Source organism: Somniosus microcephalus, unplaced genomic scaffold, assembly GCF_052327205.1.
Source record: "Somniosus microcephalus isolate GS21.2 unplaced genomic scaffold, FLI_Smic_1.0 unresolved_chr7, whole genome shotgun sequence".
NCBI classification, from domain to species: domain Eukaryota; kingdom Metazoa; phylum Chordata; class Chondrichthyes; order Squaliformes; family Somniosidae; genus Somniosus; species Somniosus microcephalus.
The window spans coordinates 9852409-9922952 of NW_028225185.1; the positions used below are offsets into that span (position 1 = coordinate 9852409).

General features: G+C 51.2%; 4 protein-coding genes across 6 annotated transcripts in view; 2 read left to right on the forward strand and 2 right to left on the reverse strand.

Annotated features, from left to right (window-relative positions):
- Window positions 1-10844, reverse strand: part of smg5 (SMG5 nonsense mediated mRNA decay factor) — a 50486-nt gene extending 39642 nt beyond the window's left edge. For all 3 annotated transcript variants that reach the window (XM_085978590.1, XM_085978589.1, XM_085978588.1), the window contains exon 1: window positions 10659-10844. In XM_085978590.1, the coding sequence (XP_085834716.1) occupies window positions 10659-10735 (77 nt within the window). In that variant the 5' untranslated portion in view covers window positions 10736-10844. The remainder of the gene's footprint in view (window positions 1-10658) is intronic.
- A 13167-nt stretch (window positions 10845-24011) lies between these two features.
- Window positions 24012-38676, forward strand: LOC147086502 (transmembrane protein 79-like). The gene is made up of 4 exons (XM_085978591.1): window positions 24012-24212; window positions 29854-30682; window positions 34440-34653; window positions 38206-38676. The coding sequence occupies exons 2-4, from the start codon at window positions 29866-29868 to the stop codon at window positions 38408-38410; spliced, it is 1236 nt and encodes a 411-aa protein (XP_085834717.1). The 5' UTR covers window positions 24012-24212; window positions 29854-29865; the 3' UTR covers window positions 38411-38676.
- Window positions 38677-50362: 11686 nt separating this feature from the next.
- LOC147086503 (uncharacterized) lies at window positions 50363-63188 on the forward strand. Its single transcript, XM_085978593.1, has 3 exons — window positions 50363-50609; window positions 59122-59355; window positions 61987-63188. The coding sequence occupies exons 1-3, from the start codon at window positions 50495-50497 to the stop codon at window positions 62028-62030; spliced, it is 393 nt and encodes a 130-aa protein (XP_085834719.1). The 5' UTR covers window positions 50363-50494; the 3' UTR covers window positions 62031-63188.
- Window positions 63189-64084: 896 nt separating this feature from the next.
- glmp (glycosylated lysosomal membrane protein) overlaps window positions 64085-70544 on the reverse strand; it is an 18172-nt gene continuing 11712 nt past the window's right edge. The window contains exons 5-6 of the mRNA XM_085978592.1: window positions 67314-67594; window positions 64085-65499 (exon numbers count right to left, since the gene is read on the reverse strand). Coding sequence (XP_085834718.1) covers window positions 65328-65499; window positions 67314-67594 — 453 coding nt within the window. The 3' untranslated portion in view covers window positions 64085-65327. The remainder of the gene's footprint in view (window positions 65500-67313; window positions 67595-70544) is intronic.

The window sequence follows — 70544 nt, forward strand, 5'->3', positions numbered from 1 at the left end:
GGCGATTAAGAAGGCAAATGGTATGTTGGCCTTCATATCAAGGGGGTTCGAGTATAGGAATAGGGATACCTTACTACAGCTGTACAAGGTGCTGGTGAGACCGCATCTGGAGTATTGTGTACAGTTTTGGTCGCCCCATCTGCGGAAGGATGTTCTTGCCATGGAAAGAGTGCAACGGCGATTCACCAGGCTGATACCTGGAATGGCGGGAATGACCTACGAAGAGAGATTAAATAGTTTGGGCTTGTACTCACTGGAGTTTAGAAGATTGAGAGGGGATCTCATCGAAACATATAAAATTATGGCAGGCCTGGACAGGCTGAATTCAGAGAGAATGTTTCCAATGGCCGGGGAGCACAGAACCAGGGGCCACAGTCTAAAAATAGCGGGCAAATCATTTAAAACAGAGATGAGGAAGAATTTCTTCACTCAAAGAGTGGTGAGCCTGTGGAATTCCCTGCCACAGAGGGCTGTGAAGGCTAATTCAATAAATATTTTCAAGAGAGAATTGGATATATTTCTGAAGGCTAAGGGGATTAAGGGTTACGGAGAAAAGGCGGGGACGGGGTACTGAACTGGTAAGATCAGCTATGATCTCAGACGAAGATCAGCCATGATCTCATTGAATGGCGGAGCAGGCTCGAAGGGCCGAATGGCCTACTCCTGTTCCTATCTCTATGTTTCTATGTTTCTATGTTAAACCTCCTGCCCCTTACCCTGAAACTATGCCCCCTGGTTATTAACCCCTCTACTAAGGGGAAAAGTTCCTTTCTATCTACCCTCTCTATGCCCCTCATCATTTTGTACACCTCAATCAGGTCCCCGCTCAGCCTTCTCTGCTCTAAGGAAAACAACCCCAGCCTGTCCAGTCTCTCTTCATAGCTGAAGCGCTCCAGCCCAGGTAACATCCTGATGAATCTCCTCTGCACCCTCTCCAATGCAATCACATCCTTCCTATAGTGTGGCGACCAGAACTGCACAGTATTCCAGCTGTGGCCTAACTAGCGTTTTGTACAGCTCCATCATAACCTCCCTGCTCTTATATTCTATGCCTCGGCTAATGAAGGCAAGTATCCCATATGCCTTCTTAACCACCTTATCTACCTGTCCTGCTGCCTTCAGGGATCTATGTACATGCACACCAAGGTCCCTCTGATCCTCTGTCCTTCCTAGGGTTCTACCATTCATCGTGTATTCCCTTGCCTTGTTAGTCCTCCCAAAATGCATCACCTCACACTTTTCAGGGTTAAATTCCATTTGCCACTGTTCTGCCCATCTGACCAACCCGTCTGTATCGTCCTGTAGCCTGAGGCTTCCCTCCTCGCTATTTACCACCCCACCAATTTTCGTGTCATCTGCGAACTTACTGATCATACCTCCTACATTCGTATCTAAATCATTAATGTACACTACAAACAGCAAGGGACCCAGCACCGATCCCTGCGGTACACCACTGGACACAGGCTTCCAGTCACAAAAACAACCTTCGACCATCACCCTCTGCCTCCTGCCACGAAGCCAATTTCAGATCCAATGTGCCAAATTGCCCTGGATCCCATGGGTTCCCGCTCCTGATCGCTGTCCGGCCACCCCCTGGTGGAAAGTGGGCTGGCAGAAGCATCAACACTGAACAGCGATGGGGCCGGACCTCGAAACCCGCACACCCCCCCCCGCCCCCAACCACGGTCGAATAGCCGGACTATTCTCAACCCATTAAGTCGCTGGGGGTTAGGTAATGGAGCCCGTGAAACTGCGCCCCATCGCAAATCAGCAACCTAAGGAAGGATAAACTTACCATAGAGGGAGTGCAACGAAGATTCACCAGACTGACTCCTGGGATGGGGGGGATTGTCGAATGAGGAGAGATTGTGTAGAATGGGCCTATATTCTCTGGAGTTTAGAAGAATGAGAGGTGATCGGATTGAAACATACAAAATTCTTACAGGGCTTGACAGGGTAGATGCTGAGAGGCTGTTTCCCCCTGGCTGGAGAGTCTAGAACCAGGGGTCACAGTCTCAGGATAAGGGGTCGGCCATTGAGGACTGAGATGAGGAGGAATTTCTTCACTCAGAGGGCGGTGAATCTGTGGAATTCTCTGCCCCAGAGGGCTGTGGAGGCTCAGTCGTTGAGTATATTCAAGACAGAGATCGAGAGATTTTTGGACTCTCGGGGAATCGAGGGATATGGGGAGCGGGCGGGGGAGTGGAGTTGAGGTCAAAGATCAGCCGTGATCTTATTGAATGGCGGAGCAGGCTCGAGGGGTTGAATGGCTGACTCCTGCTCCTATTTCCTATGTTCTTCGCAGTGTCGGTGAAAGAGTGGACAGAGAGCAAAAATCCAGGAATGTCCCCGCCGTTTATAAAGCAGCTCCGGGGAATTCCCCCTCCTGTAACGAACTCCCGAGATATAAAATCCCCGCCCGAAACTCCCAAGACTTTTGCTGCACAATCGACTCGATAAAATCCCAGCGGGCCTGACATCTCACCATGGCAACAGAAACACAGTCCTCCTGAAATCAAGTGCCAATTTCCAAAGTATATCTCACCCAGTGTGTAAATTGGAGAGGGGTGGAACGGTAATTTAAAAAATATATATTCATTCCTGGGATGTGGGCGTCGCTGGTAAGGCCCAGCGTTTATTGCCCGTCCCTAGTCGCCCCTTGAGAAGGTGGTGGTGAGCCGCCTTCTTGAACCGCTGCAGTCCCGTGTGGTGAAGGTGCTCCCACAGCGCTGTTAGGGAGGGAGTTCCAGGATTTTGACCCAGCGACGATGAAGGATCGTCCGATATATTTCCAAGTCGGGATGGTGTGTGTGACTTGGAGGGGAACTTGGAGGTGGTGGTGTTCCCCATGCGCCCGCTGCCCTTGTCCTTCTAGGTGGAAGAGGTCGCGGGTTTGGGAGGTGCTGCCGAAGAAGCCTTGGCGAGTTGCTGCAGTGCATCTTGTAGATGGTACACACTGCAGCCACGGTGCGCCAGTGATGGAGGGAGTGAATCTTTAAGGTGGCAGATCGGGTGAACTCCTGTACCTTTGGGGTATTCCAGCAAACACCAACACACACGCACCCCACACACACTCCCCGACCAGAGAGCACTACGGAACACCAGAAATAGCCACTCCCTTCTCCATCAAATCCTGTCTTTTAAAAAAAAAAGACACATTTTCTTCCACAACCTCTCCTCTCCCCACGCCAGCTCATCATTCACCAGAATGATGGCAGGGCTAAAAGGATTTAATTATGAAGACAGGTTGCACGGACTAGGCTAGTATTCCCTGGGGTTTAGAAGGTCGTGGGGTGATCTGATCGAGGTGTTTTAAACGGTACAAGGGATTCGATAGGGTGGTTACGAAGAATATTCCTTCTAGTTATATGATTGAATTTTACATTAAGTTTGAGAGTGATGTAGTCCAATCTGAAACTACAGTCTTCAATCTAAACAGAGGAAACTACAAGGGTATGAGGGACAAGTTGGCCATGGTAGATTGGGAGACTACACCAAAAGGTATGAAGGTGCACATACAATGGCTAACATTCAAGGAAATAATGCAGAATTCCTCTAGGGCATAAAAACCCAAAAGGAAAAGTGATGTAACCATGGCTAACAACAGAAATTAAAGCTAGTATTAAGTCAAAGGAGGAAGCTTATAAAGTTGCCAGAAAAAGCGGTCAGCCTGAGGATTGGGATCTTTTTAGAAATCAGCAAAGGGGGGAACCAAGAAATTGATAAAGAAAGGGAAAATGGAATATAAGCACAAACTAGCGACAAATATAAAAACGGATTGTAAAAGCTTCTATAGGTATGTGAAAAGGAAAAGACTGGCGAAGGTAAATGTAGGTCCTTTACAGTCTGAGACGGGAGAATTTATAATGGGGAATGAGGAAATGGCAGAGAAATTAAATAAATACTTTGTTTCTGTCTTCACGGAGGAAGACACAAAGAACCTCCGAGAAATACGAGAAAACCAAGGGTGTGGCGAGAATGAGGAACTTAAAGAGATTATTATTAGTGAAATAAACAGTACTAGCAAAATTAATGGGACTAAAAGTCAATAAATCCCAAGGACCGGATGACCTACATCCTAGGGTTTTGAAAGAGGTGGCCATTGGGATAGTGGACGCATTGGTTGTCATCTTCCAAAATTCTACAGATTCTGGAACGGTTCCTGCAGATTGGAGGATAGCAAATGTAACCCCGCTATTTAAGAAAGGAGGGAAGAGAGAAAACGGGGAACTACAGACCGGTTAGCCTCACATCAGTAGTTGGGAAAATGCTGGAATCTATTATAAAGGATGCAATAACTGGGCACTTAGAAACTAATAGTAAGATTGGGCAGAGTCAACCTGGATTTATGAAAGGGAAATCCTGTTTGACAAACCTATTGGAGTTCTTTGAGAATGTAACTAGTGGAGTAGACAAAGGGGAACCGGTAGATGTGGTGTATTTGGATTTTCAGAAGACTTTCGATAAGGTCCCACACAAGAGGTTGGTGAACCAAATGAGGGCACATGGAATTGGGGGTAATATACTAGCATGGATTGAGAATTGGTTAACAGACAGAAAACAAAGAGTAGGGATAAAAGGGTCTTTTTCAGGGTGGCAGTCTTTGACTAGTGGGGTACCGCAAGGATCGGTGCTTGGGCCCCAGCTATTCACCATCTATATCAGTTGTGAAGAGGGTGTGAAGAGGCTTCAAGGGGATCTCGACAGGCTCAGTGAGTGGGCAAGAACATGGCAGATGGAATATAATGTGGATAAATGTGAAGTTATCCACTTTGGTAGAAAAAACAGAAAGGCAGAGTAATTCCTAAATGGTGAAAGATTGGCGAATGCAGATGCTCAAAGGGACCTGGGTGTCCTTGTACATGAGTCACTGAAAGTGAATGTGCAGGTGCAGCAAGCCATTAGGAAGGCAAATGGTGTGCTGGACCTTCATTACAAGAGGATTTGAGTACAGGGGTAAAGAAGTTTTACTCCAATTATATAGGGCCTTGGTGAGACCACACCTGGAGTACTGTGTACAATTTTGGTCACCTTACCTAAGGAAGGATATACTTGCCATAGAGGGAGTGCAACGAAGGTTCACAAGATTGATTCCTGGGATGGCGGGACTGTCGTATGAGAAGAGATTGAGTAAACTAGGCCTGTATTCTCTTGAATTCAGAAGAATGAGAGGGGATCTCATTGAAGCATACAAAATTATTACAGGGCTTGATAGGGTGGACGCTGGGAGAATGTTTCCCTTGGCTGGGGAGTCTAGAACCAGGGGGCCACAGCCTCAGGATAAAGGGTCGGCCATTCAGGACTGAGAGGAGAAGAAATTTCTTCACACAGAGGGTGGTGAATCTTTAGAATTCTCTACCCCAGAGGGCTGTGGAGGCTCAGTCATTGGGTATATTCAAAACAGAAGTCGATAGATTTCTGACTAGTAAAGGCATCAAGGGATATGGCAATAGGGCCGGTGAATGGAGTTGAGGCAGATGATCAGCCATGATCTCATTGAATGGCGGAGCAGGCTCGAAGGGCCGAATGGCCGACTCCTGCTCCTATTTCTTATGTTCTTATGGCTGCGCGGAGGGAAATCCAAAATAAGGAGGCATAATCTTACTGGAGCTGGGCCCTTTAGGAGTGGAATCAGGAAGCACTTTTTCCACAAAGGCCGCGGATGCTGGGGGTTCAATTGAAGCTTTCAGGGCTGAAATCGATAGATTTTTGTTGAGTTAGGAACCAAGGCGGGTAAATGGAGCGGAGGTGCAGATCAGCCATGATCGAACCGAATGGCTGAACGGCCTCCTTCTGTGCCCATGTTCCTCAGGCAGGGTTCCACAGGCACCCAATGCAGTGTCTCAGTCAAGCAGGCAGCTCTCCCATAGAAACATAGCAGATAGGAGCAGGAGTCGGCCATTCGGCCCCTCGAGCCTGCTCCGCCATTCAATGCGATCATGGCTGATCATCCAAATTCAGTACCCTGCTTTCTACCCATCCCTTTAGCCTTAATAAATATATCTAACTCCTTCTTGAATATATTTAATGAATTGGCCTCCACTGCCTTCTGTGGTAGAGAATTCCACAGGTTCACCACTCTCTGGGTGAAGAAATTCCTCCTCATCTCTGTCCTAAATGGCTTACCCCTTATCCTTAGACTGTAACCCCTGGTTCTGGACTCCCCCGCCATCGGGAACATCCTTCCTGCACCTAGTCTGTCAGAATTTTATAAGTTTCAATGAGATCCCCTCTCATTCTTCTAAACTCCAGCGAGTACAAGCCCAATTGACCCAATCTCTCCTCATACGTCATTCCTGCCATCCCAGGTATCAGCCTGGTGAATCTTCGCTGAACTCCTTCCATGGCAAGAACATCCTTCCTCAGATAAGGCGACCAAAACTGCACACAATACTCCAGGTGTGGTCTCACCAAGGCCCTGTACAACTGCAGCAAGACAGCCTTGCTCCTGTACTCGAACCCTCTCGCTACGAAGGCCTGCACTGAGGTGAGCAGTGTCGCTCCCACTGCCGCCCCTGCACCCCACCCCCGACTAATCAGCAGCTTCAGAAATCCCTGGGGTTGGGAGACCAGAGAGGACGTGGGGGAGGATACGAATTACATAGTGGATATAAAGAGAGAAATCTGCTAATACTGGACTAAAACGAGGACAGAAAGTGCTGGAGATATAGAGCTAGCCTGTCAGCATCTGTAACGGGGGAGAAAGAAAAGTCGGTCTACGTTTAACCCATCTTTGCAGAGATGCCAACAGGACAGGGCCCAGCTGATGATGCCCCTCCAGTCGAATAGCCAGCCTATTCTCCCAACCTAGGCTCACACGTTACCTTATCTTTTAGATGGGCTCCGATGCAGGAGGCTGTGATATCACCAATCGATACACAAGAACATACAAAATAGGAGTCGTCGGCCACACGGCCCCTCGAGCCTGCTCCGCCATTCAATAAGATCATGGCTGATCATCGACCTCAACTCGACTTTACCGCCCGATCCCCATATCCCTTGATTCCCCGAGAGTCCAAAAATCTCTCGATCTCAGTCTTGAATATACTCATCGACTGAGCATCCACAGCCCTCTGGGGCAGAGGATTCCAAAGATTCACCGCCCTCTGAGTGAAGAAATTCCTCCTCATCTCAGTCCTCAATGGCCGACCCCTTATCCTGAGACCGTGACCCCTGGTTCTAGACTCTCCAGCCAGGGGGAAACATCCCTCAGCATCTACCCTGTCAAGCCCTCAAGAATGTTTCAATGAGATCACCTCTCATTCTTCTAAACTCCAGAAAGTATAGGCCCATTCTACACAATCTCTCATCATAGGACAGCCCTCTCGTCCCAGGAATCAATCTAGTGGTAGGAGAGAGGTATCCCCAGGTTCCCCAGAGACTTGGGGCCAGGTTTTCCTGCAACTCTGAACCCGAGTCGAAAGGGGATCGCGACATGCGGCTAAGGGTCTGTTGGCAACCTCCCCCCGCAGTCGCCACCGTAACGTGCAGTCGGATTAAATGAAGACGTTCACCTTTTTCTCGACCCCAAAGGAAGCTTTGAACCAATTTACACTGGGAGACGGAGGGGAGTGTATCTGGAGTTAGTCACTGAAGGTAAGTCGCTGAAGGTAAGCATGCAGGTGCAGCAGGCGGTAAAGAAGGCAAATGGTATGTTGGCCTTCGTAGCGAGAGGATTCGAGTACAGGAACAAGGATGTCTTGCTGCAGTTGTACAGGGCCTTGGTGAGACCACACCTTGAGTATTGTGTGCAGTTTTGGTCGCCTTATCTGAGGAAGGATGTTCTTGCCATGGAGGGAGTGCAGCGAAGATTCACCAGGCTGATACCTGGGATGCCAGGAATGACGTATGAGGAGAGATTGGGTCGATTGGGCTTATACTCGCTGGAGTTTAGAAGAATGAGAGGGGATCTCATTAAAATTTTAACAGCACTAGACAGACTAGATGCAGGAAGGATGTTCCCGATGGCGGGGGAGTCCAGAACCAGGGGTCACAGTCTAAGGATAAGGGGTAAGCCATTTAGGACTGAGATGAGGAGGAATTTCTTCACCCAGAGAGTGGTGAACCTGTGGAATTCTCTACCACAGAAGGCAGTGGAGGCCAATTCATTAAATATATTCAAGAAGGAGTTGGATATATTTCTTAAGGCTAAAGGGATCAAGGGATATGGGGAGAAAGCAGGGACAGGGTACTGAATTTGGATGATCAGCCATGATCTCATTGAATGGCAGAGCAGGCTCGAGGGGCCGAATGGCCGACTCCTGCTCCTATCTTCTATGTTTCTAGTTTTCCAGTTGCCACAGTTACGACACCCCCTTCACAACCTGCCAAGTCGAACACCCAGTCTCCCGCTGTCGGCACACAGAGATTTTTTTTTTTTTTTTTTTTTATATATGGGGGTGGGTAACGAGAGATTGCATTCAAGATGAGAGAAAGTGACTTATCTACCGCCTACACAATCATTTCACATCCAGCATTAAATGCAGAGTAAAATAATCAATCAGTGTAGTCTCGGCTCTCCCTATCGTGTGGACTCCTTGCTCGTTCCCTGCAGTAACTCATTCTTACACAGAAATTATTATTTTATTTTTTTATTTATTTTTTTTATTTTTTTTTAAAAAAAGCTTTTCCTTCTAACCAAACACTGACAAATTCCCAGGCTTGGCGCCACCTAATTCCTCGTCTGGCTTTCCCCTTTTCAATCTCGGTGGCCTTGGCGGATTAAAATCGGTGCCTTAAACCACTCGCATCAAACAAAAAAACACACACACACACACATAGAAACATAGAAGATAGGAGCAGGAGTAGGCCATTCGGCCCCTCGTGCCTGCTCCGTCATTCAATGAGATCATGGCTGATCATCCAAATTCAGTACCCTGTCCCTGCTTTCTCCCCATATCCCTTGATCCCTTTAGCCTTAAGAAATATATCTAACTCGTTCTTGAATGTATTTAATGAGTTGGCCTCCACTGCCTTCTGTGGTAGAGAATTCCACAGGTTCACCACTCTGGGTGAAGAAATTCCTCCTCATCTCTGTCCTAAATGGCTTACCCCTTATCCTTAGACTGTGACCCCTGGTTCTGGACTCCCCGACCATCAGGAACATCCTTCCTGCATCTAGTCTGTCTAGTCCTGTTAGAATGTTATAAGTTTCAATGAGATCCCCTCTCATTCTTCTAAACTCCAGCGAGTATAAGCCCAATCGACCCAATCTCTCCTCATACGTCATTCCTGCCATCCCTGCTATCAGCCTGGTGAATCTTCGCTGCACTCCCTCCATGGCAAGAACATCCTTCCTCAGATAAGGCGACCAAAACTGCCCACAATACTCAAGGTGTGGTCTCACCAAGGCCCTGTACAACTGCAGCAAGATATCCTTGTTCCTGTACTTGAATCCTCTCGCTATGAAGGCCAACATACCATTTGCCTTCTTAACCGCCTGCTGCACCTACATGCTTACCTTCAGCGACTGGTGCACAAGGACACCCAGGTCTCTTTGCACTTCCCCTTCTGCCAATCTATTGCCATTCAGATAACAATCTGCCTTCCTGTTTTTGCCACCAAAGTGGATAACCTCGTATTTATCCACGTTATACTGCATCTGCCATGCTTCTGCCCAATCACCCAACCTGTCCAAATCATACTGGAGTCCTTTTCTAGTGTCAGCTGTGGCTCAGTGAGGCGCACGTTTGCATCCGAGTCAGAAGGCTGTGAGTTCGAGTCCCCACTCCAGAGAATTGAGCACATAATCCAGGCTGACGCTCCCTGTGCCAGGACTGGGGGAGCGCCGCACGGTCGGAGGTGCCGTCTTTCGGATGAGACGTTAAACCGAGGCCCCCGTCTGCTCTCTCAGGTGGGCGTAAAAGATCCCACGGCCACTACTTGAAGGAGGACAGGCGAGTTCTCCCTGGTGTCCTGTGCAATATTTATCCCTCAACCAACATCGCAAAGCAAAATAGATTAGCTGTCATTATCTGATTGCGGGAGCTTGCTGTGCACAAATTGGCTGCCACATTTCCTACATTACAACAGTGACCACACTTCAAAAAAAGTACTTAATTGGCTGTAAAGCGCTTTGGGACGTCCTGGGGTGGTGAAAAGCTTGCAAGGGGTAAATTACCACAGTGCAAAATGAAAGACTTGCATTGCTACAGCGCCTTTCAGGGGCATAGTCTCAGGAGAAGGGGTAGGCCATTTCGGACTGAGATGAGGAGGAATTTCTTCACTCAGAGAGTGGTGAATTTGTGGAATTCTCTACCCCAGAGAGCTGTGGAGGCTGGGTCATTGAATATATTCAAGGCAGAGACTGTCAGACATTTGAACTACAGGGGAGTCGAGGGGTATGGGGAGAGAGCGGGAAAATGGTGCTGAGGCCAAGATTGGATCAGCCGTGATTTTATTGAATGGCGGAGCAGGCTCGAGGGGCCGATTGGCCTGACCCTTTAAGGGGAGGGTGGCCTGTCCCCTTTAAGGGGAGGGTGGCCTGTCCCCTTTAAGGGGAGGGTGAGGGACAAACCCCAGGGGTTGGCAACCTGCTGCAGGTTGCTAAGGCAGCCTCAGGCCTCCCCGCCCCCGCGGACTAGTCCAGCCCCTCAGTCCCCCCGGCACCGGGCCTCAACCCCAACCTCTCCCCCCCAGCCCAGGGGGGCCTCGCTTACCGGTACAGCCGCTTGGTGTGGAGGAGCTTGGCGTCCGGCTCGGGCTCGGCTTCGGCCTCGGGCTCCGGGTGGCTCATGATTGCCCCACCGGGTCCCTCTCTCTCTCGGTTTCTCTCACAGCTCCAGCGCCGCTTCCCCCGCGGCCGCCATTGCTCGCCTTCAATCGCCGCCGGCTCTCGCGAGATTTGGTCCCACCTTTACAGGTCAGCTCTCGCGAGACTTGCGCCCTCCTTTACAGGTCAGCTCTCGCGAGACTTGCGCCCTCCTTATCTCTATATGTGTGAGTTCTCGCGAGATCACACAAAAGGGGGGCTGCTCACCTGAAGGGACACGTGATGGACCCCCAACCAATCCCCATCAGGGAGTGATACCTTTGACCCCCCCCATCCTCAACCAATCCCATGGAGGTTTTTGGGAGTGCTACCTTTGACCACCAACCAATCCCCTGAGGGCATTGGGAGTGCTACCTTTGACCCCCAACCAATCCCATGGAGGCATTGGGTGTGATACCTTTAACCTCCAACCAATCCCATGAGGGCATTGGGAGTGCTACCTTTAACCTCCAACCAATCCCATGAGGGCATTGGGAGTGCTACCTTTAACCTCCAACCAATCCCATGAGGGCATTGTGAGTGATACCTTTGACCTCCAACCAATCCCCTGGAGGCATTTGGAGTGATATCTTTGTTACCTCTAGACTCCGACTATTCCGACCCTCTCCTGGCCGGCCCCCTAACTTCCACCCTCCCTAAACTTCAACTCATCCAAAACTCAGCTGCTCCCGTGTCCTAACCGCACAAAGTCATGTTCACCCATCACCCCCTGTTGCTCGCTGACTACATTGGCTCCCGGTCCGGCATCGCCTCGATTTTAAAATTCTCATCCTTGTTTTCAAATCCTTCCATGGTCTCAGCCCCTTCCTCTTCTTCTTAGGCAGTCCCTCGGAACCGAGAATGACTTGCTTCCACATTAAAAATGAGTTCTCAGGTGACTGATGAGTCCAATGCGGGACCTACAGTCTCTGTCACAGGTGGGGCAGACGGTGGTTGAAGGGGCGGGTGGGTGGGGTGCTTGGGTTGACGTGCGCACCTTGTGCTGCCTGCGCTTGGCTTCCGCTTGCTCCCGGCGAAGAGACTCGGGGTGTTCGGCGCCTTCCCGGATGCTTCTCCTCCACTTTGTGCGGTCTTGGGCCAGGGATTCCCAGGTGTCGGTGGGGATGTTACACTTTTTCAAGGAGGCTTTGAGGGTGTCCTTGAAGCGTTTCCTCTGCCCACCTGGGGCTTTATTGCCGTATCGGAGCTCCGAATAGAGTGCTTCTTTTGGGACTCTCGTATCAGGCGTGCGGACAATGTGACCCGTCCATCGGAGCTGATGGAGCGAGGTCAAAGCTTCGATTCTGGGGATGTTGGCCTGAGCGAGAACACTGATGTTGGTGCGCCTACACTGCCAATGGATTTGCAGGATCTTGCAAAGGCAGCATTAGTGGTACCTCTCCAGTGCTTTGAGGTGCCTGCTGTACATGGTCCATGTCTCTGAGGCATACAGCAGGGCGGGTATCACTGCTGCTCTGTAGGCCATGAGCTTAGTGCCGGGTTTGAGGTCCTGGTCTTCAAACACTCTCTTCCTCAGGCGACCGAAGGCTGCACTGGCACACTGAAGGCAGTGTTGGACTTCATCATCGACGTCTGCCCTTGTTGACAGTAGGCTCCCGAGGTATGGAAAGTGGTTCACGTTGTCCAAGGCCTTCTCGTGGATTTTTGATAATTGGGGGGCAGTACTGTGTGGCGGGGGCAGGTTGGGAGAGGACCTTTGTCTTACGGATGTTTAGTGTAAGGCCCATGCTCTCGTACACTTCGGTGAAGGTGTTGACGATGGTTTGGAGTTCGACCTCCGAGTGAGCGTAGACGCAAGCGTCATTTGCATATTGTAATTCAACGACAGAGGATGGGATGACCTTGGATCTGGACTGGAGGCAACGGAGGTTGAACAGTTTCCCGTTTGTTCTGTAAATTAGCTCCACTCCAGTGGGGAGCTTACTGAGGGTGAGATGGAGCATTGCAGCAAGGAAGATCGAGAAGAGCGTTGGTGCGATGACACAGCCTTGCTTGACCCCGGTCCGTATGGGAATTGGGTCTGTGGTGGAACCGTTGGTCAGGATCACGGCTTGCATGTCATCGTGAAGCAGGCGGAGGATGGTGACAAACTTTTGAGGGCAGCTGAATTTGAGAAGGACACTCCATAATCCCTCATGGTTGACAGTGTCAAAGGCCTTTGTGAGATCGAAGAAGGCCATGTACAGCGGTTGGTGCTGTTCCCTGCATTTCTCTTGTAATTGACGTGCGGTGAAGATCATGTCGATTGTGCCCCTTAGTGGGCGGAATCCACATTGCAACTCTGGGAGGAGCTCTTCGGCCACTGGGAGAAGGCGATTGAGGAGGATTCATGCGATGACTTTCCCTGTGGCAGACAGCAGGGAAACTCCTCTGTAATTACCGCAATCGGACTTGTGACCTTTCTTGAAGATGGTCACAATTATGGCATCTCTGAGATCCCCTGGCATGCTCTCCTCCTTCCACATAAGAGAAATCAGTTCATGAATTCGCGCCAGTACTGCTTCTCCCCTGCCTATCTCTGTAACCTCCTCCAGCCCTACAACCTTCTGAAATTTCTGTGCTCCTCCAATTCTGGCCTCTTGCACATTTCTGATTTTCATCGCTAAACCATTGGCAGCTGTGCCTTCAGCTGCCTGGGCCCTAAGCTCTGGAATTCCCTCCCTAAACCTCTCCGCCGCTCTCTCTCCTTAAAGACGCTCCTTGAACCAAGCTTTTGGTCACCTGTCCTAATATCTCCTTAACATATATATATTCCTCTAGAGCATAGAAACCCAAAAGGAAAAGTGATGTAACCATGGCTAACAAAAGAAATTAAAGCTAGTATTAAGTCAAAGGCGGAAGCTTACAAAGTTGCCAAAAAAAGCGGTCAGCCTGAGGATTGGGATCTTTTCAGAAATTAGCAAAGGGGGACCAAGAAATTGATAAAGAAAGGGAAAATGGAATATGAGCACAAACTAGCGAAAAATATAAAAACGGATTGTAAAAGCTTCTATAGGTATGTGAAAAGGAAAAGACTGGCGAAGGTAAATGTAGGTTCTTTACAGTCAAAGACAGAAGAATTTATAATGGGGAATGAGGAAATGGCAGAGAAATTAAATAAATACTTTGTTTCTGTCTTCACGGAGGAAGACACAAAAAACCTCCCAGAAATACGAGAAAACCAAGGGTATGGCGAGAATGAGGAACTTAAAGAGATTATTATTAGTGAAATAAACAGTACTAGCAAAATTAATGGGACTAAAAGTCGATAAATCCCAAGGACCGGATGACCTACATCCTAGGGTTTTAAAAGAGGTGGCCATTGGGATAGTGGACGCATTGGTTGTCATCTTCCAAAATTCTATAGATTCTGGAACGGTTCCTGAAGATTGGAGGATAGCAAATGTAACCCCGCTATTTAAGAAAGGAGGGAGAGAGAAAACAGGGACCTACAGACCTGTTAGCCTCACATCAGTAGTTGGGAAAATGCTGGAATTTATTATAAAGGATGCAATAACTAGGCACTTAGAAACTAATAGTAAGATTGGGCAGAGTCAACATGGATTTATGAAAGGGAAATCCTGTTTGACAAACTTATTGGAGTTCTTTGAGGATGTAACTAGTGGAGTAGACAAAGGGGAACCGGTAGATGCGGTGTATTTGGATTTTCAGAAGGCTTTCGATAAGGTCCCACACAAGAGGTTGGTGAACAAAATTAGGGCACATGGAATTGGGGGTAATATACCAGCATGGATTGAGAATTGGTTAACAGACAGAAAACAAAGAGTAGGGATAAACAGGTCTTTTTCAGGATGGCAGGCTGTGACTAGTGGGGTACCGCAAGGATCGGTGCTTGGGCCCCAGCTATTCACAATCTATATCTATGATTTGGATGAGGGGACTAAATGTAACATTTCCAAATTTGCTGATGATACAAAGCTAGGTGGCAGTGTCAGTTGTGAAGAGGATGTGAAGAGGCTTCAAGGGGATCTCGACAGGCTCAGTGAGTGGGCGAGATCATAGCAGATGGAATATAATGTGGATAAATGTGAAGTTATCCACTTTGGTAGAAAAAACAGAAAGGCAGAGTATTTCCTAAATGGTGAGCGATTGGGGAATGCAGATGCTCAAAGGGACCTGGGTGTCCTTGTACATGAGTCACTGAAAGTGAATGTGCAGGTGCAGCAAGCCATTAGGAAGGCAAATGGTATGCTGGCCTTCATTACAAGAGGATTTGAGTACAGGAGTAAAGAAGTCTTACTCCAATTATATAGGGCCTTGGTGAGACCACACCTGGAGTACTGTGTACAATTTTGGTCTCCTTACCTAAGGAAGGATATACTTGCCATAGAGGGAGTGCAACGAAGGTTCACGAGATTGATTCCTGGGATGGCGGGACTGTCGTATGAGAAGAGATTGAGTAAACTAGGCCTGTATTCTCTTGAATTCAGAAGAATGAGAGGGGATCTCATTGAAGCAGACAAAATTATTACAGGGCTTGATAGGGTGGATGCTGGGAGAATGTTTCCCTTGGCTGGGGAGTCTAGAACCAGGGGCCACAGCCTCAGGATAAAGGGTAGGCCATTCAGGACTGAGAGGAGAAGACATTTCTTCACTCAGAGGGTGGTGAATCTTTGGAATTCTCTGCCCCAGAGGGCTGTGGAGGCTCAGTCATTGGGTATATTCAAAACAGAAGTCGATAGATTTCTGACTAGTAAGGGCATCAAGGGATATGGCGATCGGGCCGGTGAATGGCGTTGAGGTCAATGATCTCATTGAATGGCGAAGCAGGCTCGAGGGGCCAAATGGCCGACTCCTGCTCCTGTTTCTTACGCGGCTCGGTGTTGAATTTTGTCTAATAACGCTCCTGTGAAGCGCCATGGGACGTTTTACTGCGTTAAAGGCGCTATATAAATGGCAAGTTGTGCAGAGAGACCTTTGGACCCCCATGGATGTGTTCAATGGTTTTGACAGAGTAAATAAGGAGAAACTGTTTCCAGTGGCAGGAGGGTCGGTAACCAGAGGACACAGATTGAAGATAATCGGCAAAAGAACCAGAGGGGAGATGAGGAAACAATTTTTTATGCAGCGAGTTGTTGTGATCTGGAATGCGCTGCCTGAAAGGGCGGCATTTATTGCCCATCCCTAAACTGTTGGACCCCAGTCCGTGCTGTGCAAATGCCAGTGTCTGGTGGTGTTTAAGAAGATAAGAAATAGGAGCTGGAGTCGGCCATTCGGCCCTTCGAGCCTGCTCCGCCATTCAATGAGCTCATAGCTGATCTTCTACCTCATCTCCACTTTCCTGCACTATCCCCATATCCCTTGATTCCCCGAGAGTCCAAAAATCTCTCGATCTCGGCCTTGAATATACTCAACGACTGAGCCTCCACAGCCCTCTGGGGTAGAGAATTCCAAAGATTCACCACCCTCTGAGTGAAGAAATTTCTCCTCATCTCAGTCCTAAATGGCCAACCCTTTATCCTGTGACTGTGACCCCTGTTTCTAGACTCTCCAGCCAGGGGAAACATTTTCCCAGCATTAACCCTGTCAAGCTCCTTACGAATGTTATATGTTTCAATTAGATCACCTCTCATTCTTCTAAACTCTAAGGAATATAGTCTACTCCATCTCTCCTCATAGGGCAATCCCCTCATCCCAGTGAACCTTCGCTGCACTCCCTCTAAGGAAAGTATGTCTTTCCTTAGGTAAGGAGACCAGAACTATACACAATACTCCAGGTGTGGCCTCACCAATGCCCTGTATACTTGTAGTAAGACTTCTTTACTCTTATACTCTAATTCCTTTGTAACAAAAGCTAACATTGACATAAATCTTGTGTTTCATGTGGAAATGACTTATGAAATAATACTGGGCGGCCTGCTGGTGGCGCTGTCCAGGGAGAGTATAAATACTCAGGCATGGGCCCAGCTTGCTCAGGACATTCTTTAACAGGAACTAGTGAAGGACACAACTAGATCTCCATGTTGAAAAACAGTTGATTAAAGCCTTGTTTAATACTCAGACTAAGTGCCTAGTAGTTTTCTGTTAAAGAATGTCCTGAGCAAGCTGGGCCCATGCCCGAGTATTTATACACTCCCTGCACAGCACCACCAGCAGGCCGCCCAGTATTATTTCATAAGTCATTTCAACATGAATGACAAGATTCATGTCAAACACACCATTTGCTTTCCTAATTGCTTGCTGTACCTGCATGTTAACCTTCTGTGATTCATGTACAAGGACACCCAGGTCCCTCTGAGTGCAAACATTTCCCAGTCTCTCACCATTCCAAAAACGACACCTCAAAAAAGTACTTCATTGGCTGTGAAGCGCTTAGGGCGTCCTGAGATCGTGAAAGGCGCTGGAGAAATGCAAGTCTTTTTTTTAATTAGATGATTATCAATAGAATTATTGCCCCTAGTAATCAAAGGGAAGCAATTGCAAAAGTAAATGTGGGTCCCTTACAGGCTGAGACGGGAGAAATTAGAATGGTGAATAAGGAAATGGCAGAGAAATTAAACAAATACTGTCTTCACGGAAGACGACGCAAAAAAACCTCCTGGAAATAGTGGCCAACCATGGGTCTAGCGAGAATGAGGAACTGAAAGAAATTAGCATTAGTAAAAAAAAATAGTACTGGAGAAATGAATGGGACTGAAAGCCGATAAATCCCCTGGACCTGATGAGCTACATCCTGGGGTTTTGAAAGAGTTGGCTATAGGGATAGCGGATGCATTGGTTGTCATTTTCCAAAATTCCATTGATTCTAGAACGGTTCCCGCGGATTGGAAGGTAGCAAATGTAACCCCACTATTTAAGAAAGGAGGGAGAGAGAAAACGGGGAACTACAGACCAGTTAGCCTGACATCAGTAGTAGGGAAAATGCTAGAATCTATTATTAAGGACATGGTAACAGGGCACTTGGAAAATAATAATAGGATTGGGCAGAGTCAACACGGATTTATGAAAGGGAAATCGTGTTTGACAAATCTGTTAGAGTTTTTTGAGGTTGTAACTAGCAGAATAGATAAGGGGGAACCAGTAGATGTGGTGTATTTGGATTTTCAGAAGGCATTCGATAAGGTGCCACACAAGAGGTTATTAAAAAAAGATTAGGGCTCATGGGATTGGGGGTAATATACTAGCATGGACTGAGGATTGGTTACTGGACAGGAAACAGAGAGTAGGGATAAACGGGTCATTTTCGGGTTGGCAGGCTGTAACTAGTGGGGAGCACGGTGGCATAGTGGTTAGCACTGTTGCCTCACAGTGCCAGGGACCCGGGTTCGAATCCGGCCTCGGGTGACTGTCTGTGTGGAGTTTGCACATTCTCCCCGTGTTTGCGTGGGTTTCCTCCGGGTGCTCCGGTTTCCTCCCACAGTCCAAAGATGTGCGGGTTAGGTTGATTGGCTATGATAAATTGACCCTTAGTGTTAGGGGGATTAAATACGTGGGGTTACGGGGATAGGGTGGGATATGTGTTGGTGTAGGGGTTACGGGGATCGGGTGGGATATGTGTCGGTGCAGGCTCGATGGGCCGAAATGGCCTCTATCTGCACTGTGGTGATTCTGTGAACCACAAGGATCAGTGCTTGGGCCTCAGCTATTCACAATCTACATCAATGATTTGGATGAGGGGACCAAAGGTAATGTATCCAAGTTTGCTGATGATACAAAGCTGGGTGGGAACGTAAGTTCTGAGGAGGATGCAAGGAGGCTTCAAGAGGATATAGACAGGCTAAGTGAGTGGGCAAGAACATGGCAAATGGAATATAATGTGGAGAAATGTGAAGTTATCCACTTTGATAGGAAAAATAAAAAAGCAGAGTGTTTTTTAAATGGTGAGAGATTGGGAAATGTTGGTGTTCAGAGGGACCTGGGTGTCCTTGTACACGAATCACTGAAAGTTAACATGCAGGTACAGCAAGCAATTAGGAAAGCAAATGGTATGTTGGTCTTTATTACAAGAGGATTTGAGTATAAGAGTAAAGACGTCTTACTACAATTATATAGGGCCCTGGTGAGACCACACCTGGAGTATTGTGTACAGTTTTGGTCTCCTTACCTAAGGAAAGATATACTTGCCATAGAGGGAGTGCAACGAAGGTTCACCAGGCTGGTTCCTGGGATGGGGGGATTGTCCTATGAGGAGAGATTGAGTAGACTAGGCCTATATTCTCTAGAGTTTAGAAGAATGAGAGGTGATCTCATTGAAACATACAAAATTCTTACAGGGATTGACAGGGTCGATGCAGAGAGGATGTTTCCCCTGGCTGGGGAGTCTAGAACCAGGGGTCACAGTCTCAGAATAAGGGGTCGGCCATTTAGGACTGAGAGGAGGAGAAATTTCTTCACTCAGAGGGCGGTGAATCTTTGGAATTCTCTACCCCAGAGGGCTGTGGAGGCTCAGTCATTGAGTATATTCAAGACAGAGATCGATAGATTTTTGGATATTAAGGGAATCAAGGGATATGGGGATTGTGTGAAAAAGTGGAGATGAGGTAGAAGATCAGCCATGATCTCATGGAATGGTGGAGCAGGCTCGAGGGGCCGAATGGCCGACTCCTGCTCCTATTTCTTATGTACTTACATATGGCCCTGCATGTGCCACATTCTGGAACAGTTAGCTGTGATGTTGTTTGGTCCAGTCCTTTGCCCTGGAATACCAACCAGTATTCTGTTCTGAGTACTGGTGAGGGCGATGGTTCCTCTGGGGAGTGCAGCCAGAGTCAAGTCCATGGCACCACGGGTGGCTCAGCTGCACGGGGGGGGGGTGGGGGGAGGGAAAAGCAATAGTGGTAGGGGATTCGATAGTAAGGGGAGCAGACAGGCGTTTCGGTGGCCGTAGACGTGACTCCAGGATGGTATCTTACCTCCCTGGTGCCAGGGTCAAGGGTGTCACTGAGCAGCTGCAGGACACTCTGAGGGGGGAGGGAGAACAGCCAGAGGTCATTGTCCATATCGGTACCAACGACGTAGGAAGGAATAGGGATGAGGTCCTGCAGGCAGAGTTTAGGGAGCTAGGAGAGAGATTAATAAGCAGGACCTCAAAGGTAGTAATCTCCAGATTACTCCCGGTGCCACATGCTAGTGAGTACAGGAATAGGAGGATAGAACAGATGAATGTGTGGCTGGAGAGATGGTGCAGGAGGGAGGGATTTAGATTCCTGAGGCATTGGGACTGTTTCTGGGGAAGATGGGACCTGTACAGGTTACACCTCAACAGAGCCGGGACCAATATTCTCGCGGGGAGGTTTGCTAGTGCTGTTGGGGAGGGTTTAAACTAGCTTGGCAGGGGGATGGGCACCAGCATATAGGAGTAGAAAAGAGGAATAAGGTGCATAAAAGAGTGTGTTGGATAGTACTAGAGAAGATAGTACAAGAGGCGGTAGTGGTACCATATTAGATAGGAGCAGACTAAGAAAGACTACAAAAAATTAAAAATGGGTTTAGAATGCATGTACGTAAACGCACAAAGTGTGGTGATTAAGGTTGGTGAGCAACAAGCACAATTAGCCATGTGGCAATATGATGTGGCAATAACGGAAATGTGGCTTAAAAACGGTGAGGACTGGGCACTTAATATTCAAGGGTACAAGGTGTTCAGAAAAGATAGGGAAGGAAAAAAGGGAGGTGGGATGGCAGTGCTGATTAAGGAAGACATTGTAGTGTTGGAAAGGAAGGATGTTCTTGAGGGGACAAAGACAGAATCCATTTGGTTAGAGTTGAGGAGCAAAAAGTGTATGATAACGCTATTGGGGGTATTCTATAGGTCTCCAAATAGTGAGAGGGAGGTAGAGGGGCAAATCTGCAGGGAAATCACAGAGATATGCAAGAGCTATAGAGTGGTGATATTGGGGGACTTTAATTAACCAAATATCGATTGGGATAATGTTAGGGTAAAGGGAAAGGAGGGGGAGGCATTTCTGAAATGTGTTCAGGAGAATTTCCTTGACCAATATGTTCTTGGCCCAACTAGGAAGGAGGCATTGCTGGATCTGGTGCTGGGGAATGAGGTGGGCCAGGTCGACCAAGTGTCTGTGGGAGAACACTTGGGTACGAGTGATCACCGTATCATAAGATTTAGACTAGCAATGGAGAGGAGCAAGGAACAGCCTAGAGTGGAACTTCTAAACTGGAATAGGGCTAACTTCAATGGGATGCGAAAGGATCTCGCCAGGGTAAAATGGAACCAAAGACTGACAGGAAAAACTGTAACAGAACAATGGGTGATCTTTAAGGAGGAGATGTTCCAAGTACAGGCTAGGTATATTCCAACAAGAGGGAAGGGTAAGGGAACCAAAGCAAGGGCTCCTTGCACGACGAGGGAGATTGAGAAGATGATGAAACAAAAAAAGAGGGTGTATGATGCATGTCAGGTGAATTCTTCAAGGGAGAACCAGACCAAAATACAATAAATTGAGAGGGGATGTGAAGATGAAAATAAGATTGGCAAAGAGAGAATATGAGAGTAGAATGGTGGTTAACATAAAAGGGAACCCAAAAATCTTCTACCGGCATGTAAACAGTAAGCGGGTAGTAAGAGGCGAGGTGGGGCCTATTAGAGACAAAGAAGGTGATATATGCTTAGAGGCACAGGGCAAGGCTAGAATACTCAACGAGTACTTTGTATCGGTGTTTACTAAGGAGGTGAATGCTGACAAAATATCGGTAGAAGTGGAAAAGGCAGAAGCAATGGAAGGGGTGAAAACTGATAGACAGGATGTACTAGAAAGACTGGGTATGCTTAGAGTGGACAAGTCGCCTGGTCCAGGCGGCTTGCATCCCAGGTTGCTAAGGGAATTGGGGGAGGAGATAGTGGGACTCCCACTCGTCGGGTTTCAGTCCCGCCTCCATCAACTTCTGGCCAACCCACGCTATGTTCCTTTGATTGACCTTGTTAAGCCCGCCCAGCGGGCTCAGCAGGCCAATTAAGGGACAGCCGGTTACAGAGAACGTCAGCGTATGACGGTTCATCTGTTGAATTCAAGACCTCATCAAACCTCTTTCTTCTGTAGAAATGAGATGGTTGTTGCATTGGAGAATGCAGCGGCCGTCTGTCATCTCTGCCGCGGATGTGCGCGACTCCTCGTATACCCACCGACTGAAGCCTTTTTCTAACACTTTCCACTCACCTCACATACTCACCTCTCCACACTTGCACCTATCACTTAACTCCGCAGCGCACTTTTGCACCCCTCCGGCCCCCGCAGACCCACTGCTCACCTCGGTGACCCTGGCGGGGTTCGGAGCCTTCGGAAAGCCCGCACATGTGTGGGCAAAATGGGGGTAATCCTCTTATCTGCCTGTTAACTACCTGTTAACAGGCAGTTAAGTGGCTGTAAGCCCCTTCCCGCCTCCAAGGAGACGGAACCCGGCGCGGGTCGGCTACCTGCCTCCTGGCAAGATGGCACGGAGGCGGGTTGGGCACCCGCCCCCAAATTCTGCCATTTTCCCGGCAATCCCGCCTCCAAACCTGCCTCCCCAAGGCTGGCAAGATCGCGCCCTATGACTCTATGACTGGGGACACTGAGGTTGCTAAGAAAGATAGACTTGCATTCATACAGCGCCTCTCATGAACTCAGGTCGTCCCAAAGCACTTTACCACCAATGAAGCACTTTCGACGTGTGGTCACTATTGTAATGTAGGAAACGCGGCAGCCAATTTGTGCACAGCAAGCTCCCACAAACAGCAATGTGACAATGACCAGATCATCTGTTTTAGGTGTATGCCGATAAAAAGAGATAAACTTGAAGAGATTTTCATACTGAACGCAAAGTCGATTCGTGCCCTGATCGGTGAAGGACTGTGAATATTAATTGCATTCTACATAAAAATCAGTCAACACTTTCAAGTCCTGGGGCCAACATTGATCCCTCAATCAACATCAGTTTTTAAACATAGAAACATAGAAGATAGGAGCAGGAGTCGGCCATTCGGCCCCTCGAGCCCACTCCACCATTCAATGAGATCATGGCTGATCAGCCAAACTCAGTACCCGGTCCCTGCTTTCTCCCCATCTCCCTTGATCCCTTTAGCCTTAAGAAATATATCCAACTCTTTCTTGAATATACTTAATGAGCTGGCCTCCACCGCCAGATCTGGTCATTATCACATTGCTGTTTGTGGGAGCTTGCTGTGCGCAATTTGGCTGCCACGTTTCCTACATTACAACAGTGAGCACACTTCAAAAAAAGTACTTCATTGGCTGTAAAGCGCTTTGGGACGTCCGGTGGTCGTGAAAGGCGCTGGAGAAATGCGAGTCTTTTTTTAAAAAAATAAGATGATTATCAATAGAATTATTGCTAGCAATCAAAATAGCACAAAAATTAATTGATGATCTATTTTACGTTCATAGAATCATTGAATCATCGAATATTATAGAATCATGGAATAGTACAGCACAGAAGGAGGCCATTCGGCCCATCGAGTCTGCGCCGGCTCTCTCAAAGACCAATCCCGTTAGTCCCACTCCCCCGCTCTTTCCCCATATCCCGGCAAATTTTTTCTCCTTCACGTATTGATCTAATTCCCTTTTGAAGGCAGTAGCCTCCATAGAAACATAGAAGATAGGAGCAGGAGTAGGCCATTCGGCCCCTCGAGCCTGCTCCGCCATTTAATGAGATCATGGCTGATCATCCAAATTCAGTACCCTGTCCCTGCCTTCTCCCCATACCCCTTGATCCCTTTAGCCTTAAGAAATATATCTAACTCCTTCTTGAACATATTTAATGAATTGGCCTCCACTGCCTTCTGTGGCAGAGAATTCCACAGGTTCACCACTCTCTGGGTGAAGAAATTCCTCCTCATCTCTGTCCTAAATGGCTTACCCCTTATCCTTAGACTGTGACCCCTGGTTCTGGACTCCCCCGGCTATCGGGAACATCCTTCCTGCATCTAGTCTGTCCAGTCCTGTCAGAATTTTATAATTCCACCGCCCTATCAGGCAGCGCATTCCAAATCCTAACCACTCGCTGCATAAAAAAGTTTTTCCTCCTGTCGCCTTTTGTTCGTTTGCCAATCACCTCCAACCTGTGCCCTCTGGTTCTCGACCCTTCAGCCACCGTTTCTCTTTATCTAAACCCTTCTCTTGCTTTTAAACACCTTCGAACAAATCCTCTCTTAACAGGGCTTTAGCATTTTTTTTAAAATCTGCATTTAAGTTCCCTTTCCCACGTCGGATCCAACAAAGGGCCCTCAAGCTGCTCCCTGACCCCTTTAACTGCACGCTCCTCCCCTTTAACAAGGAGGCTCAAATTTCCAGTCAAACAAGTTTGTGCATTGCAGGAAGTAGAGACCGAAAATAAACTGAGGGACGATTAGAAACGACTGCATCTCGGCTGCCTTTTTGATGGGGAAATGTATTTTATTTTGCCAGATGTTTTTTTAACCAGTAAATGTTACAACAAGGCTGGTTAAGTGTACTTTAAGTGAATTTAAAGTTCCTGCAAGCGGATTAAGGTAGAATTTTTTTTTTTAATGTCTTATCCTTGATTTGATACATGACTTGCATGAGTGAGTTTTTGCATTGAACGAGCTCCCCTGTATTCTGGAAATTGCACGGATTTCCCCGTCAATATCCTGTCGATTCCATTCTCACCTGAAACCAGGTGAGAATTGGTGGGGATTACGTCATTGTACCCGGCCTAACCCCTCCTCCCCCTCACCCCCCCACCCCCCCCATCGTAATTGGCAGCTCAGCCAGCCAATCAGAAGGGGCTTCTGTCAATGGAGTCCCTCCATTGGTCAAGGAGTCTATTGGCACTCAGCTGGCAAGATCCACACGTGGGAGAGTTCCTCAAGGTGATATGGCAAATGTCCAAACAAGGCTGAATATTAGCTCAAGGAGGGGTGGGACCTGATAGAGATCTTTAAAAATTATGAAAGGTTTCGAAAGGGCAGACGTAAAGATGTTTGAAACTAGGAGCAGGAGTAGGCCATTCGGCCCCTCGAGCCTGCTCCGCTATTCAGTGCGATCATGGCTGATCATCCAAATTCAGTACCCTGTCAAATTCAAATTCAAATTCAAATTCAAATCGCTTTATTGGCATGATAAGGTACATCTTATGTTGCCAAAGCATCAAAATACATTTATGGTTGAACACATAAACGCAGTTCTATTCCCTGCTTTCTCCCCATATCCCTTGACCCCTTTAGCCTTAAGAAATATATTTAACTCCTTCTTGAATATACTTAATGAGTTGGCCTCAACTGCCTTCTGTGGTAGAGAATTCCACAGGTTCACCACTCTCTGGGTGAAGAAATTCCTCCTCATCTCAGTCCTAAATGGCTTACCCCTTATCCTTAGACTGTGACCCCTGGTTTTGGACTCCCCGGCCATCGGGAACATCCTTCCTGCATCTAGTCTGTCCAGTCCTGTTAGAATTTTATAAGTTTCAATGAGATCCCCTCTCATTCTTCTAAACTCCAGCGAGTATAAGCCCAATCGACCCAATCTCTCCTCATACGTCATTCCTGCCATCCCAGGTATCAGTCAAATTGAATATAATTATGGTCACAAAAATGCTTCCCCTGTATTAACATACAAACATCCCCCCCACTAACCCTAACCCGCTTGTGGGGGGGGGGGGAATCTAAAACTGGGGGCCATATTCAAGAAGGAGTTAGATATATTTCTTAAGGCTAAAGGGATCAAGGGATATGGGGAGAAGGCAGGGACTGGGTACTGAGTTGGATGATCAGCCATGATCTCATTGAATGGCGGAACAAGCTCGAGGGGCCGAATGGCCGACTCCTGCTCCTATCTTCTATGTTTCTATGTTAATACAGGGGAAGCATTTTTGTGACCATAATTAATATTCAATTTGATTATTTTTGCAATTAATGAGTGTGTTTGAATTACTTTAATATTAAATTGTTCTATTCTGTCCATCGCCCTGTTTATTGGGACTAAACTCACCCCCAGTGTCAACTGTCACTCCAGCTCCTCCCTTACTGACATCCTTACCTGAGGAAGGATGTTCTTGCCATGGAGGGAGTGCAGCGAAGATTCACCAGGCTGATGTCTGGGATGGCAGGAATGACGTATGAGGAGAGATTGGGTCGATTGGGCTTATACTCGCTGGAGTTTAGAAGAATGAGAGGGAATCTCATTGAAACGTTTAAATTCTAACAGGACTAGACAGACTAGATGCAGGAAGGATGTTCCCGATGGCGGGGGAGTCCAGAACCAGGGGTCACAGTCTAAGGATAAGGGGTAAGCCATTTAGGACAGAGATGAGGAGGAATTTCTTCACCCAGAGAGTGGTGAACCTGTGGAATTCTCTACCACACAAGGCAGTGATGGCCAATTCATTAAATATATTCAAGAAGGAGTTAGATATATTTCTTAAGGCTAAAGAGATCAAGGGATATGGGGAGAAGGCAGGGACAGGGTACTGAATTTGGATGATCAGCCATGATCTCATTGAATGGCGGAGCAGGCTCGAGGGGCCGAATGGCCTACTCCTATCTTCTATGTTTCTGTGTTTCTATAAATATAAACAAAGACTTGCATTTCTGCTGTGCTTTTCACAAGCACCGGATGGAATTTTGCGCTCTGGAGTGGGGCTTGAACCCACGATCTTCTGAATCACTAAGGCGCCGTAGAAATGCAAGTTGTTGTTAGGCAAATTGGCGACCATGTCTTCCTGACATTACAACAGTGACTGCACCTCATTGGCTGTGAAGCCCTTTGGGACGTCGCTATATAAATGCAAGACCTTTTCCTTGACTTCACGAGCCAGCTTGTCGTGGCTCGAGTTTTTAAAAAATTAATTTATGGGATCTGGGCATCGCTGGCAAGGCCAGCATTTATTGCCCATCCCTAATTGCCCCTTGAGCCGCCGCCTTGAACCGCTGCAGTCCGTGTGGTGAAGGTGCTCCCACACAGTGATGTTAGGGAGGGAGTTCCTGGATTTTGACCCAGCGACGATGAAGGAATGGCCGATATATTTCCAAGTCAGGGTGGTGTGTGACTTGGAGGGGAGCTTGTTCCCGTGCGCCTGCTGCCCTTGTCCTTCTAGGTGGAAGAGGTGGCGGGTTTGGGAGGTGCTGCCGAAGAAGCCTTGGCGAGTTGCTGCAGTGCATCTTGTAGATGGTACACACTGCAGCCACGGTGCGCCGGTGGTGGAGGGAGCGAATGTTTAAGGTGGTGGATGGGGTTGCCGATCAAGCGGGCTGCTTTGTCCTGGATGGTGTCGAGCTTCTCAAGTGTTGTTGGAGCTGCACTCATCCAGGCAAGTGGAGAGTATTCCATCACACTCCTGACTTGTGCCTTGTAGATGGTGGAAAGGCTTTGGGGAGTCAGGAGGCGAGACACTCGCCACAGAATACCCAGCCTCTGACCTGTTCTTGTTGCCACAGTATTTATGTGGCTGGTCCAGTTAAGTTTCTGGTCAATGGTGACCCCCAGGATGTTGATGGGGGGGGATTCGGTGATGGTAATGCCGTTGAATGTCAAGGGGCGGTGGTTAGACTCTCGCTTGTTGGAGATAGTCATTGCCTGGCACTTGTGTGGCACGAATGTTACCTGCCACTTATCAGCCAAGTCTGAACGTCATCCAGTTCTTCCGTTGCTGAGGTGACGGGAGACTTTGGGATGAGCGTGGGCTTTGAGAATTTCCTGCTTTACCAGTTAAACGAGCTGCACCTCAGGGCTAAGGGGCCAATCTCTATTAGAACACATTCACTGAACTCTCCATAATCCCTTTGGTGCCCTACCTACTATTGGAATGCAGTGAAGGAGTCTCCCCATAGTACAGCTACTGGAATATGTTGCAGCTAATTCAAAGTCCCTCATTAAATCCCGGGAATCACTTTCTGCAGTGAGAAACCTCTTTTTGTGTCTGTGTTCTCTCTTGAAAGCTAGGGGTATAGAATCCTTGTACCTAAAATCCTTGCATTTATACAGCAACAAGTTTCACGACATCCCAAAGCACTTTACAGCCAATGAAGTACTTTTTTTGAAGTGTGGTCACTGTTGTAATGTAGGAAACGCGGCAGCTCAATTTGCGCACAGCAAGATCCCACAAACAGCAATGACCGGATCATCTGTTTTAGTGATGTTGGCCCAGGTCACCTGCTCTTCTTCACATAGTGACCCTGGGATCTTTTACGCCCACCTGAGAGGGCAGACGGGGCCTCGGTTTAACGTCTCATCTGAAAGACGGCGCCTCCGACAGTGCGGCGCTCCCTCAGTACCGCCCCTCCGACAGTGCGGCACTCCCTCAGTACTGCCCCTCCAACAGTGCGGTGCTCCCTCAGTACCGCCCCTCCGACAGTGCAGCGCTTCCCTCAGTACCGCCCCCTCAGTACCGCCCCTCCGACAGTGCGGCGCTCCCTCAGTACTGCCCCTCCGCCAGTGCGGCGCTCCCTCAGTACCGCCCCTCCGACAGTGCGGCGCTCCCTCAGTACCGCCCCTCCGACAGTGCGGCGCTCCCTCAGTACCGCCCCTCCGACAGTGCGGCGCTCCCTCAGTACCACCGCTCCGACAGTGCGGCGCTCCCTCAGTACCGCCCTTCCGACAGTGCGGCGCTCCCTCAGTACCGCCCCTCCGACAGTGCGGCGCTCCCTCAGTACCGCCTCTCCGACAGTGCGGCGCTCTCTCAGTACCGCCCCTCCGACAGTGCGGCGCTCCCTCAGTACCGCCCCTCCGACAGTGCGGCGCCCCCTCAGTACCGCCCCTCCGACAGTGCGGCGCTCCCTCAGTACCGCCCCTCTGACAGTGCGGCACTCCCTCAGTCCTGCCCCTCCGACAGTGCGGCGCTCCCTCAGTACTGCCCCTCCGACAGTGCGGCGCTCCCTCAGTACTGCCCCTCCAACAGTGCGGCACTCCCTCACTACTGCCCCTCCCACAGTGCAGCGCTCCCTCAGTATAGCCGCTCCGACAGTGCGGCGCTCCCTCAGTACTGCCCCTCCGACAGTGCGGCGCTCCCTCAGTACAGCCCCTCCGACAGTGCGGCGCTCCCTCAGTACCGCCCCTCCGACAGTGCGGCGCTCCCTCAGTACCGCCCCGCCGACAGTGCGGCGCTTCCTCAGTACCGCCCCTGCGACAGTGCGGCGCTCCCTCAGTACCGCCCTTCCGACAGTGCGGTGCTCCCTCAGTCCTGCCCCTCCGACAGTGCGTCGCTCCCTCAGTACTGCCCCTCCGACAGTGCGTCGCTCCCTCAGTACTGCCCCTCCAACAGTGCGGCGCTCCCTCAGTACTGCCCCTCCCACAGTGCAGCGCTCCCTCAGTACTGCCCCTCCGACAGTGCGGCGCTCCCTCAGTACTGCCCCTCCGACAGTGCGGCGCTCCCTCAGTACTGCCCCTCCGACAGTGCGGCGCTCCCTCAGTACTGCCCCTCCGACAGTGCGGCGCTCCCTCAGTACTGCCCCTCCCACAGTGCAGCGCTCCCTCAGTATAGCCGCTCCGACAGTGCGGCGCTCCCTCAGTACCGCCCCTCCGACAGTGCGGCGCTCCCTCAGTACTGCCCCTCCGACAGTGCGGCGCTCCCTCTGTACTGCACTGCGGATGTCCAGCCTGGATTATGAGCTCCAGTCCCCGGAGTGGGACTTGAACCCACAATCTCCTGACTCAGAGGCGAGAGTGCTGCCCACTGAGCCACGGCTGACACTGCTCAGGGCCTTCACTCACTTCAGCCGTGTAAGACTATTAGCTCACCGGTTTAAACCAATCTTGTCCCACTCTCACTTGGCGATCTCGCTCAATTATGAAAGGGGTTCGATAGGGTAGACGTGGAGACGATGTTTTTGCTTGTGGGGGAGACCAGAACTAGGGGCCATCAATATAAGACAGTCACTAATAAATCCAATCGGGAATTCAGGAGAAACTCCTTTACCTAGAGAGTGGTGAGAATGTGGAACTCGCTACCACAGGGAGTGGTTGAGGCGAATAGTATAGATGCATTTAAGGGGAAGCTAGATAAACACATGAGGGAGAAAGGAATAGAAGGATATGCTGATAGGGTGAGATGAAGAGGGGTGGGAGGAGGCTGGTGTGGAGCAGAAACACCGGCACGGACCAGTTGGGCCGAATGGCCTGTTTTCTGTGCTGTGAATTGGATGTGATTCTATGTCAATGCCATTCTTGCCATTGCAGGAGCTGCCCGATATGTCTGCCTTCCTGCCCACCGTCCAGGATGATTCCCAGAGTTTGGCCGACCAGGAAGAGTTGTCGGAGATCGCAGCCGAGGAGCCGAGCGACCCAGGTGGTCGCCGGAGTTCCGGATCCTCGGAGGATGGCGAGACGCCCCTCCTTCACACCAGCAGCACGCTGGAATACCCCGGCGACAACCAGCGTTCGGTTTCCGGGGAAAGCGACATCGAAATGGTGACCCTGGCGGCCAGTAGACCGGAGGTGGAGGCGTCGGAGGCTGATGCCCACGGAGAGGACGATCCAGAAGCCGTTGGTCTCGACCGGGACCAGGCAGCGGGTGCCGCCGTGCCAGAGAAAGAGGGCGAGCCTGTTGGCGCGGTGCCCCTCGTCTTCGACCCCAGCGTCCGTGTGCTGGCTCCCCACCCCGCCGTGCCGACGGCGGAGTGGTCGCCGCTGCGGGACGAGGATCCGGCGTGGGCCGACAGCGGCAAGCCCTCGGGAAACGGCACCATCCTCGAGCACCGACCCTTCCTGGTGAGCCCCGGCAGCCACTGCCAGCGGCCGCCCGCGAGGAACTACGCGCCACCGGACGCGGAGTGGCCGGACGAGGACGAGGAGGCGCGCGGCCAGAAAAGTCCGCGGTGCCCCCGCTGCACCCGGACCAACCTCAAGGCCATGGCGGCGCTGGCGGGGTCACTGATCATCTACCCCTGCTTCCTGTACGGGGCCTACGTCTTCCTACCCTTTGATGTCCCTCTGATGCCCAACCTCAGCGCCCGGATTGTCTACACCCTCAGATGCAGCATCTTTGCAACCGTTCCCATCCTGTTGGGTAAGGTGGCCTCTATCTTGCATGAGATGCGTTTGTCGAGGGGCTGTGGGGGGAGGGGGTTGGGAGTTTGGCAGGTGGGGGGGGGTGGAGGGGAGTGTGAAGAGACCAAGGCTCAGAATTTTGTTTTATTCATTCACCGAATGTGGGCGTCGCTGGCAAGGCCGGCATTTATTGCCCCATCCCTAATCGCCCTCGAGAAGGTGGTGGTGAGCCGCCTTCTTGAACCGCTGCAGTCCGTGTGGTGAAGGTGCTCCCACAGTGCTGTTAGGGAGGGAGTTCCAGGATTTTGACCCAGCGACGATGAAGGATCGGCCGATATATATCCAAGTCAGGGTGGTGTGTGTGACTTGGAGGGGAACTTGGAGGTGGTGGTGTTCCTGTGCGCCTGCTGCCCATGTCCTTCTAGGTGGAAGAGGTGGCGGGTTTGGGAGGTGCTGCCGAAGAAGCCTTGGCGAGTTGCTGCAGTGCATCTTGTAGATGGTACACACTGCAGCCACGGTGCGCCGGTGGTGGAGGGAGTGAATGTTTAAGGTGGTGGATGGGGTGCCAATCAAGCGGGCTGCTTTGTCCTGGATGGTGTCGAGCTTCTTGTGTGTTGTTGGAGCTGCACTCATCCAGGCAAGTGGAGAGTATTCCATCACACTCCTGACTTGTGCCTTGTAGATGGTGGAAAGGTGGGAGACAGGAGGTGAGACACTCGTCGCAGGATACCTAGCCTCTAACCTGCTCTTGTTGCCACTGTATTTATGTGGCTTGTCCAGTTCAGTTTCTGGTTAATGGTGACCCCCCAGGATGTTGATAGTGGGGGATTCGGCGATGGTAATGCCATTGAATGTCAAGGGGAGGTGGTTAGACTCTCGCTTGTTGGAGATAGTCATTGCCTGGTCATTTCAGAGGGCCGTTAAGAGTCAACCACATTGCTGTTGGTCTGGAGTCACATATACCCGGCCAGGCCGGGGTAAAGACAGTAGATTTCCTTCCCTAAAGGACATTAGTGAACCAGATGGGTTTTTACGACAATCCGGTAGTTTTATGGTCATTATTACTGATGCTAGCTTTTTATGCCAGATTTATTTAATTGAATTTAAATTCCCCAGCTGCCGTGGTGGGATGTAAACTCACGTCTCTGGATCGTTAGTCCAGGCCTCTGGATTACTGGTCCAGTAACATAACCACTATGTGACTTTACCCTGAACGCGGGACACAACAGCAACTTGCATTTGTCTAGCGCTTTAAAGTCCCAAGGCGCTTCACAGGATCGTTAATCAGACAAAATTTGACAGCGAGCCACATAAGGAGATGTTAGGACAGGTGACCAAAAGCTTGGTCGAAGAGGTGGGTTTTAAGGAGCGTCTTAAAGGAGGAGAGAGAGGCGGAGAGGTTTAGGGAGGGAATTCCAGAACTCTGGGCCCAGGCGGCTGAAGGCACGGCCGCCAATGGTGGAGCGATGGAAATCGGGGGATGCACAAGAGGCCAGAATTGGAGGAGCGCAGAGATCTGGGAGGGTTATAGGGCTGGAGGAGGTTACAGAGATAGGGAAGGGCAAGGAGGGAGTTGAACACAAGGATGAGAATTTTAAATTTGAGGCGTTGCTTAACCGGGAGCCAATGTAGGTCAGCGAGGACAGCGGGGTGATGGGAGAACATTAAGAGAAGAGAAGGTAAATTGGTGGTGTTACAGTAGCATAGTAGTTATGTTACTGGAACTAATGATCTGGAGATAGTTCAAATCCCTCCACGGAATTTGGTGGGGAATTTAAATTCAATTAAATAAATCTGGACTAAAAAGCTAGTGTCAGTAATCTGCCGTCCTTACCTGGTCTGGCTTATATGTGAGTCCAGACCCACAGCAAAGTGGTTGGCTCTTAACTGCCCTCGTGAAGGGGTTTTTACTATCCCGGATCAGGCGTATTTCTCAGACATTCACTTTCAACTAAAGTTTGAGGTAGCCGAATCCTAAAGACGCTTAATTGGGCCTAAAGGTCCGGGCTATCTCTCCCTAAAGGAAAGGAACAACCCGAGAATGTTACCGCCCTCCAGATAGCGCTTTTAATAAGTTTAGCTAGACTGTAACGTCCCGGATATTATGAGGGTCCGGAGAACTCCTTCAGAATTCTGTAACTCTTCACCAAAGAGTGTACAGAGATTGAGTTCACGAGTTATTGATACAGAAGACTTGTGAGACAATTCTAAAAATATATAGAGATTTATTAAAAGAACCGACATGCAATTTACAGTTGGTGAATCAGTCAATCGCAATGTTAACAGTTCTAAAAAGAGAAAAAATACGATCTTATTATTAACAGAGAATCTTACTTTTAAATCTTAACTTTGCTACAGTATTACAGTTCTTAAAGTTTTCTATACAGGATATCCATCAATATCAAATACCTTTGATCCCCGAGGTACAAAGAGTTGAAGACCACAGGGCCGCCTCTGCAGCCAAGAATCGCTTTTCCCGATTAAAGCGAGTCTGATATCCCATTTGAGACTTCAATATTTATACCCTTTTTCAGTGGTATTTCCATTAAAGTTTCTGCTGATGCAAGTTAATTATCCCTATTCATCTTTCTGCCAACCTCTGCAATTCTTACTGCTACATCAGCTTGTAATATTCCAGACTCTTGTCTCATCCCCAGGTGTTGACCAAATATAAACGGTGTGAAGGTCAAGTGTTCCTTATCTTATGTGCCATCTTTACGAAGTTTAAATTAAAACACCTTAATCCAGTATGGACCATTGTTTTTTCCCAAAAGGACAGCTTGTCGGAGCCATGCCCCTTCTGTTTCATTGAAACTTATAAAATTCTTACAGGACTAGACAGACTAGATGCAGGAAGGATGTTCCCGATGGTCGGGGAGTCCAGAACCAGGGGTCACAGTCTAAGGATAAGGGGTAAGCCATTTAGGACAGAGATGAGGAGGAATTTCTTCACCGAGAGAGTGGTGAACCTGTGGAATTCTCTACCACAGAAGGCAGTTGAGGCCAATTCATTAAATATATTCAAGAAGGAGTTGGATATATTTCTTAAGGCTAAAGGGATCAAGGGATATGGGGAGAAGGCAGGGACAGGGTACTGAATTTGGATGATCAGCCATGATCTCATTAAATGGCGGAGCAGGCTCGAGGGGCCGAATGGCCGACTCCTGCTCCTATCTTCTATGTTTCTATGTTTAATAAGGTTATTTATTCAGGGTCAACAGCTGTCTTGTCTCAATAGCCAGAATTCTTTCATAGCTATTTCATAGTTAGGTTTCTAAATTTCCAAACCCAGTTTGTCATGTTTTAGTAAGACCAGAATCCTTTCATAAGATAGTGTATTTTTCTGAATAGGCTACATGGCTTATTCATTCACACTCTGAAGTGGGCCTAGCGATCCCCTCGGTTGTATCAAACCCGCTAACCTGGAACTCCCTCGCTGACAGCTCTGTGGGAGCACCTTCGCCACACGGGACTGCAGCGGTTCAAGAAGGCGACTCACCGCCACCTTCTCGAGGGGGCAACTAGGGACGGGTGATAAATGCCGGCCTTGCCAGCGACGCCCGCATCCCATGAACGAATGAACAGGAAACTCACGGATCAGCTCCCGTGCTGACCCATCTCCACACCTCTTTTTTGGCAAGCGTTGGGTTTGAGAATTGGCATTGGCTCCATGAACCAGTGCTTGGATGCCTCAGCTCGCTCGCTCTCGGACGCCCTTGGCCGACGTGACACCCGGTTTCACCCGCGTTCCCCATCTTTCTTCCCCCCCCCGGCAGGTATCATCGTCTACGGCTTGGCGAGGCTGTGCTCTTCCTCCGTCGACCCCTTCGGAGCGAGGAAGGAGGAAGTGGAGATCCACCTGCGCTTCGTGACGGACTCCATCCACCTCTTTGTCCTCTTCTTTGTCAACCTCATCGTGCTCTCCACGTACATCCCGCACGAGACGCTCAAGCTGCTCCCGCTCCTCACCGCGTTCTTCGCCCTGGCGAGGTGAGTGTTCCGGGGCGACGCTCCCTTACCTTCTTCCCTCCTCCTCCTCCTCCTCTCTCACTGAGGTCCAGCTCTTGTTGGGTGTGGCTTATTATCCAGATCCAATCCAGTGATCTCGCACATTTACGTCTCTGCCAGAAACAAGTGATCAGGAGCGAGGCTCCTCCTTCTGTCCTCGGATCCCCGGCTTTTTTCTAACGCAGCACAACCAGGGATAGAACTTGGCAGCAGACACCTAACCACGTGCTGTCCCTGCCCTGGGAGTGTTTGATGGGACAGTGTAGAGGGAGCTTTACTCTGTATCTAACCCGTGCTGTACCTGCCCTGGGAGTGTTTGATGGGACAGTGTAGAGGGAGCTTTACTTTGTATTTACCCCGTGCTGTACCTGCCCTGGGAGTGTTTGATGGGACAGTGTAGAGGGAGCTTTACTCTGTATCTAACCCGTGCTGTACCTGCCCTGGGAGTGTTTGATGGGGACAGTGTAGAGGGAGCTTTACTCTGTATCTAATCCGTGCTGTACCTGCCCTGGGAGTGTTTGATGGGACAGCGTAGAGGGAGCTTTACTCTGTATCTAACCCGTGCTGTACCTGCCCTGGGAGTGTTTGATGGGACAGCGTAGAGGGAGCTTTACTCTGTATCTAATCCGTGCTGTACCTGCCCTGGGAGTGTTTGATGGGACAGTGTAGAGGGAGCTTTACTCTGTATCTAACCCGTGCTGTACCTGCCCTGGGAGTGTTTGATGGGACAGTGTAGAGGGAGCTTTACTCTGTATCTAATCCGTGCTGTACCTGCCCTGGGAGTGTTTGATGGGACAGTGTAGAGGAAGCTTTACTCTGTATCTAACCCGTGCTGTACCTGCCCTGGGAGTGTTGATGGGACAGTGTAGAGGGAGCTTTACTCTATATCTAACCCGTGCTGTACCTGCCCTGGGAGTGTTTGATGGGACAGTGTAGAGGGAGCTTTACTCTGTATCTAACCCGTGCTGTACCTGCCCTGGGAGTGTTTGATGGGACAGTGTAGAGGGAGCTTTACTCTGTATCTAACCCGTGCTGTACCTGCCCTGGGAGTGTTGATGGGACAGTGTAGAGGGAGCTTTACTCTGTATCTAACCCGTGCTGTACCTGCCCTGGGAGTGTTTGATGGGGATAGTGTAGAGGGAGCTTTACTCTGTATCTAACCCGTGCTGTACCTGCCTTGGGAGTGTTTGATGGGACATTGTAGAGGGAGCTTTACTCTGTATCTAACCCGTGCTGTACCTGCCCTGGGAGTGTTTGATGGGACATTGTAGAGGGAGCTTTACTCTGTATCTAACCCGTGCTGTACCTGCCCTGGGAGTGTTTGATGGGGACAGTGTAGAGGGAGCTTTACTCTGTATCTAACCCGTGCTGTACCTGCCCTGGGAGTGTTTGATGGGGACAGTGCAGAGGGAGCTTTACTCTGTATCTAACCCGTGCTGTACCTGCCCTGGGAGTGTTTGATGGGGACAGTGTAGAGGGAGCTTTACTCTGTATCTAACCCGTGCTGTACCTGCCCTGGGAGTGTTTGATGGGACAGTGTAGAGGGAGCTTTACTCTGTATCTAACCCGTGCTGTACCTGCCCTGGGAGTGTTTGATGGGGACAGTGCAGAGGGAGCTTTACTCTGTATCTAACCCGTGCTGTACCTGCCCTGGGAGTGTTTGATGGGACAGTGTAGAGTGAGCTTTACTCTGTATCTAACCCGTGCTGTACCTGCCCTGGGAGTGTTTGATGGGACAGTGTAGAGGGAGCTTTACTCTGTATCTAACCCGTGCTGTACCTGCCCTGGGAGTGTTTGATGGGGACAGTGTAGAGGGAGCTTTACTCTGTATCTAACCCGTGCTGTACCTGCCCTGGGAGTGTTTGATGGGACAGTGTAGAGTGAGCTTTACTCTGTATCTAACCCGTGCTGTACCTGCCCTGGGAGTGTTGATGGGACAGTGTAGAGGGAGCTTTACTCTGTATCTAACCCGTGCTGTACCTGCCCTGGGAGTGTTTGATGGGGATAGTGTAGAGGGAGCTTTACTCTGTACCTAACCCATGCTGTACCTGCCCTGGGAGTGTTTGATGGGGATAGTGTAGAGGGAGCTTTACTCTGTACCTAACCCGTGCTGTACCTGCCCTGGGAGTGTTTGATGGGACAGTGTAGAGGAAGCTTTACTCTGTATCTAACCCCGTGCTGTACCTGCCCTGGGAGTGTTTGATGGGACAGTGTAGAGTGAGCTTTACTCTGTATCTAACCCATGCTGTACCTGCCCTGGGAGTGTTTGATGAGACAGTGTAGAGGGAGCTTTACTCTGTATCTAACCCGTGCTGTACCTGCCCTGGGAGTGTTTGATGGGACAGTGTGTATTCCTGAAATGGGAGCCTTCCTTTCCCAGCACTGACATTCCTGGTGTTTGGGGGCACATCATTCCCGACAGTAAATGGGAATTAAACTCCGGATCAGATACTGGCTAGGTGCTTGGAATTACTAATTGATCACCATTGGCACATTTCACCGAGTCTGTAGCACGGGTCTGATCATCCTCTCTACGTCTACCCTATCGGACCACTTCATAAATTTAAAGACCTCTATCGGGTCACCCCTCAGCCAAGACTTGCATATCTACAGCGCCTTTCATGACCACCGGACGTCCCAAAGCGCTTTACAGCCAATGAAGTACATTTTTGAAGTGTGGTCACTGTTGTAATGTGGGAAACGTGGCAGCTCAATTTGTGCACAGCAAGCTCCCACAAACAGCAATGTGATAAATGACCAGATCATCTGTTTTAGTGATGTTGGTTGAGGGATAAATGTTGGCCCTCAGTACTGCCCCTCTGACAGTGCAGCACTCCCTCAGTACCGCCCCTCCGACAGTGCGGCGCTCCGCGCTCCCTCAGTACTGCCCCTCCGACAGTGCGGCGCTCCCTCAGTAGCGCCCCTCCGACAGTGCGGCGCTCCCTCAGTACTGCCCCTCCGACAGTGCGGCGCTCCCTCAGTACTGCCCCTCCGACAGTGCGGCGCTCCCTCAGTACTGCCCCTCCGACAGTGCGGCGCTCCCTCAGTACTGCCCCTCCGACAGTGCGGCGCTCCCTCAGTACTGCCTCCGACAGTGCAGCGCTCCCTCAGTACTGCCCCTCCGACAGTGCGGCGCTCCCTCAGTACCGCCCCTCCAACAGTGCGGCGCTCCCTCAGTACTGCCCCTCCGACAGTGCGGCGCTCCCTCAGTACTGCCCCTCCGACAGTGCAGCGCTCCCTCAGTACTGCCCCTCCGACAGTGCTGCGCTCCCTCAGTACTGCCCCTCCGACAGTGCAGCGCTCCCTCAGTACTGCCCCTCCGACAGTGCAGCGCTCCCTCAGTACTGCCCCTCCGACAGTGTCGGTTTAGATTTGGTGCTCAAGTCTCTGGAGTGGGCTTGAACATTTGAACACGGTAGAACAGAATGTGCGCGCTCGTGTACGCGGTTTTTTTTTTGTCGCGTCGGGAATGTGTAGTCGCTTGTTGTGCACAGATTAACGGCCCCCTCTTCGCTCTCCGCCGACCCTCCGCAGGTTGATTTACTGGCTGACCTTCGCGATCAGCAGCACGTTCCGAGGCTTCGGTTACGGCCTAACTTTCTTCCCCATCCTCGGCCTCCTCGTCTGCAACCTCTGCTACATGTTTCTCCTGGCCCCGGACAAGATGTTTGCTACCGCAGCCAGCGAGGCCCAAGAGGAGGAGAAGGGCGCGAGCCCACGCCAGAGATTCTGGGGTTGAGGGGCGATCCTCCGAGAATGGACTCTTGTTGCCATGGTTACCGACAACCTGCCGACTTTAAGACTTATTGTACAGCTTAACTACTGATTTATTTGAATTTTTTCTACTGTCTATTTGTAATTCCAATCCAATTTCCGATTGAGTTTGTATTAATTTTCTTAATACCTCACTGGCGAAACATTTACTACAGTTCACCCGGAGGTCAAACTATGAATAAATTAAACTGCATCGGAGGTCAAACTATGAATAAATTAAACTGCATGGGAGGTATCTGTCTTTATTTATTTTCCCTCCCAACAAATGATTTACTTACATGGCTGCAGTTAAACATAAAAAATAGGAGCAAGAGTCAGCCATTCGGCCCCTCGAGCCTACTCCGCCATTCAATGAGATCATGGCTGATCTTCTGCCTCAACTCCGCTGAAAGTAAGCATGCAGGTGCAGCAGGCGGTTAAGAAGGCAAATGGTATGTTGGCCTTCGTAGCGAGAGGGTTCGAGTACAGGAACAAGGATGTCTTGCTGCAGTTGTACAGGGCCTTGGTGAGACCACACCTTGAGTATTGTGTGCAGTTTTGGTCGCCTTATCTGAGGAAGGATGTTCTTGCCATGGAGGGAGTGCAGCGAAGATTCACCAGACTGATACCTGGGAGGGCAGGAATGATGTATGAGGAGAGATTGGATCAATTGGGCTTATACTCGCTGGAGTTTAGAAGAATGAGAGAGGATCTCATCGAAACTTATAAAATTCTAACAGGACTGGACAGACTAGATGCAGGAAGGATGTTCCCGATGGCCGGGGAGTCCAGAACCAGGGGTCACAGACTAAGGATAAGGGGTAAGCCATTTAGGACAGAGATGAGGAGGAATTTCTTCACCCAGAGAGTGGGGAACCTGTGGAATTCTCTACCACAGAAGGCAGTGGAGGCCAATTCATTAAATATATTCAAGAAGGAGTTGGATATTATATTTCTTAAGGCTAAAGGGATCAAAGGATATGGGGAGAAAGCAGGAACAGGGTACTGAACTTGGATGATCAGCCATGATCTCATTGAATGGCGGAGCAGGCTCGAGGGGCCGAATGGCCGACTCCTGCTCCTGTTTTCTATGTTTCTATGTTTCCATTCACCAGCCCTATCACCATATCCCTTGATGGCCTTAATAGTCAGAAATCTATCGACTCCTGTCTCGACTCTCGACTGAGCCTCCACAGCCCTCTGGGGCAAAGAATTCCAAAGATTCACCACCCTCTGTGTGAAGAAATTTCTTCTCTCAGTCCTGAATGGCCGACCCTTTATCCTGAGGCTGTGGCCCCTGGTTCTAGACTCCCCAGCCAAGGGAAACATTCTCCCAGCGTCCACCCTATCAAGCCCTGTAATAATTTTGTATGCTTCAATGAGATCCCCTCTCATTCTTCTGAATTCAGTAGAATACAGGCCTAGTTTACTCAATCTCTTCTCATACGACAGTCCCGCCATCCCAGGAATCAATCTCGTGAGCCTTCGTCGCACCCCCTCTATGGCAAGTATATCCTTCCTTAGGTAAGGAGACCAAAATTGTACACAGTACTCCAGGTGTGGTCTCACCAAGGCCCTATATAATTGGAGTAAGACTTCTTTACTCCTGTAAAGATTGACTTGCATTCATATAGCGCCTTTCACGGCCACCGGACGTCCCGAAGCCCTTTACAGCCAATGGAGTACTTTATTTGAAGTGTTGTAATGTGAGAAACATGGCAGACAATTTGCGCACAGCAAGCTCCCACAAACAGCAACGAGATAAATGACAGCAACTACAGGCCAGTCGGTTTAACCTCGGTCGTGGGGAAGCTTTTGGAAACGATAATCTGGGAGAAAGCTAACAGTCACTTGGACAAGTGCGGATTAATTAAGGGAAGCCAGCACGGATTTGTTAAAGGCAGATCGTGTTTAACTAACTTGATGGAGTTTTTCGATGAGGTAACGGAGAGGGTTGATGAGGGCAATGCGGTTGACGTAGTGTACATGGATTTCCAAAAGGCGTTTGATGAAGTGCCACATAATAGGCTTGCCAGCAAAGTTGAAGCCCGGGAATAAAAGGGACAGTGACAGCATGGATACGGAATTGGCTAAGTGACAGGAAACAGAGAGCAGTGGTGAACGGTTGTTTTTCGGACTGGAGGAAGGTATACAGTGGTGTTCCCCAGGGGTCGGTTCTAGGACCACTGCTTTTCTTGATATATATTAATGACTTGGATGTGGGTGTACAGGGCACAATTTCAAAATTTGCAGATGACACAAAACTTGGAAGTATAGTGAACAGTGAGGAGGAGAGTGATAGACTTCAGGAAGACATAGACAGGCTGGTGGAATGAAATTTAACGCAGAAAAGTGCGAAGTGATACATTTTGGTAGGAAGAATGAACAGGCAATATAAACTAAAGGGTACAATCCTAAAGAGGGTGCATGGACAGAGAGACCTGGGGGTATGTGTGCACAAATCGTTGATGGTGGCAGGGCAGGTTGAGAAAGTGGTTAAAAAAGCTTACAGGATCCTGGGCTCCATAAATAGAGGCATAGAGTACAAACGCAAGGAAGTTATAATAAACCTTCATAAAACACTGGTTCGGCCTCAACTGGAGTATTGTGTCCAATTCTGGGCACCGCGCTTTAGGAAGGATGTGAAGGCCTTAGAGATGCGAGGGTGCAGAAAAGATTTACAAGAATGGTTCCAGGGATGAGGGACTTCAGTTACGTGGCTAGACTGGAGAAGCTGGGGTTGTTCTCCTTAGAGCAGAGAAGATTGAGAGGAGATTTGATAGAGGTGTTCAAAATCATGAGGGGTCTGGACAGAGTAGATGGAGAGAAAGAGGCTTCAGGGCGATTTAGACAATTTGAGTGAGTGGGCAAGTACATGGCAGACGCAGTATAACGTGGATAAATGTGAAGTTATCCACTTCGGTAGGAAAAACAGAAAGGTTGAGTATTATTTAAATGGTGATAGATTGGGAAATGTTGATGTACAGAGGGACCTGGGTGTCCTTGTACACCAGTCACTGAAAGCAAACATGCAGGTGCAGCAAGCAGTTAGGAAGGCAAATGGTATGCTGGCCTTCATTGCAAGAGGATTTGAGTACAGGAGCAAGGATGTCTTACTACAGTTATACAGGGCCTTGGTGAGACCACACCTGGAGTACTGTGTGCAGTTTTGGTCTCCTTACCTAAGGAAGGATATACTTGCCATAGAGGGAGTGCAGCGAAGGTTCACCAGACTGATTCCTGGGATGGCAGGACTGTCGTATGAGGAGAGATTGGGTCGACTAGGCCTGTATTCACTAGAGTTAAGAAGAATGAGAGGGGATCTCATTGAAACGTATAAAATTCTGACAGGGCTAGACAGACTGGATGCAGGGAGGATGTTTCCCCTGGCTGGGGGGGTCGAGAACGAGGAGTCACAGTCTCAGGATACGGGGTAGGACATTTAGGACAGAGATGAGGAGAAATTTCTTCACTCAGAGGGTGGTGAACCTGTGGAATTCTCTACCACAGAAGGCTGTGGAGGCCAAGTCACTGAATATATTGAAGAAGGAGATCGATAGATTTCTAGACACAAAAGGCATCGAGGGGTATGGGGAGAGAGCGGGAATATGGTATTGAGATAGAGGATCAGCCATGCTCTCATTGAATGGCGGAGCAGGCTCGAGGGGCCGAATGGCCGACTCCTGCTCCTATGTTTCTATGTTTCTAAACAGTTCTGGAAGGGTCGAGAACCAGAGGAAACAGATTTATGGTGATTGGCAGAAGAACCAAAGGCGACGTGAGGAAAAACTTTTTAACGCAGCGAGTGGTTAGGATCTGGAATCACTGCCTGAAAGGGTGGTGGAGGCAGATTCAATCATGGCTTTCAAAAGGGAATTGGATAAGTATCTGAAGGAAAGAAATTTTGCTGAGCAATGGGGAAAGGGCGGGGGAGTGGGACTAGCTGAAATGCTCTTGCAGAGAGCCGGCACGGGCTCGACGGGCTGAATAATCTCCTGTGCTGTGACCAGATTTTTTATTTTAGTGATGTTGGTTGAGGGATAAATATTGGTCCCAGGACACCGGGGAGAACTCCCCCTGCTCTTCTTCCAATAGTGGCCGTGGGATCTTTTACGTCCACCTGAGAGGGCAGACGGGGCCTCGGTTTAACGTCTCCTCTGAAAGATGGGACCTCCGACAGTGCGGCGCTACCTCAGTACCGCCCCTCCGACAGTGCGGCGCTCCCTCAGTACCGCCCCTCCGACACCGCGGCGCTCCCTCAGTACCGCCCCTCCGACAGTGCGGCGCTCCCTCAGTACCGCCCCTCCGACAGTGCGGCGCTCCCTCAGTACCGCCCCTCCGACAGTGCGGCGCTCCCTCAGTACCGCCCCTCCGACAGTGCGGCGCTCCCTCGGTACCGCCCCTCCGACAGTGCGGCGCTCCCTCGGTACCGCCCCTCCGACAGTGCGGCGCTCCCTCGGTACCGCCCCTCCGACAGTGCGGCGCTCCCTCGGTACCGCCCCTCCGACAGTGCGGCGCTCCCTCGGTACCGCCCCTCCGACAGTGCGGCTCTCCCTCAGTACCGCCCCTCCGACAGTGCGGCGCTCCCTCAGTACCGCCCCGCCGACAGTACTTTTTGATTTTGAACACCTCGATCTCTGCTCCAAGGAGAACAACCCCAGCTTCTCCAGTCTAGCCACGTAACTGAAGTCCCTCATCCCTGGAACCATTCTCGTAAATCTTTTCTGCACCCTCTCTAAGGCCTTCACATCTCGCTGAAGGTCGGTGCCCAGAATTGGACACAGTACTCCAGTTGAGGCCGAACCAGTGTTTTATACAGGTTCATCATAATTTCCTTACTTTTGTCAGTCTCAGTCATCTCAGTCCTCAACGACCGGCCCCTTATCCTGAGACTGTGACCCCTGGTTCTAGACTCTCCAGCCAGGGGGAAACAGCCTCTCAGCATCTACCCTGTCAATCCCCCTCAGAATCTTGTATGTTTCAATGAGATCACCTCCCATTCTTCTAAACTCCAGAGAGTATCGGCCCATTCTACCCAATCTCTCATCACAGGACAGCCCTCTCATCCCAGGAATCAGTCTAGTGAACCTTCGCTGCACCGCCTCCAAGGCAAGTGTATCCTTCCTTAGATAAGGGATATTTCACATCTTTTATCCACCCTTTTTTAGGTGGGCAGAGACACTTGGAATTTCTGGTATGCAGGCCAGGAATTCCGAAGATACGGCACGGGGAATTATAAATCCCTGTGGTGAGGATTGCCCCTGTTTTGAATGAAATTTTCCACTGTCCAACTTGCGCACAGCAAGACCCCACAAACTGCAATGGGATGACGACCGGTTCAACGTGTATTTATATAGCACCTTTAATGTAGTAAAACGTCCCAAGGTACTTCGCAGGAGTATTATAAAACAAAAAATTTGACACCAAGCCATATAAGGAGACATAAGGGCAGGTGACCAAAAGCTTGGCCAAAGAGGTCGGTTTTAAGGAGCGTCTTAAAGGTGGAGAGAGAGAGAGAGGCGGAGAGGTTCAGGGAGGGAATTCCAGAGCTCGGGGCCCCAGGCGGCTGAAGGCGCGGCCGCCAATGGTGGAGCGATGGAAATCGGGGGGATGCTCAAGAGGGCAGAATTGGAGGAGCGCAGAGATCGCGGAGGGTTGTAGGGCTGGAGGAGGTTACAGAGATAGGGAGAGGGGCGAGGCCATGGAGGGATTTGGAAACAAGGATGAGAATTTTGAAATCGAGGCGTTGCTTAACCGGGAGCCAATGTAGGTCAGTGAGCACAGGGGGTGATGGGTGAACGGGACTCGGTGCGAGTTAGGACACTGGCAGCAGAGTTTTGGATGACCTCTAGTTTATGTAGGGTGGAATCTGGGAGGCCAGCCAGGAGTGCGTTGGAATAGTCGAGTCTAGAGGTAACAAAAGGTATGGATGAGGGCAGCACGGTGGCATAGTGGTTAGCACTGTTGCCTCACAGCGCCAGGGACCCGGGTTCAAATCCGGCCTCGGGTGACTGTCTGTGTGGAGTTTGCACATTCTCCCCGTGTTTGCGTGGGTTTCCTCCGGGTGCTCCGGTTTCCTCCCACAGTCCAAAGATGTGCGGGTTAGGTTGATTGGCCATGATAAAAAAAATTGGCCCTTAGTGTTAGGGGGGATTAAATATGTGGGGTTACGGGGTTATGGGGATAGGGCTTGGGTGGGATGGCTGTCGGTGTAGGGACCGGGTGCTAGGGTTTGGATGATCAGCCATTATCTCGTTGAATGGCGGAGCAGGCTCGAAGGGCCGAATGGCCTACTCCTGCTCCTAGTTTCTATGTTTCAGCAGTGGATGAGCTGAGGCAAGGGGCGGAGACTGGCGATGTTACAGAGGTGGAAATAGGTGGTCTTAGTGATGTTGGTTGAGGGATAAATATTGGCCCCAGGACACCGGGGAGAACTCCCCCTGCCCTTCCTCCAATAGTGGCCGTGGGATCTTTTACGTCCACCTGAGAGAGCAGACGGGGCCTCGGTTTAACGTCTCACCCGAAAGACGACAGCTGCGACAGAGGCCAAGCGAGACAACCTTCTCCAATCTGGTAGCCCAAGCCTCTCTGGCAACATCCACGGAAGGAGCACAGACTGGCCTCAGGACCTCTGTCACGGAGGGGGGGGGTGGGGTGGGTCCACGAATCACAGGGTGAACAGCTCATCGCACTCTGCGATTGGATGGTCTCCCATCACCGCGCCCAAGCGGCCATTCTTTATAGGCAGCAAGTGTTGGCGGGCAATTCGACCACGGAGGGCGTCGCAGTCAGCAGATTCAGCCCTGCACCCCCCACCCCACCAAGGTCCCCTTTAACGTACATCCCTTACAACTCATTTTAATTTTACTCTCGCCTCTCGAGCTTGAATCTGAATTTATTTATCATCTCCGAATGAGATTCGCTTTCGTTTACGCGACTGAGTCGGAATTAAACTTCCTTCTGGCTCCACCTCAGAAAGATCTTTCAACATGAATGTTTCAAAAAAGCAACTGTGAGAAAGGTTCTTTCACTTCTTTCACAGCTCACCAGAAAACGAGGAAGTGCCGAGGAATAATAAACTGCAATTCAATTCAATTCAATTCAAATCGCTTTATTGGCATGACAAGGTACATCTTATGTTGCCAAAGCATCGAAAAACATTCATGGTTGAACACATAAACACAGATCTATCCATACAGGGGATAAACAGATATATCCCTGAGTGTATAAATATACATTCATATAATTTGTATATACTCTTTTCTTATATTTAGTGGTTGTCCCTCTGTTTATGGCAAGCTGTAACATAGTGTGCCGCTAAGGTTACACAATTTCTCTCTTCCCCTAGTAGGTATGGGAGTTTTTGGTCGTCATTCAAATTTCTGAATTCCGGGCATATTTTTGTGAATTTTGGGTAGAAATTCTCCCTTATGCCCTGATATTTTCTACAAGCTGTGAGGAAGTGCATCTCTGTCTCCACCACTCCCTGACTGCAGTGAGAGCATATCCTGTCCTCACTTGGTAGCCGGGTCTGCCTGTGTCTACCTTTTTCGATCGCCAGGTTATGTTCACTAAGTCTGTACATTGTCAAAGTTTTTCTCAGTTTGCTATCCTTTACCATGGTCAGGTAATCAGCCATGTTGTATTGTCTGTTTAGGGCCAAGTAGCAATTGAGTTTGTTTTGGGTTTTTGTTGTTTCTGCCCAATATGACAGATATTTTTCCTTTTGCTTAGCGACGATTGTGTTGGGTCGAATTCTTTGTGTTACGCTGTCACTGTCCTGGGGCTGGTTATTATTAGTAGTGTTAGTAGTTACTTCACTGAGTCCCAGGACTAGTTGACTGAGGGTATTCTTCTTTATGGTCCTCTCTTGGCATTTCAGCAGCTTGACTCAAGAACTGGAATGTTATTTGACCATTTCAATTTCCACCATCCTTTCAAAAAGACAGAAAGACTCGCATTTCTCCCGCGCCTTTCATCACCTCAGGACGTCCCAAAGCGCATTACAGCCAATGAAGTACTTAAAAAGTGTGGTCACTGTTGTAATGTAGGAAACACGGCAGCTAATTTGCACACAGCAAGCTCCCACAAACAGCCATGTGATAATGGCCAGATCATCTGTTTGAATGATGTTGGTTGAGGGATAAATATTGGCCTCAGGACACCGGGGAGAACTCCCCCCCTGCTCTTCTTCCAATAGTGGCTGTGGGATCTTTTACGTCCACCTGAGAGGGCAGACTCAGATTAATGTCTCATCCGAAAGACGGCACCTGCAACAGTGCGGCGCTCCCTCAGTACTGCCCCTCCGACAGTGCGGCGCTCCCTCAGTACTGCCCCTCCGACAGTGCGGCGCTCCCTCAGTACTGCCCCTCCGACAGTGCGGCGCTCCCTCAGTACTGCCCCTCCGACAGTGCGGCGCTCCCTCAGTACTGCCCCTCCGACAGTGCGGCGCTCCCTCAGTACTGCCCCGCCGACAGTGCGGCGCTCCCTCAGTACTGCCCCTCCGACAGTGCGGCGCTCCCTCAGTACTGCCCCTCCGACAGTGCGGCGCTCCCTCAGTACCGCCCCTCCGACAGTGCGGCGCTCCCTCAGTACCGCCCCTCCGACAGTGCGGCGCTCCCTCAGTACCGCCCCTCCGACAGTGCTGCGCTCCCTCAGTACCGCCCCTCCGACAGTGCGGCACTCCCTCAGTACTGCCCCTCCGACAGTGCGGCGCTCCCTCAGTACTGCCCCTCCGACAGTGCGGCGCTCCCTCAGTACTGCCCCTCCGACAGTGCTGCGCTCCCTCAGTACCGCCCCTCCGACAGTGCGGCACTCCCTCAGTACTGCCCCTCCGACAGTGCGGCGCTCCCTCAGTACTGCCCCTCCGACAGTGCGGCGCTCCCTCAGTACTGCCCCTCCGACAGTGCGGCGCTCCCTCAGTACTGCCCCTCCGACAGTGCGGCGCTCCCTCAGTACCGCCCCTCCGACAGTGCGGCGCTCCCTCAGTACTGCCCCTCCGACAGTGCGGCGCTCCCTCAGTACTGCCCCTCCGACAGTGCGGCGCTCCCTCAGTACTGTCCCTCCGACAGTGCGGCGCTCCCTCAGTACTGCCCCTCCGACAGTGCGGCGCTCCCTCAGTACTGCCCCTCCGACAGTGCGGCACTCCCTCAGTACCGCCCCTCCGACAGTGCAGCGCTCCCTCAGTACCCGCCCCTCCGACAGTGCAGCGCTCCCTCAGTACTGCCCCTCCGACAGTGCGGCGCTCCCTCAGTACCGCCCCTCCGACAGTGCGGCGCTCCCTCAGTACCGCCCCTCCGACAGTGCTGCGCTCCCTCAGTACCGCCCCTCCGACAGTGCGGCGCTCCCTCAGTACTGCCCCTCCGACAGTGCGGCGCTCCCTCAGTACTGCCCCTCCGACAGTGCGGCGCTCCCTCAGTACTGCCCCTCCGACAGTGCTGCGCTCCCTCAGTACCGCCCCTCCGACAGTGCGGCACTCCCTCAGTACTGCCCCTCCGACAGTGCGGCGCTCCCTCAGTACTGCCCCTCCGACAGTGCGGCGCTCCCTCAGTACTGCCCCTCCGACAGTGCGGCGCTCCCTCAGTACTGCCCCTCCGACAGTGCGGCGCTCCCTCAGTACTGCCCCTCCGACAGTGCGGCGCTCCCTCAGTACTGCCCCTCCGACAGTGCGGCGCTCCCTCAGTACTGCCCCTCCGACAGTGCGGCGCTCCCTCAGTACTGCCCCTCCGACAGTGCGGCGCTCCCTCAGTACTGCCCCTCCGACAGTGCGGCGCTCCCTCAGTACTGCCCCTCCGACAGTGCGGCACTCCCTCAGTACCGCCCCTCCGACAGTGCAGCGCTCCCTCAGTACCGCCCCTCCGACAGTGCAGCGCTCCCTCAGTACTGCCCCTCCGACAGTGCGGCACTCCAACAACTTTCATTTATATAGCGCCGTGAACGTAGTACAACATCTCACGGGAGCAATTATCAGACAGAATTTGACTCCGAGCCACATAAGGAGATATTAGGACAGGTGACCAAAAGCTTGGTCAAAGAGGTCGGTTTTAAGCAGCGTCTTATAGGAGGAAAGAGAGGCGGAGAGGTTTAGGGAGGGAATTCCAGAGCTCGGGGCCTGGGCGGCTGAAGGCACAGCCGCTAATGGTGGAGCGATGGAAATCGGGGGGATGCTCGAGAGGCCAGAATAGGTGGAGCGCAGAGATCTCAGAGAGTGTTAGGGGCTGGAGGAGGTTAGAGAGATAGGGAGAGGGGTCGAGGAGGCCTGGAGAAATTGGAACACGAGGGTGTGAATTTTAAAATCGAGGTGTTGCCAGACCGGGAGCCAATGTAGGTCAGCGAGCACAGCGGGTGATGGGTGAATGGTAGTCGGAGCGTGTTAGGCTGGCACACCCTCGGTACTGGCACTGGGAGTGTCGGGCTGGAATTTTGTGCTCAAGCCTCTGGTGTGGGACTTTGAATCCTCGACCTTCGGACTCGAGACTGCTACTCACTGAGTCACTGGCTGAGACGCGTTCGTTGTGGCACAGTTCGGAGAAGGGCCTCCGAAGATAAAAAGCCTCAAGGGAAGGCAACTGAAAACCATGCCGCTCCTCGTCCCTAGTCAGTGGCTCAAGAATCTCGTGTGTGTTAGGCTTGGGTGAGCTCCTGCCCTAGGACAGGACAGACAGGCATTGTGCGTCAACCTCTTCTGCTTGTGGGGAAGCACCTGTTTCAGTTTTAATGGCTGCGAGATCAACGAAAGGGACAGCACTTCCTCCTGAGCCTTTTGCGGTTGCCTGGTTGGAGCGTTTAGGGGAATATTGGGCCGACAGTGCGGCGCTCACTCAGTACCGCCCCTCCGACAGTGCGGCGCTCGCTCAGTACCGCCCCTCCGACAGTGCGGGCGGAGAGAAAGTCTTCATCTCACCGTACAGCCAAGGTAAGGGCAGGATCAGGCCCAGCTGCGATGCCCCCCCACAGTCGATCAGCATTAGCGGTCAAAGAGGTGGGTGATGAGGAAGATCTTAAGGTAGGAGAGCGAGATGGAGAGGCAGCAGGATATAAGTAGGACAGTGCGGCGCTCCCTCAGTACTGCCCCACCCACAGTGCGGCACTCCCTCAGTACTGCCCCTCCAACAGTGCGGCATTCCCTCAGTACCGCCCCTCTGACAGTGCAGCGCTCCCTCAGTACTGCCCCTCCGATAGTGCGGCGCTCCCTCAGTACCGCCCCTACGACAGTGCGGCGCTCCTTCAGTATTGCCCCTCCGACAGTGCGGCGCTCCTTCAGTACTGCCCCTCCAACAGTGTGGCGCTCCCTCAGTACCGCCCCTACAACAGTGCGGCGCTCCCTCAGTACCGCCCCTCCGACAGTGCGGCGCTCCCTCAGTATTGCCCCTCCGACAGTACGGCGCTCCCTCAGTACTGCCCCACCCACAGTGCGGCGCTCCCTCAGTATTGCCCCTCCGACAGTGCGGCGCTCCCTCAGTACTGCCCCACCCACAGTGCGGCGCTCCCTCAGTACTGCCCCTCCGACAGTGCGGCGCTCCCTCAGTACCGCCCCTCCCACAGTGCGGCGCTCCCTCAGTACCGCCCCTCCCACAGTGCGGCGCTCCCTCAGTACCGCCCCTCCGACAGTGCGGCGCTCCCTCAGTACCGCCCCTCCCACAGTGCAGCGCTCCCTCAGTACCGCCCCTCCCACAGTACTGCCCCTCCGACAGTGCGGCGCTCCCTCAGTACCGCCACTGGGAATGTCCGCCCGGTTTTGTGTGCTCAAGTCTCTGGAGCGGGACTCGAACCCCACTACCTCCCGAGTCCGCCGGTCGCTGGGCTGGAGTCCCACTCCAATCTCATACTTGGGATTAATTGACATGGTGGGCAACCCACAAAAGAGGGCGGGGGGCAAGGGAAAGGCAAGAAATGGGCTTGTGAAACTGCCTGGGCATTTTCTGTCGGCTCAATCCCCGACTCCCTCCCCTAGTGTGGACTGCGCCTTTAAGGCGGTGTGGGCTGCTGCGGGGATCCGCCTCCGAGAGCAGGAGAGGCGGGGAGGAAACGCCGCCCTCACCCTCCCCGAGGAGGAGGAGGAAGGAGCGCGATGGCAGCTTCGGAGAGGATCCAGAACCGCAGGAACCAGTGCATTTTCCGGCTGGCCTTCCGGCATTGCCCGCTTCGCAAGCTGGCCAGGAAAATCAGGGGCAACAACACCTACAGTAAGTTTTAAAAGTTAACAAACTCAACAAAACTCCCTTGAAACCCAACTGCAAAAGGGCTGCAAAATGGGTCCTGGCAGAGATGCAATTAACACTCCCTTTTTTTGTTGTTAATATCACACACTCGGACGCCAAAAACTTTTTGCTAACTTTTCCAAACTTCCCCTACCCCACCCCTTCCTGTCCTTTTAAAACGTTCTCAATCCAGGTGCTCTGAAAAACTGGTTTGGTGTTAGATGGGGAAAATGCTTTCAAGGAAGTTTAGAAAAATTCACCAGCTTGCTCTGCATCACACACAGGACCTCCCCCTCCAATCCTCCTGGGAAAGATTGTGTTTTGAAAACATGGGGAGTTATTTATGGCAAAGCCTTATCTCTTAAATAATATATATGTATTTTTAAAAAAAGATTAACTCTTTGCCCGCTCCCTGTCTGCTTTTCGCATTATAAGTCTCTATGTCAACATTTTGTCACGCTTAACTTGAGGCCCATCGCCCCCGCCCTCTGCTCGCTGACCTACATTGGCTCCCGGACCAGCAACGCCTCGATTTTATCATTTTAAAATTCTTATCCTCGTGTTAAAATCTCTCCGCCCCCCCATCTCTGTAGGCAGCACGGTGGCATAGTGGTTAGCACTGTTGCCTCACAGCGCCAGGGACCCGGGTTCAAATCCGGCCTCGGGTGACTGTCTGTGTGGAGTTTGCACATTCTCCCCGTGTTTGTGTGGGTTTCCTCCGGGTGCTCCGGTTTCCTCCCACAGTCCAAAGATGTGCGGGTTAGGTTGATTGGCCATGATAAAAATTGGCCCTTAGTGTTAGGGGGGATTAAATACGTGGGGTTACGGGATTACGGGGATAGGGCTTGGGTGGGATGGCTGTCGGTGTAGGGACCGGGTGCTAGGGTTTGGATGATCAGCCATGATCTCGTTGAATGGCGGAGCAGGCTCGAAGGGCCGAATGGCCTACTCCTGCTCCTAGTTTCTATGTTTTCTATGTTTCTCTGTAACCTCCTCCAGCCCCTGCAACCCGCCCAGATCTCTGCGCTCCTCCAATCCCGGCCTCTCGCGCATCCCCCCGATTTGTTGTACAAGGTATTGGTGAGACCGCACCTGGAATACTGCGTACAGTTTTGGTGTCCATACTAAAGAAAGGACATACTTGCTCTCGAGTCAGTACAAAGAAGGTTCACTCGGTTAATCCCCGGGATGAGGGGATGGACATATGAGGAGAGGTTGAGTAGATTGGGACTCTACTCATTGGAGTTCAGAAGAATGAGAGGCGATCTTATTGAAACATATAAGATTGTGAAGGGGTTGGATTGGGTGGATGCGGGGAAGATGTTCCCGATGATGGGTGAAACTAGAACTAGGGGGCATAGTCTTAGAATAAGGGGCTGCTCTTTCAAAACTGAGATGAGGAGGAACTACTTCACTCAGAGGGTGGTAGGTCCATGGAATATGCTGCCCCAAAAAGCTGTAGAAGCTACATCATTACATAAATTTAAAACAGAAATAGACAGTTTCCTAGAAGTAAAGGGAATTAAGGGTTACGGGCAGGAATTTGGACATGAGTCTAGGTTCGGATCGGTCATGGCCCTGTGGGTAGTGGAGCGGGCCCAGGGGCCGTGTAGCCTGACCCTGCTCCTATTTCGTGTGTCTAATTCTGTTAGATTCAGGAGATGGTTCGGTGGTTAGGATCAGATCAGCCATGATCTTATTGAATGGCGGAGCAGGCTCGAGGGGCCAATTGGCCCACTCCTGCTCCTATTTCTTATGTTATGTTCTTATTTCCATCGCTCCACTATTGGTGGCCGTGCCTTCAGCCGCCTGGGCCCCGAGCTCTGGAATTCCCTCCCTAAACCTCTCCGCCTCTCTCTCCTCCTTTAAGACGCTCCTTAAAACCGACCTCTTTGACCCAGCTTTTGGTCACCTGTCCTAATATCTCATAATAATAATTCAACTTTATTGTCATTGTACAAGTACATGAACAACGAAATGTGATCTTGCAAGCTCCCATGAGTCCAGTACAAATAACATTAACATTAAACGTAAATAGCACCGTCCTGGGAGAAGCAAAGCCGCTGCGTCTGTGCGCGCCGCCATTCCATTTCCACCATTCCTCCTGTCCGACAATCTTCAGCCCAACGCCCGGGCCTGCTCACCAGCCGCCCCTCCCGGGGCTCCTTCCGTGACCTTCTGCACCTGGTTTTCCCTGATGGTCACCCCTCCAGGTACTAACCAGGCCTGGCTCTGCTTAGCTTCCAAGCCTTGCCAGTGACCCTGTCCCTAGTCCCAGGAACAGGGCTTGTGGCTCGGTGTCAGATTTTGTCTGATAATCGCTCCTGTGAAGCGCCCTGGGACGTTTTACTACGTTCAGAGCGCTATATAAATGCAAGTTGTTGTTACTGAACCGACACCCTCTCTATAACGGATGTGTCACAGCGCCAGTACTGGTAGGAGGATGTTCATCTTCCAAAATTCGATAGACTCTGGAACAGTACCCATGGATTGGAGGGTAGCTAATGTTACCCCACTATTCAAAAAAGGTGGTAGAGAAAAGGCGGGGAATTACAGACCGGTAAGCCCGACATCGGTAGTGGGGAAAATGCGAGAGTCCATTATAAAAGATGTAATAGCAGAGCACTTGGAAAACAGTGACAGGATCGGACAAAGTCAACATGGATTTACAAAAGGTAAATCGTGCTTGACTAATCTACTGAAGTTTTTTGAGGATGTAACTGGTAGAATAGATAAGGGAGAACCAGTGGATGTGGTGTATTTGGACTTTCAGAAGGCTTTCGATAAGGTCCCGCATAAGAGATTAGTATGTAAAGTTAAGGCACATGGGATTGGGGGCAAGGTATTGACTTGGTGTGGTAAACCACTGTTTGTATTCCTGTTTGTCCTGTTTGTATTCCACTGTGTACATGCCTGGACATGCCTCGGCTGACTCCTCCCACAGGTCCTAGTATAAAGGTGACTGCTCCCCAGCCCTTGGTATCCTGGACCGGTCGACCACTCGAGGCAGACCTCCATTCTGTTGTTAATAAAAGCCTTTAGTTACTCTTCTAACTCTCAGTCTTTTATGAGTAATTGATAGCGCATCAATTTTATTAACAACATTTTTATAATGGAGAAGATCCTCACACCAGCATGCCTGGACTTAGATCATCGGGAGGCGGACTCATCCACCAAGTTTACTCACTGGCTTAAGTGTTTCGAAAAATTCCTGACCGCCTCCGAAGCAATCAAATCGGACGAGGACAAACTGGATGTCCTGACCTCCAAAGTGAACCACCGAGTGTACTCGGTCATCCAAGACGCGACCTCGTACGCGGATGCTATCAAGCTCCTCAAGGACCAGTACACGCGCCCAGTGAACGAAGTGTACGCCAGGCACCTCCTGGGGAGTCGTAAACAACAACCTGGGGAATCGACCGTGGAATACCTTCAGGCACTGTCTGTGCTTGGCCGGGCCTGTGGTTGTAAGGATGTAAAGGCCGCCGTGTACACAGAGGAACTTATCCGGGACGCTTTTGTAGCGGGCCACAGATCCAATTACACACGACAGCGACTGTTGGAGCAGAGTAACCTCGACCTCAACAAGGCCTCTGAACTCGCACTATCGTTGGATGCAGCCTACCAGGGCATGGATGCCTACTCCTCTGCACCGTGGACGCCGCGGGGAATGACAGCCTGGGACACGGTAGGACCGCCTCATAGCGCCGTGCCACCCCAGCCACACCCCAACAACGGCCCAACTACCACAGCAGTGTCCCAAGGCCAGACAGCAGTGCCCCAAGGCCAGAAATGCTACTTCTGTGGCCAGGCAAAACACCCCAGAGCGCGCTGCCCGGCGAAAAACGCGATCTGCTCGGGCTGCGGGAAGAAGGGACACTACGCTAGCGTCTGCAGGGCCAAAGCCACCCCGAACCCCAGCAGCGCCGCGTGTGGGCCATGCGGGCCGCCATTTTGGACCTCCCCGGCCGTGTGCGAATCACCGGTACAGCAGCCATTTTGGACGCCTCCAGCCACATGGGGATCATGGACGCCGCCATCTTGGACGACAGCCGGGACGCAGCAGGCCCCCGACACCGCCTCATCTGATACCCGCAGCGACACACCGACCCCTACGCTGGCATCCGTTACACTGGACCAAGCGAGACCGCACCAACTGGCCAGTTCCACAATGGACATTAAGGTAAATGGTCACGATACAATCTGCCTTTTTGACTCTGGGAGCACGGAGAGCTTCATCCACCCCGACACGGTGCGGCGTTGCTCTCTCCCAGTCCTGCCTGCGCAACAGCGGATTTCTATGGCCTCCGAGTCCCAGTCGGCGGACATTGGCGGCTACTGCGTGGTGACACTCGTAGTAGACGGGACCGTGTACGATCATTTTAAACTTCTGGTCCTGCCTGACCTCTGCGCTGCCGTCCTGCTGGGGTTAGATTTTCAGTGCCACCTTAAAAGTGTTACGATGGCGTACGGTGGACCCCTACCCCCACTCACAGTCCGCAGCCAGCAGCTTCCAAATTGCCCGCCGCGCACCAGGTGCAACCTCTCCACACTCAGAGTCACCCCCCCACCACTGTTTGCTAACCTCACCCCCGACTGTAAGCCCATCGCCACAAAGAGCAGGCGATACAGTGCCGGGGACAGGGTTTTCATTAAAACCGAAGTGGAGCGGCTCCTGAAAGAAGGGATTATTGAGGGCAGCACCAGCCCCTGGCGAGCCCAGGTTGTGGTCGTTAAGACCAGCGAGAAGCAGCGCCTGGTCATCGACTACAGCCAGACAATAAATCGCTACACCCTGCTGGACGCCTACCCACTCCCCCGTATAGCTGATATGGTCAACCAGATCGCGCAGTACCGCGTCTTCTCGACCATTGACCTGAAATCAGCGTACCACCAGCTCCCCATCCGCCCTGAGGACCGCCAGTACACTGCCTTTGAGGCAAACGGCCGCCTCTATCACTTCCTTAGGGTTCCCTTTGGCGTCACCAACGGGGTCTCCATCTTCCAAAGGGAGATGGACCGGATGGTAGATCAAAATGCGTTGCAGGCCACTTTCCCATATCTGGACAATGTGACCATCTGCGGCCGTGACTTGCAGGACCATGACGCAAACCTCGAAAAATTCCTCCGCACCGCCCAACTCCTAAACCTGACATATAACAAGAAGAAGTGCATATTCCGCACAAACCGCCTCGCCATCCTTGGCTGTGTTGTGGAACACGGAGTCATCGGCCCCGACCCCGACCGGATGCGTCCCCTTATGGAACTTCCACTGCCCCACTGCCTCAAGGCCCTGAAGAGGTGCCTAGGGTTTTTCTCCTATTACGCCCAGTGGGTCCCCTACTATGCGGACAAGGCCCGTCCGCTGATCAAGTCCACCTCTTTTCCCTTGACGGCAGAGGCCCGCTTAGCCTTCCACCGTATCAAGGAGGACATTGCCAAAGCCACCATGCACGCAGTGGACGAATCCATCCCCTTCCAGGTGGAAAGCGACGCGTCCGACTTTGCCCTGGCCGCTACCCTCAATCAGGCGGGGAGACCCGTGGCCTTCTTTTCACGAACCCTCCAAGGCCCGGAGACCAGACACTCCGCTGTTGAGAAGGAGGCCCAGGCGATTGTGGAGGCTGTGCGTCATTGGAGGCACTACCTGGCCGGAAAACGATTTACCCTGCTCACTGACCAGCGTTCAGTTGCTTTTATGTTTAACAACAAGCAGAGGGGCAAAATCAAAAATGACAAGATCTTGAGGTGGAGAATCGAACTTTCCACCTACAACTACGAGATCTTGTACCGGCCCGGGAAGCTAAATGAACCCCCGGATGCGCTATCGCGTGGCACCTGCGCCAGCGCGCAGATCGATAGACTGCGGGCCCTCCACAATGACCTCTGCCACCCGGGGGTCACCAGGTTCTTCCACCTCATCAAGGCCCGCAACCTGCCTTACTCTATTGAGGAGGTCAGGACCATGACCAGGAACTGCCAAGTCTGCGCTGAGTGCAAACCACACTTTTATAGACCAGACAGGGCCCACCTGATAAAAGCCACTCGCCCCTTCGAGCGCCTGAGCGTTGATTTTAAAGGGCCTCTCCCCTCCTCCGACCGCAATGTGTACTTCCTCAATATTATTGATGAGTACTCCCGTTTCCCGTTCGCCTTCCCCTGCCCGGACATGACCAGTGCCACGGTCATTAAATGTCTGAACAACCTCTTCACCCTGTTCGGCTTCCCCAGCTATATCCATAGCGACCGGGGCTCATCGTTTATGAGCGACGAACTCCGTCAGTACCTGCTAACTAGGGGTATTGCCACAAGCAGGACCACCAGTTACAACCCCCGGGGGAACGGACAGGTGGAAAGAGAAAATGCGACAGTTTGGAAGGCCGTCCTGCTAGCCTTAAAGTCTCGGGGCCTTCCAACCTCCCGCTGGCAGGATGTGCTCCCCGATGCGCTCCACTCTATTCGGTCACTGCTCTGCACTGCCACTAACGCCACCCCTCATGAGAAGATGTTTGTCTTCCCAAGGAAGTCCACATCAGGGACATCGCTACCGCCATGGCTGACGTCCCCAGGACCGGTCCTACTGAGAAGACACGTGAGGACCCATAAAACGGACCCCCTGGTCGAGAGGGTCGACCTCCTCCACGCCAACCCCCAGTATGCTTACATCGCATACCCGGACGGGCGGGAGGACACAGTCTCCATAAGAGACCTTGCACCCTCGGGGACCACAGTAACCCACTACCCACTACCACCCCCCCCCACGATCCGATATCCAGCCCCAGCAGACGGCAGGCCTGGGCCCCGCGACCCGCTCGACATCTACGAGGACGACACGCCTGTGCCACAGCCTACGCTGGACTCGACGCCGGAAGCTTCACTACCCCTGCCGTCGCCACGCCGATCACAGCGGCAGACAAGACCTCCGGAGAGACTCCAATACACTAACTTTTAATACACTTCACCCCGCCGGACTCAATTTTAAACAAGGGGTGAATGTGGTAAACCACTGTTTGTATTCCTGTTTGTCCTGTTTGTATTCCACTGTGTACATGCCTGGACATGCCTCGGCTGACTCCTCCCACAGGTCCTAGTATAAAGGTGACTGCTCCCCAGCCCTTGGTATCCTGGACCGGTCGACCACTCGAGGCAGACCTCCATTCTGTTGTTAATAAAAGCCTTTAGTTACTCTTCTAACTCTCAGTCTTTTATGAGTAATTGATAGCGCATCACTTGGATAGAGAACTGGTTGGCAGACAGAAAGCAAAGAGTTGGAATAAACGGGTCGTTTTCCGAGTGGCAGGCAGTGACTAGTGGGGTACCGCAGGGATCGGTCCTGGGACCCCAGCTATTCACAATATATATAAATGATCTAGACGAGGGAACTAGATGTAATATCTCCAAGTTTGCAGACGACACAAAGCTGGGTGGGCGTGTGTGCTGTGAGGAGGATGCCGAGAAACTCCAGTATGATTTGGACAGGTTGGGTGATTGGGCAGAAGCATGGCAGATGCAGTATAATGTGGATAAATGCGAGGTTATCCACTTTGGTGGCAAAAACAGGAAGGCAGATTATTATCTGAACGGCAATATATTGGGAGAAGGGGAAGTGCAACGAGACCTGGGTATCCTTGTGCACCAGTCGCTGAAGGTAAGCATGCAGGTGCAGCAGGCGGTTAAGAAGGCAAATGGTATGTTGGCCTTCGTAGCGAGAGGGTTCGAGTACAGGAGCAAGGATGCCTTGCTGCAGTTGTACAGGGCCTTGGTGAGACCACACCTTGAGTATTGTGTGCAGTTTTGGTCGCCTTATCTGAGGAAGGATGTTCTTGCCATGGAGGGAGTGCAGCGAAGGTTCACCAGGCTGATACCTGGGATGGCAGGAATGACGTATGAGGAGAGATTGGGTCGATTGGGCTTGTACTCGCTGGAGTTTAGAAGAATGAGAGGGGATCTCATTGAAACTTATAAAATTCTACCAGGACTGGACAGACTAGATGCAGGAAGGATTTTCCCGATGGTCGGGGAGTCCAGAACCAGGGATCACAGTCTCAGGATAAGGGGTAAGCCATTTAGGATAGAGATGAGAATTTCTTCACCCAGAGAGTGGTGAACCTGTGGAATTCTCTACCACAGAAGGCAGTGGAGGCCAATTCATTAAATATATTCAAGAAGGAGTTAGATATATTTCTTAAGGTTAAAGGGATCAAGGGATATGGGGAGAAAGCAGGGACAGGGTACTGAATTTGGATGATCAGCCATGATCTCATTGAATGGTGGAGCAGGCTCGAGGGGCCGAATGGCCTCCTCCTGCTCCTATCTTCTGTGTTTCTATGTTTTATTACAGCATAATAATGGATGTGTCACAGCGCCAGTACTGGCAGGAGGATGTAATTACAGCATGACACGGTTACATGGGAAATTTCCAATAGGAATCGAGAATGGGAATAATTGTTTTGTTGTTTCCAATCACTGATTACTGACTTCTCTCCCGATTTCTTAGATGTGCCGGCGGAACCCTCGGAGAGTTTTTCCAACCACTGGCGCTCGTTCAGCACGATTTCCGGGAACCTGCCACCGCACGAGAGGAGCGGGTTTAGCCAGATGGCCGGCGATTCTGCCCACCCTTTGCCCCAAGCTTCGATTCACACCCTGCCACAGGGCTCCCAGCCCCCGGCATTCCCGCTCCACCAGGTCCAGGTGGAGCTGAACCGAGAGCCGAGCGTCTCGAGCATGGGTGAGTCACCCCTTGGCTGACGGGCCGAGTTTTAATTTTAATCAGCAGAAAGAAAAAAAAAATGCCAAGCTTTGAAAAGAAATACCGATCAGGAAAGGATGAACAGGCTGGGTCTCGTTTCTCTTGAAAAGAGAAGGCTGAGGGGTGACCTGATAGAGGTCTTTAAAATGATGAAAGGTTTTGATAGAGTAGACACAGAGAGAATGTTTCCACTTGTGGGGAAGAGCAAAACTAGAGAACATCAATATAAGATAGTCACCAAAAAATCCAATAGGGAGTTCAGGAGAAATGTCTTTACCCAGAGAGTGGCGAGAATGTGGAACTCGCTACCGCAGGGACTGGTTAAGGCGAATAGTATAGATGCATTTAAGGGGAAGCTGTGAGGGAGAAAGGAATAGATGATAGGGTGAGATGAAGAGGGGTGGGAGGAGGCTCGTGTGGAGCACGAACACCGGCACGGACCATGGGCCGAATGGCCTGTTTCTGTGTTGTATATTCTGTGTACATAACATATAGAAACATAGAAGATAGGAGCAGGAGTCGGCCATTCGGCCCCTCGAGCCTGCTCCGCCATTCAATGCAATCATGGCTGATCATCCAAATTCAGTACCCTGTCCCTGCTTTCTCCCCATATCCGTTGATCCCTTTAGCCCTAAGAAACATATCCAACTCCTTCTTGAATATATTTAATGAGTTGGCCTCAACTGCCTTCTGTGGTCGAGAATTCCACAGGTTCACCACTCTCTGGGTGAAGAAATTCCTCCTAATCTCTGTCCTAAATGACTTACTCCTTAGACTGTGACCCCTGGTTCTGGACTCCCCGGCCATCGGGAACATCCTTCCTGCATCTAGTCTGTCTAGTCCTGTTAGAATTTTATAAGTTTCAATGAGATCCCCTCTCATTCTTCTAAACTCCAGCGGGTATAAGCCCAATCGACCCAATCTCTCCTCATACGTCATTCCTGCCATCCCAGGTATCAGTCTGGTGAATCTTCGCTGCACTCCCTCCATGGCAAGAACATCCTTCCTCAGATAAGGCGACCAAAACTGCACACAATACTCAAGGTGTGGTCTCACCAAGGCCCTGTACAACTGCAGCAAGACATCCTTGCTCCTGTACTCGAACACAGTGCAATAAGACACAGTGAACTCGGGAGCTGATGATCAGGCAACACCAGTTTGGATTTTACAAACACAGGAACAGGAGGAGGCCATTCAGCCCTTCGAGCCTGTTCCTCCATTCAATGAGATCACGGCTGATCTGTATCCGAACTCCATATCCCTTAATACTCTTGGCTAGCAATAAATCTATCGATCTCATCGTTAAAGTTATTAATTGAGCATTACTGCTTTTTCTGGGAGAGAGTTCCAGAACTCTACCACCCTTTGTGTGAAGAAGTGTTTCCCAACTTCTCTCCTCTATGGCTCAGGTTTAAATGATACAATGAGACTTGTCTTCTTTTATCGTGACAATGCAGCAAGTAAGAGGGTGTAGGATGTGAGAGATGGAACCTGGAGAGGAACAACAGAGGAAAGTTCAGAGGAGAACTCCAGTGTCAGCTGTGGCTCAGTGGGTTTCTCTCTCTCTCTCGTCTCGTCTCAGAGTCAGAACGTCGTGGGTTCAAGTCCCCACTCCAGAGACTTGGGCACAAAATCCAGGCCGATACTCCCAGTGCAGCGCTGAGGGAGCACCGCACTGTCGGAGGGGCGGTACTGAGGGAGCGCCGCACTGTCGGAGGGGCGGTACTGAGGGAGTGCCGCACTGTCGGAAGGGCAGTACTGAGGGAGCGCCGCACTGTCGGAGGGGTGGTATTGAGGGAGCGCCGCACTGTCGGAGGGGCGGTACTGCGGGAGTGCCGCACTGTCGGAGGGGCGGGTACTGAGGGAGTGCTGCACTGTCGGAGCAGCGGTACTGAGGGAGTGCCACACTGTCGGAGGGGCGGTACTGAGGGAGCGCCACACTGTCGGAGGGGCAGTACTGAGGGAGCGCCGCACTGTTGGAGGGGCGGTACTGAGGGAGCGCCGCACTGTCGGAGGGGCGGTACTGAGGGAGGGGCGGTACTGAGGGAGCGCCGCACTGTCGGAGGGGCGGTACTGAGGGAGTGCCGCACTGTCGGAGAGGTGGTACTGAGGGAGCGCCGCACTGTCGGAGGGGCGGTACTGAGGGAGCGCCCCACTGTCGGAGGGGCAGTACTGAGGGAGCGCCGCACTGTCGGAGGTGCAGTACTGAGGAAGCGCCGCACTGTTAAAGGGACGATACTGAGGGAGCGCCGCACTGTCAGGTGCCGTCTTTCGGATGAGACATTAAACTGAGGCCCCGTCTGCCCTCTCGGGTGGATGTAAAAGATCCCACGGATACTATTGGACGAAGAACAGGGGAAGGGGAGGGGAGTTCTCCCCGGTGTCCTGGGGCCAATATTTATCCCTCAACCAACATCACTAAAACAGATGATCTGGGTCTTTATCACATTGCTGTTTGTGGGAGCTTGCTGTGCGCAAATCGGCTGCCGCGTTTCCCACATCACAACACAACCCTTGGCTGGGGACGGCTGGAGGTTGCGTAAAGGCGCTGTAGAAATGAAAGTTATATTCTTTCTAACACTGGTCTCCTTCCCCCCCCCCCCGACGCAGATATGGAGGTCGATCCCGAGACGGGAGAACGAGCTCAATCATAGCCCTCGGGAAGTGCGAGACGAGATGACGAGTTCCGAACGCCGGCCGCCCCCCGAAAGGAGCCCCGTTTCTTGTCACGTTCCGTCCCTCTCCTCCCCGGACCCTTTTCCCAACCCCGCCGGAAAAAATTCCCACCTTTTTTTTAAAAAAGGATTTCACTTCCAGTAACGCCGATCGTGTGACACATCTCAGCGGACACTCACCCCCCCCACCCTTCCCAACACCTGGGAATTATCACATTGGACGCGTCCAATCAGATTACCACGAGCGGCGATGGTAGAAGGCGAATGCGATGGACCTTGGTCACTATAATTTTCTTCCGTCCCTCCTCCCTGTGTAAATATACATTTCTGAGACCCCAATTTGTATTTGCGTTGAAGTGGGCAGCCATGTTTGCTGTTCCCCAACTATGAAAGAGGCTGATAAAAGCAAATCGGGCCTACATTGTCAAGGAACTGAACCACAGCAGTGAGCTCATTATTCCCGCTTCTTAACTTTGTTTATGTTTTTAAATTTTTTTTTAAGAAACTGCTTTCCCTCCACAAACTACTAAAATCAGGGGTAGGCCTCAACCAGTCGCAGACAGTTACCATGGCGATCCTGGCGGCCTACACCAGTTGGTCGCCCCCCTCCCACCGTGCCGGAATAATTAGATCCGGACACGAGGGAATTTTTACTTCTCGGGCCTAAATGTCAGGGGCTTACGCTGGACTCCAGACTAGGTCAAAGGTCAAGAGGAAAGAGTCAAACAGGCCCCATGTTCCTCCACGGGAGTTCGACCTTTAACCTTCCCACGAACAAGGCGAGTTATTAAGGGTCCAAAGTTGAACTCCCCTCTCCCGCCACTTTCGATTGCTGGTGACATGCAAATGGTTTTTTATAAACTCTCTTCAGTGCTTCCCCGGAGGGAACCGTGACGAAAGAAAGAGAGTGGAGGCCAATGGTAGCAGAGGCCTACCGTGGGCTGGATGGGGCAGGCACCCCGGCACGGGGGGGAAGCCTCTATGTAGCGGTTTCACCCAGATTTTAAGCTGCAACCTTAGGTTAGAAAAAAAAAAGCACAATGTTGTATCATCAAGGCAGCCACGTGTGTAACATTAAATATTTTCTACAGTGGTCATTTTGTTAAAAAAAAATAATAAAACGTGTTGAAAATGTGATGGTGTTGCCTCCAGCGTGAATTCTCCCCATTTCTGACGGGTTCCACAGGTACTGGTTGTCATTAGGCCCAGGGCAACCCCCGTTTGTGTTTTTGAGCCTTGGCAACTAGGCTATTCGGCCACCGAAGCCTTCGCAGCAGAGCTCAATCCACAGCCCACAGCCGTAGGTGGAAGCGGTAGAGTTGGGAACACGTCAGCCAGGGATCGCTGGTGGGTGGGGACCTTCGGCCAAGACTCAAGAGTAAATAAGAGCCTGGGTTCCTTCAAATCCACGACACACTGGGCAGGAGCCATCTCCCCAGCCTGTTGAGGATAGACACAAGGGGAAATCAACCCATGTTCATGGCAACTACTTATCTGATGTGGTGTGTGGCACGCTCACACCGGGTCACAAGGATTTGTGGGTTCGAGTCCACAGGCCGGAGATTTGATCACAAAATCCAGTCCGACACTCCTGAGGCCAGTACTGAGGGAGCGGCGCACTGGCGGAGCGGCGCACTGGCGGAGGAGCCGCCTTTTCGAAGAGACGTTAAACCGATGCCCTGTCTGCTCTCTCGGGTGGACGTAAAAGATCCCACGGCCACTACTGGAAGAAGAGCAGGGGGAGTTCTCCCCGGTGTCCTGGGGCCAATATTTATCCCTCAACCAACATCACTAAAAACAGATGATCTGGTCATTATCACATTGCTGTTTGTGGGAGCTTGCTGTGCATAAATTGTCTGCCACGTTTCCTACATTACAACAGTGACCACACTTCAAAAAAAAATACTTCGTTGGCTGTAAAGCGCTTTGGGACGTCCTGAGGGGGTGAAAGGCGCTGGAGAAATGCAAGTCTTTTTATTCTTATGAGACAGTTCGCAACTGTTGAAGGTGCTGAATAAATACAGGATCGTGCATTATCTGAAAAGTCATTTAATGAGACAACAACGAGTGTTCAAACTACTTAAGTCACGTCAAACCGTTTTCCTGATAAAATTAAATGTTAATTTTGAACCAGCGTTTCTGGGCCATAATTACTGTCGCCATTCTGCCTATAACCAGGCAGGAGGCAATCGGCCGTCCCATTGTTTGATCACCGAGATTTACGTGTTACGTAACCTGCACCCACAGTTCGACAGATTTGGTTCTTGCCGCCCCTGGTGGAGTAAGGGTTAAACACTCAATAACCCGCACTCAGGCAAAAGGTCACTGCAATTCAGTGACAATCGAAGAGAACCAGTTTCTCTGTTGCTGCGACTGCCTTCAAGTCTATTCCCAGCAACACTCCCATTTCAGGGGTTCAGTAGCAGCAAACGCTGCTCTCTACACTGTCCCATCAAACACTCCCAGGGCAGGTATAGCACAGGTTAGATACAGAGTAAAGCTCTCTCTACACTGTCCCATCAAACACTCCCAGGGCAGGTATAGCACGGGTTAGATACAGAGTAAAGCTCTCTCTACACTGTCCCATCAAACACTCCCAGGGCAGGTATAGCACGGGTTAGATACAGAGTAAAGCTCCCTCTACACTGTCCCATCAAACACTCCCAGGGCAGGTACAGCACGGGTTAGATACAGAGTAAAGCTCCCTCTACACTGTCCCCATCAAACACTCCCAGGGCAGGTACAGCACGGGTTAGATACAGAGTAAAGCTCCCTCTACACTGTCCCATCAAACACTCCCAGGGCAGGTACAGCACGGGTTAGATACAGAGTAAAGCTCCCTCTACACTGTCCCATCAAACACTCCCAGGGCAGGTACAGCACGGGTTAGATACAGAGTAAAGCTCCCTCTACACTGTCCCCATCAAACACTCCCAGGGCAGGTACAGCACGGGTTAGATACAGAGTAAAGCTCCCTCTACACTGTCCCATCAAACACTCCCAGGGCAGGTATAGCACGGGTTAGATACAGAGTAAAGCTCCCTCTACACCGTCCCCTGCAGGGGAGAAGAGTTGCAGGAAGAAAAAAGTGTTACATTTTAAACATAAAATTTCGATGCAGAAACCCCCGAACCCCACATTCATTGCGCCAGTTTCCCGCAGTTTAAGGGGTGAGACCCACTCGCTCCAGCCGAGAGGCAGAGGTCACACAGGAAGGGAGGGGCGGGAAACTATCCGGCATTAAAGTGCATTTCATCCGTCGGCCCCTCGAGTCGCTTAGTTGACCGGCTCGTAGCCGTGGGGTATTCGCTTCCTGTGCGCGGTGCAGACGACGGCCCCTCCGATCAGCAGCAACAGGGCAGGCAGCCCCAGTCCCACCGCCATGATGGCGATCACCAGCACCGAGAACGAGTCCTCCGGCGGCTCTCCGTATCCAATCAGGGCAGACCTGTGAGGGGAGAGGGCAGGAGGTGAAAGGTCAATTATGGATCGCCCAGTCTTGTGGTCAGCCAGTCAGATCTGATGGACTCACATTCGCCGCCGCCTCTCCTTACATCTCCCAAGGGGCAGAAACACACAGACAGACAGAGCGTGCGAGACACACACAGACAGAGAGAGCGAGCGCGAGAGACACACACAGACAGCGACAGAGGGCGAGAGAGACACACAGAGACAGAGAGCAAGCGAGAGACACACAGACAGAGAGCGGGAGACACAGAGAGAGAGCGCGAGAGAAACACAGAGCGAGAGACACACACAGACAGAGACAGAGAGCGAGAGCCACACACAGCGCGCGAGAGAGCGAGAGACACACACAGAGACCCACAGAGCGAGACACAGAGAGCGAGAGACACACAGAGACCCACAGAGCGAGAGACACACACAGACAGAGACAGAGAGCGAGAGCGAGAGCCACACACACAGAGCGCGCGAGAGAGCGAGAGACACACACAGAGACCCACAGAGCGAGAGACACAGAGAGCGAGAGACACACACAGACAGAGACAGAGAGCGAGAGCGAGAGACACACACAGAGACCCACAGAGCGAGAGACACAGAGAGCGAGAGACACACACAGACAGAGACAGAGAGCGAGAGCGAGAGACACACACAGAGACCCACAGAGCGAGAGACACAGAGAGCGAGAGACACACACAGACAGAGACAGAGAGCGAGAGCGAGAGACACACACAGAGACCCACAGAGCGAGAGACACAGAGAGCGAGAGACACACACAGACAGAGACAGAGAGCGAGAGCGAGAGACACACACAGACAGAGACAGAGAGCGAGAGCGAGACACACACACAGAGCGCGCGAGAGAGCGAGAGACACAGAGAGCGAGAGACACACAGAGACAGAGACACACAGAGACAGAGACAGAGAGCGAGAGCGAGACACACACACAGAGCGCGCGAGAGAGCGAGAGACACACAGACAGAGACCTCCCAAACCCGCCACCTCTTCCACCTGGAAGGACAAGGGCAGCAGGCGCATGGGAACACCACCACCTCCAAGTTCCCCTCCATCCTGACTTGGAAATCTATCGGGCCGTTCCTTCATCGTCGCTGGGTCAAAATCCTGGAACTCCCTCCCTAACAGCACTGTGGGAGCACCTTCACCACACGGGACTGCGGCGGCTCACCACCACCTTCTCAAGGGGCAACTAGGGATGGGCAATAAATGCTGGCCTTGCCAGCGACGCCCACATCCCTAGAATGAAGGAAAAAAACCACAGGCAAAGTCCCAGGACGGATCCTGGGTCGGTGCTGCGTGGGATAACGGACATATTACCTTTCCAATAATAAAGGCGGCACTTTAATGTAACGCGGCATAGGCAACCAATCAGTGAAGATGCATGCGGGCCAAGGTCCAATCAGGTTGCGGGAATGAATTGTGTATGAGGCTGCCGTGCTTATTTGAATGTATAAAAATGTAGTGTTTGCTGTAACAATTTGGAGAAGTCTGGCTAAAGACAGTGCAGACTGTCTCCCCACCGGTACAATAAAGACAACTTGATTATCGATCGGAAAACCTTGCGTCGAGTGTTGGTTTAAAACACTCCACAACATTATTGAATGGCGGAGCAGGCCCGAGGGGCCTATTCCTGCTCCTGTTTCTTACGTTCTTCTGTTCGAGCCAAGCCGCCACTTCCCCGCTTTCCTCAGCTCCTGATTGGCTCTCTTTGACTTCGACCCATGGGCCCTCTCCACTCTCGGCCCCAGGCTTTGCCCGACTCAATTCCCCGCCCCAGGCCCCTCACCAGCTGATGTAGCGACTGGAGTTGTAGAGCTCCCCGCCGGCGCTCCCAAAGGAGATGTTGATGGCTGCCACGCGGGTCCCGCCGCGCAGGCCGGCTCCGAAGAAGGCGTAGGCGAGGCTGGAGGTCGGCAGGCTCATGTTGCGGCCCTCCCGCAGGCCGTAGTGCCGGGAAGGCATGGAGTCCTCCCGGAAGGCCCTCGGGGAGCTGTAGGCCACCGGTTTCCACTGCAGGAAGCTCACGACTCTGCTCCCGTTCTCCACGACCGCCACCAGCTTGACCATCTGAGAGGGAGGGGAGGGCAAAGTTCAGAGTTCATCAGTCCTTCAATTCAACACAAACGTGCCCCTAGTTGAGCCGTCACTCACACACTCTCTCGCCTCGGAGTCCAAAGGTCGTGAGTTCGAGTCCCACTCCAGAGACTTGAACACAAAAATCCAAGCCGACACTCCCAGTGCAGGACTGAGGAAGCGCCGCACTGTCGGAGGGGCGGCGCTGAGGGAGCGCCGCACTGTCGGAGGGGCGGCGCTGAGGGAGCGCCGCACTGTCGGAGGGGCCATCTTTCTGATGAGACGTTAGAGCAGACGGGGCCTCGGTTTCTCAGGTGAACATAAAAGATCCCATGGCCACTATTGGAAGAGGAGCAGGGGGAGTTCTCCCCGGTGTCCTGGGGCCAATATTTATCCCTCAACCAACATCACTAAAATAGATGATCTGGTCATTATCACAGTGCTGTTTGTGGGAGCTTGCTGTGCGCAAATTGTCTACCGTGTTTCCTACATTACAACAGTGACCACACTTCAACATTGGCTGTAAAGCGCTTTGGGTCGTCCCGAGGTCGTACAAGGCGCTGGAGAAATGCAAGACTTTCATTTCTCAATTATTTTGCAAGCTTAGAATTAGACTTCCCTTCCTCCTTTAGGTAGGCACCAACAATTCCTAACGGATTGCAAACAAGAATCTCTGACTCCCACGGGTGCAGTTCGAGATTTTTCACGGGCTATTCCACTGGGGTCACTATTGACCAGAAACTGAACTGGACCAGCCACATAAATACTGTGGCAACAAGAGCAGGTCAGAGGCTGGGTATTCTGCGGCGAGTGTCTCACCTCCTGACTCCCCAAAGCCTTTCCACCATCTACAAGGCACAAGTATTCAAGAAGGGTGACCAACACCAGTTTGCCTATCGGGCAAACAGATCAACGGAGGATGCAATCACTACTGCTCTACACTCGGCACTGAATCACCTAGATGGTAAGGAGACCTACATCAGGATGTTGTTTATAGACTACAACTCAGCATTCAACACTATCGTCCCCAATAAGCTGGCCACCAAACTCCAAACTCTTGGCCTGAACACTTCCCTCTGCAACCGGACCCTGGACTTCCTAACAAACAGACCCCAGTCTGTCAAATTAGGCAACCACACCTCCCCCCCCCCTGACCCTGAACACGGGGGCCCCACAAGGATGTGTGCTGAGCCCCCTCCTCTACTCCCTCTTCACCCACGACTGTGTGGCTGTTCATGGTTCCAACACCATCATCAAGTTTGCAGATGACACCACAGTAGTAGGCCAGATCACCAACAACGATGAGTCAGCCTACAGGGAGGAGGTCCAGCATCTCGTGAAGTGGTGCGCCGACAACAACCTGGCCCTTAACACCAAGAAAACAAAAGGAAATAATCGTGGACTTCAGGAAGTCCAAAGGCGGAAGTCACACCCCCATCCACATCAATGGGGCGGAGGTGGAAAGGGTGGCCAGCTTTAAGTTCCTCGGAGTCCACATCACGGAAGACCTCTCCTGGTCCCTCAACACCTCCTCTCTGGTGAAGAAGGCCCAGCAGCGCCTATATTTCTTGAGGAGGCTGAAGGGATGTAATCTGTCACCCCCGATCCTCTCTAACTTCTACCGCTGCACTATAGAGAGCATCCTGACAAACTGTATCACGGTGTGGTACGGCGGCTGTAGCTCCCATGACCGGAAAGCCCTGCAGCGGGTAGTCAAAACTGCCCAACGCATTACCGGCACCCGGCTACCGACCATAGAACATATATATCAGAAACGCTGCCTACGGACCATCATCAAAGACCCTACCCACCCCAGCCACAGTCTGTTCGCCCTCCTACCATCTGGAAGACGCTACAGATGCATTCGCACCCGTACGACCAGATTTAGGAACAGCTTCTTTCCCAGGGCTGTCATCCTACTGAACTCCACAAATAAACACTAAAGCCTGCACATCTGCCGATGCACTTTATTCTGGTCATATTTATGCTAATATATATGTACAAATGTATGTTGAAATGTTTAAGTGTCCTAATCCAAATTGTACACTCTCGGGAGCCGCAAACCTACATTTCGTTGTACTGCACTTGTGCACTAACAATGACAATAAAAGTTGATTTGATTTGATTTGATTTGATTTGATTGAAGATAGGAACAGGAGTAGGCCATTCGGCCCTTCGAGCCTGCTCCGCCATTCAATGTGATCATGGCTGATCATCCAAACTCCCACCCTATCCCCGTAACCCCACGTATTTAACCCCCCTAACACTAAGGGTCAATTTATCATAGCCAATCATCCTAACCCGCACATCTTTGGACTGTGGGAGGAAACCGGAGCACCCGGTGGAAACCCACGCAAACACGGGGAGAATGTGCAAACTCCACACAGTCACCCGAGGCCGGATTCGAACCCAGGTCCCCGGCGCTGTGAGGCAACAGTGCTAACCACTATGCCACCATGCTGCGGTGTACCGCAGGGATCGGCGCTGGGTCCCTTGCTGTTTGTGGTCTACATTAATGATTTGGATGTGAACGTTAAAGGTATGATCAGTAAGTTCGCAGATGACACGAAAATTGGTGGGGTGGTAAATAGCGAGGAGGGTAGCCTCAGTCTGCAGGACGATATAGATGGGTTGGTCGTATGGGCGGAACAGTGGCAAATGGAATTTAACCCTGAAAAGTGTGAGGTGATGCATTTTGGGAGGACTAACAAGGCAAGGGAATACACAATGAATGGTAGGACCCTAGGAAGGACAGAGGATCAGATGGACCTTGGTGTGCATGTACATAGATCCCTGGAGGCAGCAGAACAGGTGGATAAGGTGGTTAAAAAGGCATATGGGATACTTGCCTTCATTAGCCGAGGCATAGAATATAAGAGCAGGGAGGTTATGATGGAGCTGTACAAAACGCTAGTTAGGCCACAGCTGGAATACTGTGTACAGT

Coding starts and splice junctions, on each gene's coding strand:
- LOC147086502 (XM_085978591.1), top strand. CDS start 29,866: ATGTCTGCCTTCCTGCCCACCGTCCAGGATGATTCCCAGAGTTTGGCC. Junction 30,683..34,439: donor AACCGTTCCCATCCTGTTGG/GTAAGGTGGCCT, acceptor CCCCCCCGGCAG/GTATCATCGTCTACGGCTTG. Junction 34,654..38,205: donor GCGTTCTTCGCCCTGGCGAG/GTGAGTGTTCCG, acceptor GACCCTCCGCAG/GTTGATTTACTGGCTGACCT.
- LOC147086503 (XM_085978593.1), top strand. CDS start 50,495: ATGGCAGCTTCGGAGAGGATCCAGAACCGCAGGAACCAGTGCATTTTC. Junction 50,610..59,121: donor CAGGGGCAACAACACCTACA/GTAAGTTTTAAA, acceptor CCGATTTCTTAG/ATGTGCCGGCGGAACCCTCG. Junction 59,356..61,986: donor GCCGAGCGTCTCGAGCATGG/GTGAGTCACCCC, acceptor CCCCCGACGCAG/ATATGGAGGTCGATCCCGAG.